A 72089-nucleotide genomic window follows, 5' to 3' on the forward strand; every position below is an offset into this window, starting at 1 on the left:
ACTGATACGTTGTGCTAGAAAGCCGCCAGCTCTTCGGTCACCAGTTACGTCAACCAGACGTTTCGCGATTTCTGCAAAAAACTTGTGCGTGCTGGGACCCCATGGACCTAGAGTTTCAACGCCAAATGGTACTGTCTACCAAGGCTCTTATATATTTATTACGTTTCAAAATTTCTATTATTTATGTAATTAATATATGATATGGAATGTGGAACGTTAAGTTATAAAAACTATAACATTTTTATAAGATAACTTGATAACGCGACCACGTTACAAATTGCATGAAAAGTTGGCTTGGTCCGGCGCTATCCAGATTCAGAAAGAGTGACCTGGCAGCCGAATTCATCATGAGTTATTTTTTTTTATATAAGTAGGAGGCAAAGAGCAGACAAATCACCTGATAGTAAGGAATTACCACCGCCCGTGGACATCAGCTACACCAGAGGGGGGGAGGGAGAGGGAGAGTTGTGCGTTGCAGCCTTTAAAATGGGAGTACGCACATTTCTTGAAGTTTTGAAGGTTGTACCATACCGCAGGCGACAGTTCAATCTACAGTTTAGCTGTGCGAGGCAGGAAGTTTCTGGAGAAACACACAGTTACGGACTGGCAACCATCTAAGTGGTGAAGATGGAAATATTGTCGCGTAGCGATGTTGGAATGAAGCGGCAGGGATTCCAAACAATTCCTTAGAGCACTCTTAAATTTTTTTGGTAGATTTTATAAGGGTGACATTTTTGCACATATCTTTCATTGGATGCGGATCCACACCCCGCTCTGATGTGTAAGCGGTACATCGCTATAGACGTGCATAGCGCTGTCTCTCACCTTGATCTGTTTATTTATAATCTAGAATTCAGCATACAATGACTAACCGCTAGACCTTAGAATTCAGAATATAGTCTAGTCTACAATGTCCGTGTATAGTCTAGTCTACGAACAATGGTACCCGCGCATCGGTTCTCATTCTCACCTCGTATGCTAATGAGATTTGATAGTATCAGGAGTTATTCTCACTTTGAAATGCTTTAAGATTTCCAGTGTAAGTGGAACTTCGAGGTTTGAGCAAGCGAAGTGACGCCGTGACAACCAAGGTAAATATAAATAAATAAATATTATAGGACATTATTACACAATTTGACTAAGTCCCGCAGTAAGCTCAATAAGGCTTGTGTTGAGGGTACTTAGACAACGATATATATAATATTTATAAATACTTAAATACATAGAAAACACCCATGACTCAGGACAAATATTCATGCTTATCACACGAATAAATGCCCTTGACCAGGATTTGAACCCGGGACCATCAGCTTCGTAGGCAGGGTCACTAGGCCAAACCGGTCGCCAGGTATCTATATCTTGAGGTTTAATTTTGAACGATATATTGATGATCCGGTACCGGATTATGCATGGCAGGGAATTAATTCGGATAAAAAAAATAAAGCATAATTATGAGGATTTGAGACTTGAGAGTAATTTATACTCTTAAGTTATCTCTGGCGCAGGATAGGGCAGAGTGGCGCTCTCTTGTGTCAGAGGCCAAGATCCTGTTTGGGTCACTGAGCCAGTGAGGAAGGAAGTTATCTCTCAATATTATTTGATTTGAAAGTATATTACATGATCGTCCATGCAAAAAGAGAAAACGTTTTTCCACTTCTAAATATTGTCCATTTTCCATGATTTTTTAGTACGTTATTGACACAATGAAAAACTAGGTTTATAGGTATTCCTTTTTTTTTCAAAATTTGCAATATTTTTTTTAGCGTAATCTATAAACCTGGAATATAATGATGAAGATCGACATCAAAATCAAAGTGATTTGTTAAGATTAAGTTTGTGGAAAACGTTTTCTACCGAAATGGAATTTCATACAAAAAGTACAGTCAGCATCAAAAGTAACGGATCAAACAACGCTTCAAAAGTATCTACCATTCTGTAACAGCTTAGCAGAAAGTGATGGTTCCATGTGTAGAATATTTAACACTGTAAAATATATACTATTGAACGTGAATTTTAAAGATTTATCCATATTTGGAAAAGTTATCCGGAATGTCAGATACTTTTGGCGCGTTGTTTTATCCGCTACTATTGATGCTGACTGTACCGTTATTTCGCTAGAATCACAAAGCTATTCTTCACTTTTAAATATTTTAAACGTCAGACTGTTATAATATTATGACGTTTACTCAACACTTGCACAATATGGGCTGTCAAAATCACTGCAAAGTTAGCTTGGTCTGACTCTAATTCTTGAACCACGTTTGCAAGCAATAGGAATAAGAGCACTGCATGACCTTTCAAAAAGGCCGTAAACGCCTTTATGTTGTTAAGTCTTAAGACCGTTTTGTAAACCTCTGAAAGGTCATAAGTGCTATAATTTAAGGTTCATACGACGTTTTGCATAAGGATGCGCAAGCGCATCCGTGGGAACGATCAGCTTCCTGAATGTTGCGGATACGTAGGTAAAGCTTTATGAAATTTAGAACAATTGAGGAAGAAGTGAATCTTTACTACTAGATACTTTGTTATATAACAAAGATAACAATAAAACAAAATGTTTTACTCGGCTGTTTATTTGAATAAAATGAAGCAGATTCGCTTTTCGCTTTTGTCGTAATATAACAATAAAACAAAATGTTTTCTGCCACATTACACTTACGTGGGGTTAAAAGTTAAAGTTAAACTATAGCTTAAATGTACTCATGACTCAGAGACAAATAATATTATCTTTTATTATAATATTGTAATTGTAATTTTATTATTATCTTTATTTATCTTAGGTCTTAGGTTAAGCATTTGAAAAATATAAATATAAAAGTAAAATACAAAAAAATATACAAAATATATATAAACTAATTATAAAAAACCTAACCTAGGTTGCCACCAGCAGCGGGGCAGGGCCCAAGCTCACCGCCTTCTGCATCTGACGCTTATTATTTTATTTTATTTATTATTTATTTAATCTTAAATAACAATGTAAGTAAATATACATTTACCCCCTTATTCATAGACGTCTACTAAAATTCAAGACAAGCCGCTAACAATCATTTGTCACTTCCCATCATACTAATACGTCGGAAAGGGACAAACGATTATTAGAAGCTTGTCAACTTTAGTAGACGTTTATGAATAAGGAGGTTAATATATGAGTAATTCAATCTGTACAAAATATACTAGGTATAAAAACAAATCAATTTATCAATAGCAGTTTCAACGCTAATGTGCGTAGGTAAATCGTTTTGCTTGTCATTTTTCGACAGTTAGTTTGAAAATAGCTGCAGGCTTAACCAATTCATATGCAATTGCAGTATTTATAAAAAAAGTGACATGATTTTTCCTTTCCATTGCAACAAAGTACTTAACTTAAGTATCAGATGTCTCTATTGCTACTAATGCCACTTTTTAACGGCTACCAACTTTGTAACTTACATGGCACCACGGTGACATATGTCAACTTGATGTGACGACTGTATTGACTTGACAGGAAAAAAGGAATATCAATAGCACTAGCTTTTTATTTACTACCTCTTTAGGATGAATCTTATTTAATAGATATACAGCGTGTATCTTACATGGCATCACGGTGACATATGTCAACTTGATGTGACGACTGTATTGACTTGACAGGAAGAAAGGAATATCAATAGCACTAGTTTTTTATTTACTACCTCTTTAGGATGAATCTTATTTAATAGATATTGTAGATGACAGAATCTGAAAAAGACACTTAAAACTAATACTCACCTATACCTGTATCTATATATACCTTTTTTACTTACCTATTTTGTATGATGATGTACTTCTTATATAAATAAATCTATACTTACGCATTGAATAGTGAGCACGAGCGACATGCAACGTTATATATACATATAGATGCATACGTACCTGTATCGAAGCCAAATCAGTTGCTAACTGACCACTGTCACACACAGACGCTGTCCCTCGCGGCCGCTATAGCTATTTCATTTTCGTATACCTACTTGTTTTTCTCCTGCTACTCTTCTTCCCTGCACCCTTTTCACCATCTATAGTCTACAGATATACAGCGTGTATTTTTGATACGACCACATAATGAAAGAGCAGTTAGTTTAAACTGTAATTAACACACTTTCATAGGTTTTATAAAAAATGGACGTCTTTTATTTTTTCATACAAAATAATTCAGCAAGCAATGTATCACTACTTTGTTTTAACTTAAAACGTGTCATTCATGACGTGACGTCATAACTGTCACAAGGGATCATGATGTACGAAATACATTGGCGCTCGAAAAAAAAAAAAAAATTATTATGCTCTGGTAGTGAAGACTAAACTAAAAAAAAATCTTTCAGAATTGTTTTATAGCACTAAAACCTTCGTCTAGTTTAAATTTGAGGTTATATCAAAAATACACACTGTACTTATATTCATATTCATATTCGTATATTTGTAATTATTCATTTTTTTTTATACTTCGTCGGTGGCAAACAAATACACACACACACACACGCGCGCGCGCACACACACACACACACACACACACACACACACACACGCACACACACACACACACACACACACACACACACACACACACATACGCACACATACGCAAGGTCGACAAATATATATTTGTACCAAAAAATGTCCCCGATAGAGAAACAGCCAAGTAATATAGCTCATATAAAAGTATCTGTCCTTAGTTACACATTTATGGCGCTATACGACTTGTCGCTTGTCAGAGTTAAATTTCCATCTCACGTCGTACAAATCCGACAGGCAGGCGTCATAAAGAGTGGGCTGGTGGAGATCGTTTCTCAGCCGTAAGTCCGCGCTCATGCGTTATGGACGGTATAATCAGGTGACTGATGTCTCGGTCTGAGAGAAGTTATGGTTGCGAATAGTAGATATATGAGATTTTCTTGTGAAGTTACTAGATGTTTGGAAATATATGGGATTAGTTGCGAGACATACCTATATTTAAATGTTTGATTAATTTTCGCCTGTGTTTTGATAATATGTAGGCGTGCATAATAGAACTTAGTGTTTGTAACTATTATTTTGAATGCACGGAACCCAACTTATTACGTTAAATTAAGTTGTAATTTTACAGTTGTAATATTTTTAGGGTACCTATGAAGAGTTGGTAGCCTAGGGGTGAGAGAGTGCGATTTTCAATGTTTCAATCCGGAGGTCGCGGGTTCAAGCCCCGGCTCGTCGTACCTTGGAGTTTTACGGAACTTATGTACGAAATGTCATTTGATATTTACCAGTCGCTTTTCGGTGAAGGAAAACATCATGAAGAAACCTACATTTGTGTAGTCGAAAGTACTGAATTAGTTGTTCAAATAAAAAAAATCCAAGGTTCTCAATAGATAATTAGTAGTAGTAATTTAAAGGTAATGATTACATAGATCATTATGTTATGTTATAGCATGTTTCTGCATGTTACATTCCTAAACGTTTCAATTAAATTATTGTGGGCGGCTTTTATTGGTTAACTTGTATTTATGTATCTACCATACCATACTCTGGGGTGGGGGGAAGGAAGGGTTGGCAACGCGCATGTAACTCCTCTGGAGTTGCGGGTGTACATAGGCTACGGAGACTGCTTATAGCTTATGGATATTCCAATGCATGTATTTCCTTTGTTTTTTTATTATATTTGTTTGTATAACAAGTTATAAGCAAGCTTTGCGAAAAAAAAATTATAAAATTTAAGCTTCATAACTACATATTAAGTTTCAAGCGAGTTTTAATATTATTTTATACAATCGTGACCGAAGCTTGCTGAGTTGCCTAAGTAAGTTAAGAGATCGAAAAGCTTGATTATATCACTATTGTATACAGTACTTTTTCTACGATTCATCTAAAATAATAATTTTTTACTATAAAACCTTAATAATTATGAAATTTGGTAAGTATCTCAGTAGACAAAAATGTAGTACAAAAGACATAAACGCGCAAATGAAAAGTATATAAGATATCTTAATTCAACCATTACAGTCGACAAGTAGAAAAATATATTAATATTTTACCATACCTTCCATACAACGTATTATTTATTAAGTAAGAAAACTGTATGGATGTGAGCACTCTAAGCTCACCTACTTATTTCTCTACGGTCATAGACAGAACACATCTCTTTAATAAAGCCATATATCATGTTCTCCACCAACCTTCTTTAAAATGCTAATCGCCCCATCTAACCATGTAAACCGACATCAACATAAAGAATCGCAACAGTGTAACACCAGCCTAACCTGTCACTGACACACACACTGACATCTGTCTACAGAATTTATACATTGACAACATTATTAATTATGCCATCGCGACCAGCGACATCTAGGCGCGCGTGACTGGACTACTGAGCCTTTTACGTCGCTATTCATTGGCGAAGTCAAAATGCATTATGGACATTTAGAAAACGTTTCTATTTTAAGTCTTAGACTGTTATATTCAGAGTTCAAAGTAAAACTAGACGGCTGAATATTGAGCGTCGTCATGTAATAGTTTTACCAAAAAGAATAAAGTTGTTCGGTAAGTTTGTTCGAGTTGCAATGTCATTTAAACCATCCATAATCCAGTACGTTCAAAATGATTTAAATATATTCTTATAGTAGGTACATTACGATATAAGTGCGTAAAATAGGAAATTAGCAACGAGTCGGGATAAATTAAAAGACGACCGAAGGGAGTGTTTTAAATCGACACGAGCTGCGAATGCCTATTCGCACATGTATCAAACAACATTTTACAGTACTTATGGCCCTGGGCCTTCATAGGCCTATGAAGCCGATGGTCCTGGGTTCGAATCCCAGTAAGGGCATTTATTTGTGTGATGAGCACAGATATTTGTTCCTGAGTCATGGATGTTTTCTATATATTTAAGTATTTGTATATTATATATTATATCGTTGTCTAAGTACCCACAACACAAGCCTTTTTAGTCAATTTGTGTAAGAACGTCTCTATAATATTTATTTATTTTTATTTTTAATATTTAGCTAGTTAGCTAGTTAATATTTTTCATTAGGAAAGTACATACATACTAGTCCCCCCCCCACCCACGACTTAGTCTGCATGGAATCATTATTCCATCATCCATCACCATTCCATCATCAGGGCCATAAGTACTGTAAAATGTTGTTCGATACATGTGCGAATAGGCATTCGCAGCTCGTGTCGATTTAAAACACTTCCTTCGGTAGTTTAATTTATCCCCACTCGTTGCGAATTTCCTATTTGTCACTACCCACCCATACAACCAATTCCGGTCGCCGTTACGACACAGTGTAGACACATTTTGCGTCGACACCGTTTTTCCGTTCACAATTCCGGTCGCAGTGTCGTCGCCGTTACCAGAAATGGGGAAGAGTCGACGCAGACACATTTTGGTCAGAAAGTGTGGTCGCCGTGTGCACACATTGTTACCAGATTGCGACTAATTATCCCAAAATCATTCGTTCATTTTGTTAGTGTGAAATGGGAATTGTCAATGCGAAAAATAAATAAAAATAAGTGACGTATTGCCTGATTTTGCGATGTAAGTTTTGCGGAGTACTATTTTATCCTAAAAGAACGTAGACTTTAGATATCGTAATTTGACTTTAAGTCCCTTATCCTCGAGACACAACAGAGTTTAATTACACCGCTCAAAAGCACTAGTCTCAGTAAATCTAAATATGTATGCACTCGCATCGCAGGGTGCATCGCTCCTAATGGGCGCTGAACCTGTCCTACCGAGTTCTGTGTTCTGTGCAATTTACAAAGCTATAATAGTTCATGTCATCCACGAGGAGGCGCAGATTAGTTAAATCTAACCTTAAATAACATGACAAATACAGGTCAAGGCATGCGTCTTCGTTAATGACACGATCTATATTGGCGGACTAAACATATAAGTATGGAAGGTAGAGGCAAGGAATAGAATCCCTATAGGCAGAACTGTTGCAAAAGTGTCCAGCTGTCAGCTATAAATAATAGTTCTAAATCTCTCCAGAGTAGCTAAGAACCTAGGCGTTATTGACGGAGTGAAGTGCGCTGTCTATGATTAGATTTTTTTCTCAAGTATTCTAGGTATTATAGCGCCACCTATTTATGGTTTTGTGTCGGACACTTTTTGGTATTTGGAGATTCTTTTCCTTAACTCTACCTTCCATACATATAAGTCTAAACTTCTGTCTCAGCCTTCAACTACAGTCTGTACCTATATAACTTCTTACAAACCTCTTTGTTGAAAGCTTGTGGCTACATGAAGCTGATTTTTAAGGTTCCGTAGCCAAAATCGCAAAAAAGGAACCCTTAGAGTTTCGTCATAACCGTCTGTCCGTATGACACAGGTATTTACTCAGGAAAAAGATATATGTATAAATATTATAGGGACATTCTTACATAGATTGACTAAGTCCCACGCTAAGCTCAAGAAGGCTTGTGTTGTGGGTACTCAGACAACGATATATATAAATACAAATACTTAAATACATAGAAAACATCCATGACTCAGGAACAAATACCTGTGCTCATCACACAAATAAATGCCCTTACAGGGATTTGAACCCAGGACCATCGGCTTCATAGGCAGGGTCACTACCCACTGGGCTAGACTGGTCGTCAAAAATATATACATTTTGTAACCGCCGTGCAGGTCAGGATGTCGACGACTCAAATAAAACTCCATTTTATAATAAAGTGAAATATAATCTTCCAAAAGGTACTGGTTTAGGGTTCTTGCCAAAACGGTTCAATGTAGAAAGTAGGTGTTGATAGTATGGAGGATGATGAAAGAGTGATTTGCAATATATGATCAGTACAAAAAGTGGTTTAAATTTAGATGCTTCTAATTGGCCGCGTTAGAAAATATGTGGAGGAAAATATAGGAGCGCCTATTGGTGCTTTTGAAAAGCCTCCGCATACTAGCCGAGCCCGATGGCTGCGTTTAGCTACTGCATTGATTTTATACAATAATAAGTTGCATTCGCAACACATATCAGTCATTAATTTGGAACGCTGGTGTATTTTATAGCCCGCTACTTAGATTAGAGGTTAAAATTTTACTCCAAACATGTTAATTAAATAAAAACCTAGAGTAAAATCTAGATAGTGTGGCACGTCAGTCGATAGGCCTTTGAAAATGACATTAATGTTGCTAAAAGGGCCAAAGCCGGTACAGAATAACTTTAGATGGACTCTTTTAACTTATTTATGCGATTACGTCTCGTTTTAGTAAATAATGATGGTATAAAAGCTTTAATAAACAGTTAAATATTCCATCTAATCCTCGTCTTTATCGCGCTAGTGCTTGTCACTGCCGATATTGCGGCGTCCTAAATCTCTGAGAATCTGGCGGATTACGTCGCCCTTCGCCCTCGGTACTATAAATATTTAAAGAGGAATACGGGCATCTTTTGTGAACTGACACGCTAAAGTGGGAGTCTATCACCATCATAAAAAGAGCTGCGCTCTTGTCGGCGAAGCAATGTCCAGGCATGTCTTTCTTTGGTCTCTTCCTTGACAGCCTAATACGATACGACGTTCACTTGATCCATGGATCAACATGGCATACATGTATGCCCTTCTTGGCTTTCCTCTATTTCTCCTTCCTTCGACTTTCCCTTCTATGATGGTCTTGAATTCATCGTGTCCCAACGTGTTTCCTCTTCTACTTTCGATGGTTCTCAATCGGCACCGCTTTTCTTGAACTCGTTTTCTTTTTCTGACTGTTCTGGGAGTTTATACCCTTGATAGACACCGTAAAACCATCTAACTATAGTCCAAGAGCTCTCAACTATGGTATGGTTCAGAAGTGAATAGATTTAGATTCATTTTTTTTCATAATACAGATTTAATATGCAATGAAATAGTAGATACTTTATAAGAGATGAATTAGTCTAAATGTCGAATTTCACAAAAAAAAATATGATTAAAAAATACAAACAACAAATACTACAATTTTTAGAGATGTAAAAGTCTACCTAAATGTGATGAGCTTCCACGATTGTGGGAGCCGTCATCTTTTGCATTAAGTACCTGATTAAGAAGTAGATAAAGGATACAAACCAATAAAGACTTATTTCGAGTGTGTGTGCAATTAAAATAGGTACTTGTTTTAAATCTGAACATTCTGAACGGGCGTCTACGCTCTAAAAGTCAACCCGTATATTTCACACGCCGAGTCAATCGTTACGGTTCACGCTCGCGCACGATTGGCTCATTTGCATGCTGCGCCGCGCCGCGTTATAAGTGCACGCCGCTGATTGGCTGACGCACTGACAGCTGTGCGATAATTGGACCGTGGGAATTACCTGGAACAAGAAATATGTTTTGTTAGTAAAATGTGTTGTATTTTGAATGTTTTGCTCAAGATTGAGGCTATACTTATGATAATGTTGGTGACTAGCACTATTCTAGATACCTTCTAGTGCGGACTTCACATAGGCTACCTGTCCACTGAGGAGGAGCAGAGCAGAAATGTGGGGAATCAACCAATAGCATCAGTTATAATCTCCGCTGTGCTGGATTCCCCCACATCTCCATTCTGCTTCTCCTCAGTGGACAGGCAGCCTATGTGAAGTCCCCTTATCATGAAATGTAACCTTTAAAATAATAGATAAATAATAAATAAAATAAATATGTATATATATGTATATGTTGGTGCAATAAAGAATATTTACTTACTTAAAAACCTATTGCAGAGGAATTAGTTTTACCTACTAAAATCAAGTAATCCTACAATCTACAATAAGCTCATTAGCTCAATAAGGTTTGTGTTAAGGGTAGGTACTAGACAACTATAATTATGTATAAGAATACATAGAATCTGATATTAACAGTCGAACCATTTCTGTAAAAAAATGTGTACAAAATATAAGCCTTACGGTAAAATATAAAAAAAATGTTTAACCTCGCATGCATTGGAATTATCAAAATATATAAAAAGGAGCCTTCGGACTTCAAGTGAAATGAAAATGCACGATTTCCTTTCCATTTAAAGATTTAGAATGAGAAAAGCTTCGTCCCGCTTGCAAATCTTGCAATGCATTAAGTTCCCGTAAACACCCAATACGGGCCCTCGCAGTTTACATCTACAATTTAAGGGTGATGGTTTACACATCACGACACGACTACGATGGGGTAACGAGTCGTAGAAGACTGTAATAGGAGGAATCAAAGATACATTGATGAAGATGCTGTCAAATCTAAGACAATTTCGTGTTTCGAATTTGACAGGTAAACGAGATGGCGCTGTACAGGTCCATACATTTTGCGGCAACTCTGACTGTCAAAAGTTGACGTTTGACAGTTCAGTGATCGCAAAATATATGGCGCACTTCAGCGCTTGGCGCTTACTGTATTTTTTTACCATATGCAACTAATACTCCACGAGAAAATACTAGAAACGCCAAACACGATTAGGTTGCGTTTTTTCATCACATAGTTCCTATGGCCACCTCCTGTCTTCATCATCAGATCAGCTCTATGGTACCATAATATTGCATTGTCACCCGACTTACATATGTGATTCATCGGAAACCGGGAAGTTGGTCAAGTTTAGCTTCCAATTACGATTTGTCCCTCGCTGTCTAACAAACTAACATACTAACAGGGCAAGTTAAATAAAAGCTTCTAATAATAACCGGCCAAGAGCATGTCGGGCCACGCTCAGTGTAGGGTTCCGTAGTTACTCTTCCGTCACAATAAGCTAAACTGGAGCTTAAAGTATAGTAAATTGTTAACCAAGGGATGAAACGGTACCTTTCACCCGAGTTAAACAAATAGGCAAATTTGCATAATCAGTACCTAATTAAAGTAAGTCTTTTTACTATGAAGGGAAAACTTTTTGCGATAACTCAAAAACAGCTAAATTAAATTAAATTAAATTAAATTATCATTTATTTCAGATCTTTACAATCCATAGATTTTGTTAGTTTATCTAAGCTACGTACCTAATAACTAGTGTTAGTATTTACTAATTACAACTAAACTAAACTAAAAAGTAACAAAACAACGTACAGGTCGCCCAGTCACAACTACCAGGTGCCTCCATATTCGACAGTCGCATCTATCGGCTAATACTTTCAGAAAGCTGTTGGGACTGCTTCTCGCTCGTTGCATTAAAGATGCTGAGCGCTTACGCAAGATGGCATGGTACCCGTCTGTGCGCGCCTCTGCAAACATCGTCGAGGCGCTACAGAACCGTGACAGCCCCATCAGCATTCTGAAAGCATTATTATACTGAACTCTGAGAGCGTTTGCGGAACGCTGGGTGTACCTAATCCACAGGCTGCTCGTGTAGAATGTCTGACTGTAAGCTTTAAAAAGCGTTATTTTAACCTTGTCTGTACAGCGAGCGAACCTGCGTGCAAGCATATTCCCACGAACCGCCAACGCTCTCCGTTCTCTCTCCATGTCCATGTCATCTCTTAGGTCATCGGTGACAATATGACCGAGATACTTAAAATGGTACACTCTTTTGATTTCTTTATCATCTAGCTTGACAGAAGGAACATCCTCAGGAATTTTTCTACCCGCTTTAAAAATCATTAGCTCGCTCTTGGAGGGGTTATACTTCAGCCCATGAGCTTTAGCATAACTCTCACATATGCCAATTAATTTCCTTAACGCACTGATCGAAGGCGCAAGCAGCACCATATCGTCTGCGTAGCTTATATTGTTTATGAACACGCCATCAATAGAGCAACCGACATGGGCACCGCTTAGCTCTCCAATCAGAGCGTTAACATATACATTAAATAGCAAGGGAGATGTTAAACCTCCTTGTCGTACCCCACACTCCAGTTTAAACGGCTCCGATAGTTGATCGGCCCATCGTACACAGTTCGTCTGACTTCCGTACCAAAACTTTAGCAACTGCACCAACTGACTCGACACGCCCATTGCCCCTAACTTTTTCCATAACAGGTTGTATGAAACTAAGTCAAAAGCTTTGGACAGGTCGAGGAAGCACGCATAAACTGGAGTGTTTCTGTCAGTATAGTAGCCGACAGTTTGCTTGAGGCACAGAATAGCACTCTCAGTTGATAAGCCCTTGCGAAAACCAAATTGAGCGTCATGCAGTTTAACTTGTTCTTCTAAGTGTCTGTTAAGCAAACTGTCCAGTACCTTACCCACAACCGTAGCAAGAGAGATCGGCCTGTAATTGCCTAGATCGGATGCATCACCTGTCTTGCTTTTTAAAATGGGTACGACAAGTGTTTGCGTTAATTGTGGTGGCAGAAACGTATGCACAACACAAAGTTTAAAAAACATACACAATACCCGAGGCAGATGCGGCCCCGCATGTTGCAAGTGTTCGATGCTAAGCCCGTCATGCCCCGGTGACTTACCCCTCTTCATCGATTTAATTACCCAAGCTAAGTCCTTTGCGCTAAATGTAAGAGAGTGGCCCGTAGCATGACAGTGCTCCACATCGAACTGTTCATTATTTATACCTGACAAGGGAGAGTCTACCCTAAAATGCTTACTGAATAAGTTGGCAATCTTTTGGGGATCACTTTCACCGTTCACACTTACAGGAAGACTAGGCTTAGGGTTGCATTTCTTTGTGTGCTTCCAAAAGTCACGAAATTTACCATTGGAGTGATGTAAAGCAATGATGTCCATTTTTAATTGGTCCTCATTGTCCTGACACCACTTCAATCTAGATTTAAAATATTTTCTAGTGTCACACATTTCCTTGTATGCATAGCCAGATAAAGGTTTCCCCACAAGAACCCAATTTTGAAACGCTAGCCTCGCACTTTTATGCGCACCGCTTACAAATCTATTCCACCCTGTAATGTAATTATTTTTCTTAGCAGGTTTCGATTCATAGCTATTAACAGCCGCCTCACATAAAATACTAGTGATCTCACAGTACATATCAGTCAAAATGCGCCTATGTTCTACATTATCACAAGTTAAACTGTTACATGTTATGAGTTTTTCTGGAAAGTCAATGTATTTAAGTTTTTCGTTACAATAATTACAATAACTCTCAATTTGGTGCGCCTTTCTCTCGCCCCATCTAATTTTAAACATATTATTATTATTATTATCATGACTTAAAACTAATTTTGGTTGAAGTCTGGTAAGGTCGCATTCAATAATAAGGGGAAAGTGATCCGACCACAATACATTATGTTCAATTTTTACATTCTGCACTGACCTGTACGCTGCCTGAGTTGATATGCAGTGGTCAAGCCACCTGCGACATCCGTGGGCTTCGCTAATATAGGTGAAAGAGTCAGAGTCAGCCCCCAGGAACTGACCATCTACCCAAATCCATTCTTGGTCCTGGCAAAAATTACTCAACTCTTCACCGAATAGCTCACCGGGATGGGCATTAAAATCTCCCAAAATAAAAATTTCCGCAACTTCCTGCTCCTCCACTATAGTACTAATCTGACCGAGACATTCCGTAAACAATGACAAATTATCAATAGAATTCGTTGGCATGTACACACTAAACACGATGAATTGTCTATTATCAGTTCTTATTTTAATCGCGCACAATCTAGTGTTATCACAATTAATCACGCTCACTACGTTAAAAACACTTTTTTTCCATAACAGTGCGACCCCACCATACGGTCTGCCTCGAAACAGTTCAACCGCAGTATCCATCGCCGACGTCCCTGTGTAGCCAAATTCCTTGTCAATATCTGCTAGACAGCATAAGTCATGGGGCCACAACCATGTCTCTTGAAGTGCAATAATATCTGACGTCTTACACAACTCCCTGATACTATCCACCGAACGCTTCACTGATTTACAATTAAAAGAAACTAACTTATTCATGTAGAGATAGCCATTCCGCCCGCCGCACTCCTTTGTCCCAGATTGACAAAACGCCTAAACGAGATTCCGTCCGGCCACAGATTATCATTTAAAAATAAACCTAATTTGCTGTAAGGCACACTGCATTTGAAGGCGTTATGTCTCTTTTCTCTTCTCATATTGACTTTCTCAAGCGCTACGCGTACCTGAGTCATCTTAAAAATATAGTCAACAATATCCTGTTCTTGAGTTTCCTTATGCACATTCGTAATGAATAACTCTGTACTACACACCGCGGCCCGAAACCGCGACTGACTTCCCGTTACCGCTGTACCCACTTTCGAAATAAATCGGTTCCTTAATCGTTTATTTTGTATTTCCACCCATTTTCCATCTTGTTTATTAGTTTTCCATTCACCTTCCTTGCTTAGCACATCGGCATAACTTGGTATCGACTCAGCATTACTTATATCGCGTTTGTTTACATCCGCGTTGTTTTGTATCGTGGTACCGGGCGACACACTCGTTTGCGATTTCTTGGTACAGGGTTTTCGCTTTGTCTCGGGAGTAGCATGCGCTGAACGCGGCTCAGTACAGTTCTCGGGCGCATCGCTCCTCTCCGCTTGTCCTACGCTGGCCGTCCGCTTCTCGGCTGATGGTTGCGTTTGATCGCATTGTTGATCCGGCGACCGTTGCAAACATGACTGAGATCTACCCACATTATTTTCATGTAATAACGAACTTTGTAAATTTAGGCCGCTTGACTCAGGTTTATGAATCGTATTGTTATTGTTAGATTCCAATATTGTTAAACCAAACGGACCACTGTCACAACTTATGTTGTTTTGGAAAGCTCCTCGCCTAAGGTTGATATTATGATCAAACTTGTTCACATCAGACGAATTCTTCAAACTGTCTACTTCACCTTTTAACTTCTTAAACTGCTCAGATGTAGCATAGTCCTCCTTTATCAAACGGAGCTCACTTTTCAAAATTGTTATGTCTTTTAGTAACCTAGTCGCATCTATATGGTCAAAAGTCAAACAAGGCAATTTGTATAAATCTCGCGCAACGAAAATAGGAATGATATCTGGGTCTATATTGTGAAATAATCCTATTATATCCTCGATGTCTCTTTGAATTTTGCCGTCTCCTCTTCGACATGTCATTTTCTTTTTCCTTTTTTCAGGCAACGACGAAAACAGTAGGTTCTTGGCTGTCTCAATTTCCTCTCCAGTGAAAGATGAAATGCAAATTCGCACCAGGCTTCCATCGTCCATCACTTGAATCTTATTTTGTATGAACGCTAATAGTTCATTTATCACTATGTTACATTTACTACACTTCACTACGTTAAACTCCATTACGGCCGGCTCGCTCGATGCAACTCTGCGTGCGCTTCCGATGCCGCGCGCCAGAAGACTGATCATGTCATGACTAAACTGATCATGTCTGCTATAGTTTTCATTTAATGTCTTTCTTAAGCTCTACTTCCATGATTTTTTTCATATTTTTTGGACCTATGGTTCAAAAGTTAGAGGGGGGGGGACACATTTTTTTTTTCTTTCGGAGCGATTATCTCCGAATATATTCACTTTATCAAAAAATGTTTCGTGAAAACCCGTATTAGTTTTGAAAAACCTTTCCAACGATACCCCACACTCTAGGGTTGAAGCGGAAAAAAAATTTCACCCCCACTTTACGTGTAGGGGAGGTATCCTAAAAAAAATTAAATTTTTAGATTTTATTACACGACTTTGTCGGCTTTATTGATTTACATATCCATGCCAAATTTCAGCTTTCTAGCACTAACGACCACGGAGCAAAGCCTCGGACAGACAGACAGACAGACAGACAGACAGACAGACAGACAGACAGACGGACATGGCGAAACTATAAGGGTTCCGTTTTATGCCATTTGGCTACGGAACCCTAAAAAATAGCTCATCTACTAAAAATCGAATCGTGACGTCTAAAGTTCCTTAAAAACGTTCAAATTTTCCTTAAATTCTATCACACAATTTTCATCAACCACCCAACATCCACAAGCCAAGCTAATCCCACCTCTATTCCCCAACCCACAAGACACACGTGACTATTTCCCGACCGCAAATAGCGTTGTTAAGCCAACGGAATCCAAAACGCTACTTAAGAGGACCAATTTCCTGGGAGTCTAAGGGTTCCGGAGATTTGAGCGTTTGAGCAATCCAGACGACATTGTGGGGAAATGGCTTACTTAGATTCTTGAGTTATACGTAAAACAGCATTAGAATCTATTTACGCTAACGTTGCGCCGACTTGAACGGAGCAAAGTGTGGTATTGGCATTATAAAGGTCATATTTTCATAGAAAGTTTACATTTGTCCAACCTCTGTATGTATTTCCTAGTTTTATTTGCAAGAAGTTAATTTTAGTTGTCAAATTGCCTGCTAGATGTCGCTATACCATGTGTTGAAAATCCTAGATCGCGGTGTTAAGATTTTCCCGAGAAACATGACGTCTGGCCGGTACTAATTATTGTCAAGCTTTTATAACAGTTGTACCTCTATTGAATTTATTACATTATTGTATAGTCAACAAGAGTGCTTTTCTTTTTGGGCCTTTTTACATGGTCCTCCGAGTCGGATGAGTTCGGCTAGTGGATTCGGTAAACTTCGGGCCAACGGACGCCGGGCAAGGTAGTGGTTTGCTGCCAGCGGTGTTAAGGCGAGAAGAGCCTATGTTTCCCGGAGCAGCGTGTGACGTAAGCAAATGCATCGTGACGTCAGTGGTGAGAAGCAGCAGTATGACGTAAGCGGATTATATGTGTGACGTAGTGAAGTGACAACCGTGAGTACATTAAATTATTAAGTAGTGCAACTGTCAAAAACTTAGTGAAATTTCAATAAATTTGGACTTTGAATAAATTTCATCAAGTTTGGACATAGAAAAATTCGTAGCAAGTTTAGACTTAGAATAGTTTCGAAGAAAGTGGAACGACGGGGAATCCACGCCCAATTTTGCCTAGATATTGCTAAGTTCCAAACACTTAGAAAATTTCACCATGGAGGCTCTTATAAAAGTGCAACAGGACTTGTATTTGAGAATAGATAAGGCTAAAACTAACTTTAAAAAATCGCCTAAGGAACGGCTTAACTCTGTAGATTATCTTAGCACAAGATTAGAAACCTTAGAATCTTTATGGGAAAAGTTTGTGTCAACTCATACAAAAATCATTCAAGAGTCTACTACACTTGAGTTCAGCGAGTATATTACTGAAGACATATATTCTAATGCGGAAGAGTTATTCATGGATTATAAGTCGGATCTTAAGATTGCCTTAAATAAACTAAATGTTTCAATTCCTGGAAAGAGCACTGAGTCTACCACAATTGAGAATAAGTCTGATGTTAATCAAGGCAAATCGGTGATGGTAAAGCTACCAAAGATTTCAATTCCTACGTTTTCAGGAAATTATTCTGAGTGGACTAGCTTTAGAGATCTATTCACGTCGCTCATCCATAAGAATAGAGATTTAGACGACGTCCAAAAATTGCACTACCTGAAAGGTTATTTAGTCGGTGAAGCTGAACAGCTTTTGCGTCACGTACAGATCACGCAGGATAATTACAGCGCATGTTGGGAGAAATTGGAAAAGCGCTATAATAATAAGAAGTATCTTTCTAACTGCATTCTCAAACGCTTCATGAGTCAGAAGAATATTACGACGGAGTCCGCGAATGCACTCAAAGAATTGCTGGACACTACAAATGAGTGTTTAAATGGATTGAACAACTTAGGCATCGACACAAATACATGGGACATAATTGTGATTCATTTAATTTGTCTTAAATTAGACAACGAGTCTAGGAAACAGTGGGAACTTAAGGTTAGCGAGTCTTCTGAAGATTTGCCCACACTCAACCAACTTCGAGAATTTTTAGAAACCCGATTTAGGGCACTCGAATGTTTTGATGGGAAATCATCGAAGACTAGCTTTGTTTCAAAGAAACCCAATGCACAATGTAGTAGCAACTTTAAAGTGCATCATGTCACTGAAATTTCTTGTGGCTATTGTTCAGAGAATCACAAATTGTGTAATTGTAAAGGTTTTGCAAAAATCGATGTTGATGCTCGACGTGATTTCATCCAGTCCGGTAATTTTTGCTTCAATTGCTTAGGTTCAGGTCACAACGTATATTCCTGTCGCCAATCTACTAGATGCCGAATTTGCAAGCGCAAACATCATTCTTTACTGCACCCAAAAACTAGCACTCAAGCAACCGATTCTCAAGTCAAACCTACTCAATCGGTTGAAGGCAGTATTGTTGCACATGCAACAACAGCTCCATCATTATCGTGTGATGAGCCCAATAATGTAACAACTTGTTTTTCGACCAGTCGTGGGCAAGTTTTCTTGCCAACGGCTTTGGTTCAAGCTCAGTCGAAAACAGGTTCAGGTATAACCCTCAGATGTTTAATCGACCAATGCTCGGAAGCCTCTTTTATAACGGAGTCTGCAGCACAACTGCTGGGACTAAACAAGGTTTCCCACAAGAGCACAGTCACGGGTCTAGGCGGTGAAGAGAGTTCACCTGTGAACTCTAAGGCGGTGGTAAAGGTAAAAATTTCATCACTCCTAGAACCTGACTTTGAAGTGAACGTGCATGCTCATGTTTTGGGCAAGGTAACATCGAATCGGCCGAGAAAACGTATTGTCATTGATTCGTGGTCTGAACTGTCTAAATTAAATTTAGCAGATTCCACATTCAACATTCCCGGCAAAATCGACTTGCTCCTAGGAGGAGAGGTGTACGGTCAAATACTTTTAAACGAAATGATCAAAGCTCCACAGGGAGCACTCATCGCTCAGCGAACGTCTTTAGGCTGGATCGTTTCAGGGCCAACTCACTTAGGTGAGTCGGAAATTCGTAACAGTGTTAGCGTTAACCACATTCATTTAGATGAAAATGAGTTACTCAAAAAATTTTGGGAGCTCGAGGCTGACCACAATACGACAGATCTCAAGCAACATTACACTGAAGACGAGAAGAAATGTGAAGAATTTTTTACTGCTACCACTGAACGTGATAGCACAGGTAGATATATCGTGAAACTACCATTTCGCGATCAAGATCCCAGTTGCAAACACGGAAACTTTGTGCCTATTGCAACTAGGCGTCTCAACCAATTAGAAAAGAGGTTCGCAAAAGATCCTGAAATGAAGAAACGCTACACAGATGTCATCAATGAATATCTTGAGCTAGAACACATGGAAGAAATTCCCCCAGAACAGGAGAACAACCCAGATGCAGTTTACTTGCCACATCATGCTGTCATCCGAGATGACAGATCCACGTCAAAGCTTCGGGTAGTTTATGACGCGTCTTGTCCTGGCTCTAATGGCGTTTCCTTAAATCAAGACCTATTAGTAGGTCCAACTCTGCAACCTGTTTTGCGTCATACCATCCTTCGTTGGCGTTGCCATCCTATATGTCTGGTAGCAGACATTGTTAAAATGTACAGGCAGGTGAAAGTGCACGAAGACGATGTAGATTTTCAACGCATCCTATGGCGTGAAAACTCGGGGGAGAAGATAAAGCACTTGAGACTGCTCCGAGTCACTTTTGGTACGGCATCAGCACCCCATCTCGCAGTGCGTGCTCTTCAGCAAGTAGCCCACGATGAAGGATCACAGTATCCAAATGCTGCTGAAAGGGTCCTCAAGCATTTTTATGTAGATGATTTGTTAACAGGCTGTGAATCTGTAGAAGAGGGTAAAGTAGTGTACCAAGAGATGAATGAACTTTTGAAAAAAGGTGGATTCCAATTACAGAAATGGAGCAGTAATAATGAAGAATTAATGCGTTACATGAAAGAAACTGATGTCAAAGAGGAAGGAAGTCTCCAGTTGAAGATAGACGTTGTCATGAAAATTCTGGGACTGGTCTGGAATCGCAGAAATGACGAATTTGAATATTCGGTACAGCTTCCTCCACTCAAAGTTCCTGTAACAAAGAGAAGTGTCATATCTGACATATCAAGGCTGTTCGATCCACTTGGTTGGTTGGCTCCAGTGATCATAGTGGCTAAGATTTTCATCCAGAAATTGTGGCTTTCGGGAATCGAATGGGATGATGAAGTTCCACCACAATTACTGAAGAATTGGCTAAACTACAGAGAAAGTCTAAACCAACTTACCGAATTCAAGCTGCCTAGGTGGAACAACGCTAGATCCAATGTGACTGCGGAACTTCAGGGATTCTGCGACGCTTCTAATGAAGCGTTTGCTGCTGTTGTGTACTTGAGGACTGTAGATGAAGAAGGAAAGGTGCACGTGTCACTGATCACGTCCAAAACTAAAGTGGCTCCTATCAAACAAATTTCTATTCCACGTCTGGAATTGTGTGGGGCTGTGTTACTCACCAAATTGCTGGTTGAAGTAGCCGATGTTATGAGTATCAGCAAGGCAAACATTCATGCATGGACTGACTCCACAGTGGTCATTTCTTGGCTAAATAGTCGTCCAAATCGATGGAAAACTTTTGTTGCCAACCGTGTATCTGAAATAATAACATCAGTTGAGCCGCACCAATGGTCCCATGTCTCTTCGAAAGATAATCCTGCAGACTGCGCGTCTAGAGGTACACAGCACCTGAGTAAAGAAGAGCTCTGGATAGAAGGTCCGTCGTGGCTAAAAAATAAAGAAATTAGCTACAAAAAACCAAACATAAAGGACACGAAGTTAGAAGAAAAAAGCACTAAAGCATGCTTCTTGAATACTTGTGGTAATGATGTCACAGCAGATGCTGAAGAAACACTTATTTCAAGGTTTTCTAAATTGTGGAAACTGCTACGCGTTCTGGCTTTCTGTAAACGATTCTTGAAATGTGCTAGAAAAGAAAAAGTAAGTTTATGGTTAACAAGCACTGAAATACAAGAGATTTTGAAGATGTGTATTAAGATTGTTCAAGCGAATCATTTCAAAGAAGAATTGAAAAATCTGAACGAAAATAAAACAATTAATAAGAAGAGTCAACTTACCTCACTAAACCCTATAATTGATGAAGATGGTATCCTGAGAGTTGGTGGAAGATTAGAGCATGCTGGAATCAGTGAACAAATGAAACACCCAGTTATAATTCCACATAAGTCGCACTTCACAACTTTGGTCTTAGACAACGCGCACGAAAAAACTCTGCATGGCAACCCACAACTGATGCTCAATTACTTGAGATCTAAATATTTTGTCATTGGAGCAACCAATTCCGTTAAGTTATTCGTTCGAAAATGTGTGACTTGCGCTCGCTATGCTGCTGCATCGCGACATCCACTGATGGGACAGCTGCCGTCAGTTCGAGGAACTGTCAATCGTCCCTTTTTTCAGAGTGGTGTGGACTATGCTGGTCCAATAAACATGCGCACCTCAAAGGGAAGAGGCCACCGCTCTTACAAAGGCTACATCTGCCTTTTCATTTGTATGGCTACAAGAGCAATACATCTTGAAGCAGTCAGTGACTTGACAGCTCAAGGATTTATTGCGGCCTTTAAACGCTTTACAGCACGCCGTGGTCATTGCGCTGATTTGTGGAGCGACAATGGAACAAACTTCGTAGGAGCTGCTCGTGAGCTGAAGCAGTTATACGCGGAAGAACGATCAAGCATAGCTGTGGAAATTGCCGACCAGCTTGCTACAAATTCCACTAATTGGCATTGGATTCCTCCACATTCTCCAAACTTTGGAGGCCTCTGGGAGGCGGGAGTCAAATCCACAAAACATCATCTTAGACGAGTAATTGGAAATTCCACCTTGACATTTGAGGAAATGGCAACAGTTTTAGCTCAAATCGAAGCTTGCCTCAACTCAAGGCCTATGTCAAGAATTAATAGTAACAACATTGATGATCCTATACCACTCACTCCTGGGCATTTTCTGGTTGGAGAGTCCCTAGTACTTGTCCCGGACTCTAACTATGAGTGTACCAATGTAGGTAGTTTAAGAAGATGGCAGCTAACACAGAAAATGGTCCAAGATTTCTGGCGCCGATGGTCGCGTGAATATCTGACTCAGTTTTACCACCGTTATAAGTGGGCTCATCAAACTCCCGAGCCAGTGGTAGGTAGTGTGGTGTTAGTAAAGGAAGATAACTTGCCTCCAGCAAGATGGTTATATGGTGTAGTCACTGATAAACACCCAGGTCTGGATGGAATCACTAGAGTAGTTAGTTTACGTTGCAAAGGGAATATTATCAAACGACCTGTTGGCAAACTATGTTTTTTGCCAATAGAAACTTTAGGTTGTTAGTTAAGTTTTTTTTGTGTTTTGTTTCTTGCCAAATATAAGTTGAGGTTTTTTTTTTAATTTGGATCACTGGTTCAATTTATATGCAAACTTATTGCAGTGTAATAATTCTGAGTTTGTATTTATACATTTTGAATATCACATGTTACAATTTCTTTCCACTGTGCCATGTTACATGACATTCTGTTTTTTTGTTAGAGTTAGATGTCTCATGGTGGGCGGAAATAAGGACACTTGTGTTATTATTGTCCTTGGTGGGCGGAATGTCCAACCTCTGTATGTATTTCCTAGTTTTATTTGCAAGAAGTTAATTTTAGTTGTCAAATTGCCTGCTAGATGTCGCTATACCATGTGTTGAAAATCCTAGATCGCGGTGTTAAGATTTTCCCGAGAAACATGACGTCTGGCCGGTACTAATTATTGTCAAGCTTTTATAACAGTTGTACCTCTATTGAATTTATTACATTATTGTATAGTCAACAAGAGTGCTTTTCTTTTTGGGCCTTTTTACAACATTAAAGATGACGTAGTCTCACTTTGGCATTGCAGAGTTGCAGAGTTTATTGTTCGGGCGAGAATATCATAATTATTACCGTTTTTAGGGTTCCGGAGCCAAATGGCAAAAAACGGAACCCTTATAGATTCGTCATGTCCGTCTGTCTGTCCGATTATGTCACAGCCACTTTTTTCCGAAACTATAAGAGCTATACTGTTCAAACTTGGTAAGTAGATGTATTATATGAACCGCATTAAGATTTTTACACAAAAATAGAAAAAAAAAACAATAAATTTTGGGGGTTCCCCATACTTAGAACTGAAACTCAAAAAATCTTTTTTCATCAAACCCATACGTGTGGGGTATCTATGGATAGGTCTTTAAAAGATATTGAGGTATCTAATATAAATTTTTTCTAAACTGAATAGTTTGCGCGAGAGACACTTCCAAAGTGAAAAAATGTGTCCCCCCCCCCCTCTGTAACTTCTAAAATACCAGAATGAAAAATCTAAAAAAAATATATGATATACATTACCATGCAAACTTTCACCGAAAATTGGTTTGAACGAGATCTAGTAACTAGTTTTTTTAATACGTCATAAATGGTACGGAACCCTTCATGGGCGAGTCCGACTTGCACTTGGCCGCTTTTTTAGAACCGCAGCAAGCTCGGATCTCCATATAAAGGTAGTTACGCTCTCATTTTCAAACAACTAGCTAGATTGCTTTGACATTTTATACTCACAATAGGGTTAGGTAATATTTATGTCTGTAATAAGTTTATCTAGCTTCAGATACCATAGTTACAAAAATAAAGCGAATTTAATTTTTTCATACAAAATTTAATTTTGCTTTATTTCGTTTATTTTTAAGCTGGAGCTATATAAATGTATTACAGGCATAGATATACCTCATGTAATTGTATGTGCAAAGTTTCATTAAAATACAACACGTAGTTTCAAAATGAGAAGGAAACTCTGTTTGTAAGAACTAACTACCGTAAAAACTATACTCCAATACTGCAACTATGGTCCACAAGTTCAAAAGGAAATTAAGTATCCATACCAATGTTCCTTGTGGTTTACTCCTAATTTTACCTTCCATTTATAAACATACTTTGCCTTAGAACTACAAAAATATAGTAAAATACACCAGTACCCCTAGTGTACATTTAGTCGATAGCGAAACGTGACGTACGCGTTTGCGTTAAGTCTCATTTTGTATGGGTTTTTAAACAGCGCGCCAAGCGGGACGTTTTGGAAAGTCAAAAATCTCATACAAAATGACACTTAACGCAAACGCGTACGTCACGTTTCGCTGACGAAAATATTTACACTAGGGGTACTGACGAGAAAAATTGAGTTTATTTGTCGACCATAGTTGGGAGCTTTGGACTATAGTTGGGTGGTTTTACGGTAACTAACTATTGTGGCGCAGTGATCCAAAGAGGGTCTTGGCCTCCAAAACGAGAGAACGCCACCTGTCCCGATCCTGGGCCACTTCCTGCCAGTTATCGGCTTTGAGTTGGCACAGATCCGCCTGTACACTGTCGCTCCAGCGGTATCTGGGCCGACCCACTGGACGGCGTCCAGTCGGTCGTCCCAAATAAGCTCTCTTAACACCTCGATCCTCACCCATCCTCAGCAAAGAGCATATAATCACTACATTTATCCTCAGTAAATGGCTGTTTGTAAGGGAAGGTGAAATTCGGCCGTGCATGCTGCCAACTTTTAAAACACAAAAAAATGTTGCAGCATGCGCTCGCTAACTAGTCGTAAATGAAATGACACCTTTACTCAAAGCCCAGTGCGGTCCGAGTTAAAACCATTTAGCTTTCAATTATACGGCCTATATTTAAAGAAAGTTACGATCAAGTTCACGACTCTGTAATGATTACAGACAAGAAAAATTACATGTTGGTTTGGTTTTATGTCTGAAACGATTTATAGTAGTTCATTGACTTGACAGTCTGCGTGTCTTGGTAGTCATAGGATAATGATAACTGCATACATAATTGTATCTTTATTTATTTTAAAATATGAGCTGATCCCTTACTTCATGTCGTAAACAAAAGTATTATATCTGTTTAAAAATAAACTTTAATAGCTATCAATAGAATTGAATATTATAACTGCCATATAGGGCTGCGCATGCGGTAAGGGGTTAAATAGATAAAAATATAGGTAACATATAGACTACCTAGCTTGCATATTATAGGAGCTTCGTCTGCCAACAAACCACTCTGTGGTTTGGCAGAAGTATATTGTAAATATTTATAAGGCATGAAACGTGAATAAACGTTTATTTATTTATTTTATATGTGAAATCGTATGTATTTATTATTAAGCATTAAAGTTAATTTTATTATTCATTTCAAAATAAAGCAACGGCCCGACCTGTCAAAATTGACTTTTATTTCGATTCCTCTGTGATCCCAATAAGATCTATCTTCGATATTTCTAACGTCAAACTGACATTGGTTGCCCGAATCGAGCTGCTTCTGTCAATTATGCGACATACAAACGATATCTAAACGAGAACTTATCTAACCCAGAACTTATCATTATCGTATCTCAATCTTCGGATCGGGCCGCAACTCTAAGTTTTCGCGAGGTCTTTGTACCAAACATATTTTACGCAATAGCTTAGTAAATAAAAGGCCTACATAATATTATGTTTTTGTTTTCCACTAGGTGAAGAAGAAACCTGTACAGATGGAATAAATTCGATTAAGCCATTATGCCCCCACCCGACGTGATTTGAATACAAAACTCGTAGGCACGGCGCACGACATCTTCAAATCGTAAAGTTACGGTGACGGTTTAAGAATGGTGGAAAACAGAAGCTGGAAGCATCAGATTTTTGTTATAATTTTATTTGGAACTTGGGATAAGTTACTCTATAAATAGTAGAATAGCAGTCTAGTAGAATGAAAAAATTATTTGCTAGAAATGTGGTACAAAAAAAGATGTTTACATGCAATTTCGCGAGGTCAGCATAGTTTGCTAGAAAAGGCATGAATTTTTTGGACCTATATAACACTAAGTTTATTTAATTATTAAAGTTAATTAATTATTTAGAAATCCTTACATGAATATATCAAAAAGATGCTCAGAATGTATCTAATTCAAGGTAGTAAGTAATGTTAAGGAGTCAGACCATCTAAACTAGAGATGCAACGAATATTCGGCCACTATTCGGTATCCGCCCTATTCGTCCACAATTTCACTATTCGGACGAATACCGAATAGTGGCATAGTATTCGGCCGGATACCAAATAGTACGTTAACATGTAGATAACGGTAAACGAGGGGTAAAAAAAGTAACAAACTAGGCAGGACCACTACCCACTAGCAAAGAGAATTGGAAGTTATATATATCTTTGCCACTAGGCCAGACCGGTCGTCAAAAGTAAACAAACGTAAACCTAAAATAGGAAATCCACAGTTTTATTAATGAAAACCTTCATGCAGCAATGTTTCCCAAGACTTGTGGACCCGGGTACGTCCTTAAACTACTTCCAAAAGAGAGGTATGGGCATTGTGAATGTCATCTCGCTTTGTGTGGTAGGGCACAGCCAGTGGATGTCATTCCAGATCTAGAGCAGAGCCCAACTGGAGAAGTACTTCCACCTTACAGAAAACAGCAACCAATTAACACTAGACCCTACTCATAGTGTTATGTTCCTGCCGGTGAGTAAGGTTGCCAGAGCTCAACGAGGGGGGTTTAGGGTCGGCAACGCGCATGTAACTCCTCTGGAGTTGCAGGCGTACATAGGCTACGGAGGCTGCTTACCATCAGGCGGGCCGTATGCTTGTTTGCCACCGACGTAGTATAAAAAAAAAGACTGGATAATCAAATCTGAGTTCAAATCACACCAAGTCCATTACTTCATTGAGATCGACATTTTCGTTTAAAAACTAAACTGCTCAGAAATATTACCAATGCGTCAAAACTTGGAGCTCATATCTAATTCATTAAATTACCCATTATCTTCCATAACTACCAAAACAGTCATAAACAATGTGTGTATGTCTGTCACTACATGTGTCGTGAGGGAATGCACTGCCCCTTGGGGCTTATTAGTCGTTATGGTTATACGCGTTCGGAAGTCAATATGGCTTTCACTAATTTTCAGGCAGTTATGGGCACTTTGGGGTTGTATTCCTAAGGCAGTATGGGGCTGTATAATTGTGAAATGATAACAACCAGCAAGGGTACAAAGTTTGGGTGTTCAGCTTAGGTTAGCTGAGTCAGCGAAACTAACGCACGTGATGGGGCCGACTGTGTACAACCGACTGCCGGGTCATGTCACGAATGCGCCGTCATTAATGAGTTTTAAAATGCAACTGAAAAAAGACTCGGACAGACAGACAGACAGACAGACAGACAGACGGACATGGCGAAACTATAAGGGTTCCTAGTTGACTACGGAACCCTAAAAATGGCTTATCGAGCACACTTTTTATAGCTTTAATGAGTTTTTAGAGTACAAAACAAGTACCTAAAAACTTAGATTTAATATTAATTTTATTTTTTTATTATTATGAAAAATGTTACAAATCATGTTTTGTAAATAATTAATTTTAAATAATATTGTGACATATAATATGAATTATTATGAATAAATATATGAATATGAATGAATGAATATTAGTATGAATTTGAAGCTATCAATACAGTAGGCGCACTGTAAACTGCCGGAATATACAGGGTATTTATTTAGTCACCTGCAATAATTTACGGGGTGAATATATAGATCACACTGAGTAACTTTTACTATGGGAACAACCTCGAAATGGCGAAAAAAAAACCTCACTACTAACACTACTAAGCACTACTGAACAGAGTACGCAGCAGCTCCAACACCATCCTGAGCATGTTCGCTGAGCGCTTGAACTGCCCCATGACAAAACACTGGGTAGAAATCATCACTGGCCAAACAAAGTGATGATTTCTACCTAGTGCCGCTAATAATTAATTAATTTAATTTATTTTTGTAATCATTTATTATGTTTGTAGCTGCTAAATTTGTTATTTAATCTATTTTTAGTATTTTTTGTAATGTGTCTTATGGGTTGTTATACCTGAAATAAATTATTTTATTTTTTATAGAAAATGTTAAGGTCAGGCAGCCAAAATATATAAAACAGACAATTTTTTTCGCGATTTCGGGGTTAGGCCCATAGTAAAAGTTGCTCAGTATGACCTATATATTCACCCCGTAAATAATTGCAGGTGACTAAATAAACAGCATGTAGAGCAGACCATCTTAGACGCTAACTGACGGATTGAAGAGTGCCGGATTACCGAGCATCTACTGTATAGAGAATTGACAATAACACAGAACACCACTTATTTATCGACGTCTGTCTCCTGCTTATTCCTGTTAAACAATCTGTTGTAGTTTGTAAACCACAGTTTGAATTTGTCAATAATATTGAAACCAACTGCAGTTATCTGTCATTAAATACATGGAAAACATAAAGGCCGAATAGGACATTAAACTTTTGCCGCATAAAGTGGTAGAAATTTTACAGGTGTCGGTGAAATATCATAAATACTCCAAATTTTCTCTTAAGTGTCCCATTATTGGGGCCGTTAACATATAATTGCATCCATAGAATCCATGTCTAACTAGTTGCAATCGTTAAAAAGAAGATAGGATATTTTGGGAAAATCCTGTCAAGTAGTTCACGGCCGAAAAGTAAGCAAAATTTATTTTTTACACAGAATAAAATATAATAACACAATATTGTAATAAAACACAATAACACAATATTGTAATAAAACACAATAACACAAACACCACAAACACAAATAACACAATGTTGTTATAGGATAAGAAAAAATGATTTGAAGTGATTTCGAGACAACCTTTGGGTGCCGGAAAAAAACTCATAGCTGTAAACAGGTCAAGTAAAGTGTTAAAAGTGCAAAAACAACATACACAATCTACCAGACTACCACTTAACTAGTACTTGGTACGATATCAAGCAATTTCCCATTTTTCAACACAGCCGAAAATTCAAACAAAACCCCCAAAAATATCCCCATACCGGCCATTTCGCCTCGCGTATCCGGAGATCAGAAGCCAGATAACCTTCCATACCTTAACAAGGCATTAATTCACGCGTCATAACATTTTGATCCTCATTCCATTGATACAAAGTTGTAAATAGGAAAAGGAGGTTTTGTCACGGGTGTTGTGGGTTCGAATCCCGTGATATAAGGCCATTCGTCGCAGGACTGTGTCCCGTTCTGGTAGCCATTACTACCGACTACTGGATAAAATAAGTTATGCGATTATATTTTATGGAATAGGTCTATCTTTACCCTTATGAAAACATAAAAAAACAGTGATTCTGAACTTAAATAGAGAATAGAATAGAAAATAGAAAGCTAAAACACGAAAACGAATCAATAACTTCTAAAAGATAAATGTCAATCCTGGTAAACATATAGGTAAGATAACAAAGGTATCCTGAATGTCTTTGCAATAATCTATGTAATTTTTTAATAATACCACGTCGGTGGCAAACAATCATACGTGCCATACGGACCGCCTGATGGTAAGCAGTCACCGTAGCCTATGGACGCCTGCAAGTCCAGAGGTGTAGCCAACCCTAACACTCCGCACCCTCGTTGAGCTCTTTAAAAACCTGTACACTCCTTTTTTGAAGAACTCCATATTGCAGACCCTCGGCAAAACCCGGCAGGTAGCTCATTCCTCAGCCGGAGCGTCCGCGGGTATGGTACTATCTATGTATTACTTAGACGTTTATATATCCGGTTTATTATTATAAAAGGCATCTTAGTTATACTTATTATTAGTCTTTACTCTTTTCGGAATAAAAGAGTAAAGCAAAATTAAATAAATAAATAATAATTAATATTATAGGGACATTAGGCTTATGTTATGGGTACTCAGACAACGATATATTTAATAAACAAATTCTTAAATACATAGAAAACATCCATGTCTTAGGAACAAAAACCTTTGCTTAACACAAATACATGCCCTTACCGGGATTCGAACCCAGGACCATCGGCTTCATAGGCAGGGTCACTAGTGTCACTACCCACTAGGCCAGACCGGTCGTCAAAAATTAGAAGCTGAAGCAGAAAATAATTCTGTGCGTCAGATAAAATCCATAGTACCTTAACAAACCTGAGCCTAATAGAGGGATACAAACACCCCTGACCACCAAAAGCCTCCTGCCCAAAAACTCCACCAGTTACCAAAAAAGTCTTAAGTCTACCAATATTCCTATACAAATAATACTTTTCGAGTAAAATACAAGCACTGACCGCTCGTTTATCATTTCCTTATCGGTCACCGGCCATTACGGATTAAAAAACACTTCGCAACCATCTAGATGCCCCTGAAAACGCCCAAAACTAAAAAAGCACAAACACAATACAGAGTTACATCGGAAAAACACCCTTAGTTTATTGGAAAATGTAGTAGTTCAAGATGCGTTTTCCCTGAGTTTTCCATGTCCGAGTTTGTGGGTGAATTAGTAATAGCATTAAGTGTTCCCCAGGGTTCGGTTCTGGGCCTTCGTTCTTTATTAGCTGCGATGTTTAATACAATTAATTGTTTCTCCATGCAAATGGCTGTTTTGTTTTCAAGTTTAGTGCAGCATTAAATTTGAAAGGTAGTACGCTTTAAGTAGCTTTTAGTACTCTTCGTGCCCGTTAACACAATGTTACATTTATATAAACAAATTTACTACACAAAGTTACAATGTATGTATACCTACATCCACAATTCCTTAATATGATATGAAGTTCAAGACTCATTAATTTTGCTTAATCTAAATTAATATGTATCTATGCTTTATACACCTTTATTGGTATATGGTAGAGATGACACGAATATTCGGCAACTATTCGGTATTCGGCTCATTCGGTCACTTTGCCGAACAATCGGTTTTCGGCCGAATATTGCGTACCTACGATTTTCCATCTACATATGAAGTCAATTTTACAGTTAAGATCTATCGCAAACCATTATTGCAATATTTATGAAATATTTTTTCTTCGGAAGTTGTTATTGATGACAACCTTGTTTGAGCCTTAGTTGCTTGCAAATGGTTTTATTTTGATCATAAGCTACAGTAAATTAAGTTGTCTCGAACTACATACACTACTAGTGAAAAACAAAAGGAAAATTTTAAAACTTTGATCTTTGTAGGCGACCAGTTTTCATAATTATAGTGACTCAAAATGCACACAAGTTTAACTGAATTTCGGCCCCCGAGTATTCAGCGCGTCGGCTGAGGATGTAGCCGAATATTCGGTATTCGGCCAAAACCACTGTTCTTGGCATCTCTAGTATATCGCATACACCCGAAAAATGATACACCTATAAAATTAATGAATAAGAAATGTATGAAGTAGCGACACGATATGTCCCGGTTTTCAGACCACAATATTTTTTATTAAAAATATTATTACTAAAGCTAGATAGCTACTCATACAACAACTTTTCATAAACAACTTTTATGAGTAGGTACTCATGAAAGTTGTTTCTGTACTATATTAATTTCATATTCACCGTAACGTTTCATATCAATTTCATTTAAAAGCTCATTGACTTTTAAGAGGCAAATTATCATCTGTATTTAAATCGAGAACCAATTACTGGACACCTCGGCTACCTCTAATAACGTGTAACCGAAAACCCAAAGATCGCAGATAATCTTAAACTCGTAAAAGTACTCATTAGGTTTTCGCAGGCATTAACATTCCTAATTTAACGACTACTTAAGAAGACAGCGGAATAAATATGCCATAAAATAAAAATCGAACGAGTCCAAATATTTGCTTCGCTCCCTCGTCGACATGTTCATACGAATTTCATGAAGAAACCTCGAATGCATTTCTGAGTCAAAAGACAGGTTTCTGCAACGGGCATTCCGGATCAGTGCAACCGAGACATAACAGCATAAGCTCCACGCCCATCACAAGTCAAATTAAACCCTGACCTCCACAAATTAAGACATAAAGTTAAACAAAACGTGACCTAACATCATGCCTTGCGTGATCCATTACCGTATACCAGTTTTTCAAAGATATAAACGTGACAACGGCTGAGCGATCACTTAATAAACTGAATTTTATTTCAAGCGAACAACAGATCAATGTCCAATGACTTTTTGTTGTAATGCACGGCTCATTGTAGTAGTGAGGTCTTGTCGGACGCCTTAGTAAATTCTGCACCGAAAATTTTTGTTCAAAAATCAATCTTTTATCATTGTCTTAAGACTTATTTTGCTTTTTATTGATGGTGGTTTATGAGTTACGCTTCGTTTGTCTGTCGGACGTTAATTAGCGAGTCGGGAGACCGGTTGGGTCCACGAAGGCAACGGGACCGCTCTCCTGGATCTGTCTCGTCTAACACTTCAAGTTCCCACCGCTTTAAAAGCGACTATTTTCGCAATTGAATATTATAAGCATTTGCAATTGGCTGCGCTCCAGTTCGTAATGTTTCTCAAGTAATTTAGTCAATTATTCAAGTTTCACTTTGGATTTAGATTTACATTCTCGGAAATAAGTTACTGTTAAGGTATTTTGCAAGGTTTCAATCAACATATCGATAAATTATACAACGGTATACTGTTTAACGGTGTACTTGTATTTAAACATAACGGAATCACAGGCTTACTCATAATTCTCATGAACGTCGTGACGTCGTTTTGAATGTTTTAATAGACTACGTCGATGGCAAATAAACATACGGCCCGTTTGATGGTAAGCAGTCCCCGTAGCCTATAGACGCCTGCAATTCCAGAGGTGTTATATGTGCGTTGCCGACCCTAACACTCCGCCCGCACCCTCTTCTGGCAACCTTACTCATCGGCAGGAACACAACACTAGTATTATTTCGCTGCGGTTTTCTGTAAGGTGAAGGTATTTCCGTAGTTGGGTTCTGCTCTAGATCTGGAATGACATCCGCTGTGCTGTGCCCTACCACACAAAGCGAGATGACATTCACAGTCCCTATATCTTTTGGACGTAGGACGTAGGTCTTGGATCCTATCAAGGTCCTTAAACTACGTTACTCCGGGATGTTTGTCGGAAATTAACCTGTCCTAAAGATTTTTATATTTTATTTTTAGTTATTATTATTCCAAAGCACAATGAAATCAATACACGATTTCGTACACGTAATACACTTGTCAAAATCATCACCACAACAGAAGGCCGTTCATCCATCGTCTCTCAGAGGGCTTACCGCGAACCACGTTCGACGTGTTGCCACCCTGTCACACTTACGTACGAATTTACAAGTGCAACAGAGAGGTAACACGTCGAACGTGGTTCGCGGTAGGCCCTCAGAAACTCAAGCATTCATCACAAACGTCAGTATCTGTGAAAGCGTTTTAAAGTAGATTGCAAGCTACGATGAAAGAATAAAAACATGATACTTTACTAAAATCAATAAAAGATCCAAGAACTCCATAGTAATTTATATCCTTCTAGTAATAAAAATGAATGACACAAAGGAGAGACCATTCTGTAGATAATAATACACATTATTGCAAAAGCTATCTTCAGGGATTAATATTCAATAATTGCGCAGGCGCAGTAACTTTTAAGCTCCGCTCAAGGTTGTTATTATAAATGCGAACGCGTCGAGGGCTCAACTGAATCCAGAATACTGTAAAGCTACCACCAGTTTGACACTGACACTGACATTATTATTCACTGATGTGTATGACACTGCATCTGAGAAAGTAAGTTACGCAGACGTTAATATATATATACAGGGTGGCCAAATAAGAAGTATACATTTTGTTTTTAAATTTTAACTGTATTAAGTTCAAAAATTATTAAGTATTGTTTTAAAAATATATTCTTCAGGGTTGGCAAATTCATGCGAAACATAATGTCTGACATATGTCCACCTCTAACAGCAGGCAAATGTAAGCCCTTATCATCCCAATGTTCAGCATCTATTCGCACATTTTTTTTTTTTTTTTTTTTTCATTTATTTAGAACACAAACAGTCACATATACAAATGGATTTGAAGTACAATGTAGAGTACTTAACATACTTAAGAATCATAGACCTGGAGGTTCATTATTAAGTACATAATGTTAACATACATACCAACAGCATAAAGAAAATGAAATCATGAAATCATGAGCCATACTTAAATTCTATTTACTAGTCTTCAGAGGAGAAAAAAATACAATAAACAGGTTTGACATTACTGTCTGTTTCATTAATTATCGGATATGTTGTATTTTTTTTTTTTTTTGCATTATCTTAGTACATTTGTGTCGAATAGTCGGTTTTAACTGTTTAAATTTCATCAGCTCGGTAGCATAGACACGTAATTTTAGATAGCCCCATAGAAATAAGTCAAGAGCTGCAAAATTTGGGGAATTTGATTGCCAATCACAGTCACTTTTTTTCAAAATTAATCAAGCAAACAACGTGTTTTAAACAACAGAAACATTTGAGATAAAATTGCTTGCTGCTAGTGTAGACATTTGGCAGAAATTGTCTTCCGTATACAATTGCCAACCCTGAATAATATATTTATGAAAAAATATTTAATAAAATTTCCACTTAATGTAATTAAAATTTAAAAACAAAGTGTATCATTCTTATTTGTTCACCCTGTATAACATTATGTCGCGCTGTGCGGACCTTCAACGTGATGTCGGAGAATATTGACCTATTCTCATGTTCTCTGAATGAATTCACAAGATGTAATGATATACTTTAGATTGTATTTTTATATACCTCCTAAGACCCTGAGTACAAATTTTTGTACATATTCCAAAATCTATAATGCACTTTTATTATGTAACTAAGGTTCCAAATTCAAACACCAAACAATTGCTTCGGGTTTCGGGAGGTTAAGTAGTTACACTATTGTCTTTTTTGGTTTAGTACCTATAAAAATAGTTGTAAGTGTGGGAAAAAAAAAAATTGCTCTCAAAAATCCGACGTCTGCCACCCATGAAACAATGTTTTGCATATCCCAAGGTCATATTTCAATAGCTGAACGAATAATCGACTCTTATGCGCCAGCGCATCCTTTAGCAATACAAACCCAGAGCAATCTTAGCGCGTAAAAGGTAACGAGTTCTCCGTAGAGTAGTAGTAGTAGTCTCATTCGATATTTAATAACACCATTAGAGTAACAAGAATAGACATATGTATAAACAATAAGGTAAGAGTGAGACAGCGCTTTACAAATAAAAGACACTTCCAATATGTCGTTGTTTCAATAACCTAGTCCTTACACTTGTTTCTTATCTACATACGTTTTCAGATTGACCTTATCCCTTTGTGTGTCAGACGCCATTTTCCACATATCTGGTCACATGCTGCTCTCCCACTGCTGCCAGGACGGAATATCGGTGCATCTGCGGGTGTTCCGCTGCGGGACCTTTTAAGGTAGGTACTCTCTCTTGACAAAAAGTAGTGCCAGAAATGGGTTCTGCACAGCTCTCACATATAACAAGGCGAGATCATTAGACAAGGATATGCAACAGGTGATCAGTATTTTAAGGTTATAGAAATTTGATTATTCCGTGTAATCAAATTTCTATAACCGATTATATAATTGAGCGATGGTGTGTTGGCCCGCACAACCCCCGACAGATGCGGTAAAATGTGCAAAATGGAGGCTGACAGACGTGGATTTTCTTTCCCTCCCGCTGCGGGAACTCGACACACGAAGAAAAATTGAAAGTCACTGCCTCAGGCGAGACTCAGACCCGCGATTAACTGTAGACGGGTATTTCTTAGTTGGTATTGGTACAGCGGCCGGCAAGTATCTAGCAGGTTGAATCTAATTCAACATTTGTTACAGTTTTAAACTAGTTGCATTACGATTAGCTCGCACCTTCATTCATTATGACCTACTGTACGACTTTCACTTCAATGAAAATAAGAGCAAAACCGTCAGAAATTCCTAAATTTGAATCGGGCTCTAGAGTGAGTCTCGCCCGAGGACTTTTTCCATGTTTCTTTTTTCAAAACGTTTAAGAATCGTTAGCAGACATTTTTGCTTGAAAACAAAATTAATTCAGAAAACTTTAGTTGACTAACTCAATTATTAATTGGGGTCATTTGTATGGCAATTTCTAGAAAAAACAACTTAGGTATTTAATTATTCTTAAGTGTAGGAATTATAAGGTCGTCTGTCCATTTTGTGGGTGGTCGTCCTACGCTTCGTGGTCTCCACTCGAGCACTTTTCGACCCCATCGGCCATCTTCTGTGCGTGCAATGAAGTCGTTCTTAAGGTCGCCGGAAGACGCTGGATGTGGGTCGCTTCCAACTGGTACAAGTGGAGGTCCAAGGGGGAGGCCTATGTTCAGCAGTGGACGTCTTATGGCTGAGATGATGATGAATTGATGATGATGATGTAGGAATATAAATATGTTGGCGGCCATGTATAATTAAAATTAACAAGAGCTTTACGAGTTCTTGGTTAGAATTGTCTGTTAAATACTTAGCTCTACTCACTTAACGAGCCTTAACGATTAAAATGCATTCGCCAACTCTTGGGAAACCATTAAACTTTTATTAAATTAACTTAAGCTTTTATAAGCTTGGTCGTGCATTTGGTTCAGAAAATGTATTTAAAAAAGCCGTAGCGTTTTTTTGGATCACAATATGGTTGCCATAAATTTAATTTGCAAACTTGAGGTCTTTCTCGAGGGCCTATATCGATTCGAATCCTGAGTTTTTGACTTTCACTCGATAAAAGAAAATGAATTTAAAAAAAATTAAACTAATTATGCACAAAAACTAAAAATACTTAAATTGCTTGTAAAAATCGGCAATGTCATGTGTGAGGGAACATATCGATTACTTTTTTTTAACTTACAATACCCGGGCATGCACTTCGACCTCGCTCACGCCTACCTACGCTCAATGAGAGTGAGAGAAGAGCACAAACTTATTGCACTTTAAGAGGTAATGGCTGTGATCCATGCTCCGGATTGTACCTGGGGGTCTAGCCAATATAACAATCGTTTGGGCTTCGACAGCGAAACGCTATGTCTCTCTATCGCACTATATATATCGTTTCGTAGCGTAGCGCAAACGATGAGCCACTTTAATCTTATCATCATTTTGAACGACTAACACAGTGTGCTTCTGTTTATTGATGATTTATTTGGATTAATTTGGGTTAGTTAACCGTCCACGTTTCTATATTTTTTTATTTGACCTTTCTGTGTTTACATGTGGGTCAAAGTTACCCTCTGTTGGGTTAAAGTCACCCGAGTTTACGGGAACACTTTGGATTTACTTTTCGAAAGCTTTTATTATACAACTTTTAAGAACAACTTTTTTTTTTTTTTTTTTATCAGTAAAAATACTCAACTGTTTATTGACAATAACAATATACATAATATTGAGAACAACTTTGTGTATAAGGATAAAGTAAAAAACTGGCTTTAATTTCCTTTTTTCTGTGTCTTATGTTTCTAAACTGCAAAGTTTCAAACCAAAAATATTGCTTGTATTTTTATCTACAATAAAATGGGTTAACTTTATGAAAAAACAAAACATATTTTAAACTCAGCTCAATTTTCTGATAAAACATACGTCTCCAAATGAAAGGAAATCCCAAAAGTAGTAAGGAGAAAGGATAGACGTGATCTGTTTGTATAAATGTTTCAAACGGCTCTTCTCCTGATACCGCCCTAAGCAGGATTTGGAAAACGCAAATGTCATTTAAATGGTTCTTTTATACGTTGGGGACTTATAAGGGCAGTTTATACTACATCGGTGGCAAAGAAGCATACGGCCCGCCTGATGGTAAGTAGTCTCCGTGGCCTATGGACGCCTGCAACTCCAGAGGTGTTACATGCACGTTGCCGATCCTAAGTGTGCCTTTCGACTAGAGATATGCTATGTGCAGCTCCAGCTACAGCTACGTTTCAAATGTATGAAATCATAGCATAGCACAGCATAGCACATCTCTGGTCGAAAGGCACCCTAACACTCTGCACCTCCGTTGAGGTCTGGCAACTGGCAGGAATACAACTCTATGATTAAGGGTCTAGTGTTATTTGGCTGCAATTTTCTGTAAGTTAGCGGTCTCTGTTCTAGACCTTTATCTGGTCTGGTTTCAGACTTTTTTTTTTATGGTAGAGGAGGCAAACGAGCAGACGGATCACCTGATGGAAAGCGATTACCGCCGCCCATGGACACCTGCAACACCAGAGGGGTTGTAAGTGCGTTGCCGGCCTTTAAGATGGGAGTACGCTCTTTTCGCTTTCGGTTTTTTCTAGCGTATTTTTCTACGAGAATACCGTTTTGGCGTTCCAAGCGTACATGCGCGTTACAGTTCCCTACGTTTGGTTTTTACGCGCTTACACGCGCGTGTCTTTTCCCTATGTTTGGTCTATACGAGCTTACATGCGCGCACGCGTACGTTCGTCAGGGTGAATCAACTATTTTTTGTTGTTATTCTGTTCCATCAGCCAGAGGACAAGAATAAATGTTATACTACGATCTACTAATGTGCTAAGTAGATGACCCATTATAGAAAGGGCTTACAACTGCCATAGATATGTATTTTTAGTTATATTAATATTAAATACCATAAAACCAGGGTTTTAAGAGTGAGGAGAATGGAACCACACCGAATTCTGCTCTGCCGATCCTTTTGTAGGGTCTAAGTATAAATTTAAATTTAAAAAAGACATATATTCCGTTTTGCTCAGAGATAACGAAAATTAATATAAAATCCGTTTTGTATTATTTTTGCCACCTGTTCTAATTCGTTCGTAAAATAAGAAAACAAGTACAAATCTTATAATAATAATATCTAAGTAGGCATATCATAACTTCTTCAAGCTATGTGTTGATGGGTACTAGGGAAATGCAATGCAATTTGTTAGAGGTTTTTTTTTTAAGGAGTTTGTTTCTAAATGTTGAAATTTTTATTTCTTACTACCTAATTCTACCATTAATAAAAATTCAGTTCAAATACTATGTTCAGGTATTTATTTGGATATATTTTGTGTAATTCCTGTTGATGACTGACTATTGTTACTAATGCAATGGTCTTTTGCCAAAAGTAAATTAAACTCGATTATTCATTAAGTACATATTTTACGACCGGTATGTATTTTTAAGGTTCCCAGCATTTGTGTGTATATTGTACATTTTCGTCGTTTTTAAATTTTTTGTTATTTTACTTTGTTACGTATTGCAATTTAATGGATGACTGTAATTGGCCTTCTTTTATGTAAGCATTTATATGTTTAGTTATATTTACGGCTGTTGTTATCCTGAATACCAATAATAAAAAAAAAAAATCATGGCAACGAGAGACAAGAAAAAGTTGATTCACCCATAAAACGCTTGTCTGTAGCCGCCCTAAGTATTTTTCTGTTACGTGTACTGTAGAAGTGTACAGTCAGCCTAAATGTCCCTAAAAGTCCCTTAAGCTTCTTATTTTACCTTTATATTGAGTAAGTGCATGAGACATAATTATCAAAAAATAAGTTGTGCTTAATAAAAATTAAGTTCGATTTAATGTTTCACATATTTTTTTTATTTTTTATGGTAGATGAGGTAAACAAGCAGACGGTAAGATGCTGATGGTAAGCGAGTACCGCCGCCCATGGACACCTGCAACACCAGAGGGGTTGTAAGTGCGTTGCCGGCCTTTAAGATGGGAATACGCTCTTTACATATATATAACAAACATAATTATTTATAATTCTTCAATTGAGGTTAAAGTTTGAAGACAAAAATGTCAGTCATTACCGGATGAGAATTTTTTGAATAGTCTGTTCGGAAGAGAAGAGTCGTGGAATGTATTGGCCCCCATACATTCCACGACTCTTTCCGCACAGACTCTATAAAATACATAATTTTCTTGCAAACACGTCTTTTAAAAAACCTTTTAAAAAAAAAGGTACAATAATTTAATAAAAAGTCACGTTTTATCTACAAAATATCCGTCTATTGTGAACTGTGTTACCGCAGCGTACAGGAAAATATATAGAAGTTTACATTACGTACTTAGAGATAATAAATAAAAACATTCCGTCAAGTAAAACACTAGTTCAAAACAGATGCGTTAAACCAATCCTATATCCTTAAACTTAACCGCCCTAAATGACTCACCGATCATCCAATATCCAACTTTAAACCCCCCTCCTAGTAACGTTCCCCTCCTTAGTATTATAGTCACGTACCGCGTCATCTTGTCTCGGGGCCGCCTTATGGGGAAAATTATTGGAAAAACAATGACGCATATATAACTACACGTGGAAGTTAGAAAGGTGAAAGTGGGGTTTTCGGTTAAGGAATACAAATATGTTTACGCTTTGTTAGATATAAATACAAACGTTTTGACTATTAAGAGCAATTCCTAGCTGAGCAACATTTCAAATCTCGAATTTATGAAGCTATGTTTCTGTCGCGCTGCGGTGGGCGGGAGCGGTAGCTATCTAAGTGTGAGTGCACGCACACAGACGCGAGACGCGAGCGCTCGCTCATTGCGCGCCGTTGACATCGCCGGCGAGCCGGCCGGAATTCATTCTGCGCTGCCCGACGCCAGTTGTTTTTGATGTTATCACATAATATTGTTTACAGTACATATGGGGCTACTTTATAGCAATAGTGCGAGAAGTAGCATATTACGTTACTGTGTCGAACATTTAAAGGGCCATATGTACTGTAAAACGTTGTACGATACATGTGCGAATAGGTAATTCGCAACTCGTGTCGATTTAAAACACTCCCTTCGGTCGTGTTTTAATTTATCGCCACTCGTTTCGAATTTCCTATTTTTCGCACTTGTATCGTAATGTACTATTTTAATTTTTATATTATACTGTATCTATTAATTACTATTTAGATAAAGACTGCAAAAAAGAATGATGTCCTTGCTTCGGTCGTCGTCGTACGTGTGATCATGATGTGTTGTGAAATTTTGTAAGTAGGTATGGTTAACCTACAATCTAAATAGTAGTAGTAGTAGTACGATGGGGCTAAACTTGTGCCGCCTTATTGAAGAACGTATCGCAATGACAATCTGGGTAATGTATGTTGGGATAATGCCGGACAATTTTGAGACCAATTGAGCGAACTCGCGAAATTTTTTTTCTAGATCGTGTCGGATTCTTGAAGTAGGTATGGAGCAAATCGTTAAATAATAACCGTAGATATGGCCTGAATTTTGGTAATCTTCAATACATAACGGTTTTAGTTTTGTACATGTGTAAAAATGAGACATACTTTTTTTTGGGTAACGAGTGTTTTGCCATCAAGGGTAAACATCGGATGTTGAATAAAAGTTGTTTTTAATGGAAAGAGAATAAGGTATCACAAAGAAATAGGTCCGGTGTTTAGCTTTCTCCTACGTATATAAATTGCGGCCAACAATACAAACTTATAAGTTGTCATCGAATGTTTTATTTTTCGTATTTTTGTATCCGATCTTGACCCTGATACAAAAATTTGGTAAAATTGTGGCTCTCAAACTTTGATACCTATGTCATAAGGCAATTTGATAAGTAAACAAAGTGCTAACAATTGCGATTTTGACGGTAAAATATTGAAATTATATATATACTTGATATACAATCTATTTTTGGATAAAATGTAAGGATCGTATGCAAAGAGTAAAGTAAATATACCTATAGGAAAAGAGAGCCTCCTTGAAGCATTTTAAGGAAACTAACTTTGAAGTGCTATCTCTATTTTGTATCCGAAACTAACTATATATGTGTGCGTTCACATCTACATATGCATCCGTATGTGTAGGTACTTTCGTACTACATAATATTAGGCCTACTTCGGCGGTGTACATGTTATTTTTTTGTTTGATTTCTTGTAACTTTCATATTTTTTCTGTTTACAAGATATTAAACAAAATACTAACTTGTAAGCAGCCCAAGTAGACCTAATATTATGTAGAAAAGTTTTAAAAAGAATGGAATAAAAAAAACATACTTTTATAGTAATGCAAGATTATGTTTATTGCTTTCAATCTTGTAGATAGTAATAGACTAGGTATTGTAAGTATTTCAGCTTCTGATTTTGTTTGGAATTGTTCTTTTTTTACCTATGTTCATCTTTGTGTACAAAGCTACATTAGCTTCGTCTTCTGAGACTTGTGTCTCAGTCTGATTGCTTATTTGCTATCTATTTTACTAGATTATGTTATAAAATTCAACATGTATAATCATCCCTATACAATACAAATACTCTTTATTACACACCTCAATAAAGAAAACAATACAAAAGATAACAGAAACATAAGCACAGGTAAACAACATGGGGTCTAATCGCTAAAAAGCGATCTCTAGGCAACCTTTGGGTAGCGGAAATTAAAAAAATGACATTGTCAGTAAGTAGGTGTACATACATATTCATACAAAATAGACTGCCAAACTCTTTTCCTTTTGATTTACCGTCGCGTTGGTACTGGATAATAATAACAGTCCGAAAGTGTGATCAAGAAAACAATAAATGTGATAATTAAGTAGGTAAGTAGGTAAATTGAAGAGAATTTAAAGTTTGACAATCACTGCTGTTTTTAAATGGGTAAAGATCGTATTGTTTCTTTCCGGTCTTTACCTGGAAGGGTCAAAATCGGATATCGGTCTACAGCAATCCTAAGTCTGTTTTATAAATAAACATCTAAAACGAAATTATACATTAACACAATTACAAAAACAAACACATTTTCATCACAATACACAAAATAAATTACAGGGCGAAGATCGGATACACGAAATTTACCTTGCTCTATGTGATTGCGCATTGCACAAGCCCGACATCCCTGAGCGGCGCGGCGCGGCACTGGCAGTCGAGGAAATGAAATGGCGTCTTACACAATGTTGCCAACATTAAAAAATAAAACCGAATTAGGGAGAAATGAATTTGCTACGTTCTTCACCCACATCCGGTATTATCCCAACATACCTTAATCGTTGAACCGCCGCATTTCAAAATGGCCCTTATTTTGATATCGGCTAGCCGTAATGTAAATTTGCTATCTAGTGGTTTACTTGTGACGCACAAGTGTGAGCAATGCAAGACAATCAAATTGTTAACGGGTATTTATGATATTTTAACCAAATTAAGCAGGTTCTACCTATTATCCTACTTAGCTTCATTTACAGGCCTTTAATAGTAAACATTACTAAACATAAGCACTACATGACCTGCAATGTAAAAAAATACAAAAAAACGGTTTGAAGTGACAGGCTATTACGGGTACATTTTAGAATAGAATAGAAATATTTATTGCGGAACCATGGTACATAATAGTTGTTACATTAAAGAGTGTGAAAAGACATGGCACCCTTTTCTTAGAACTACGTGGTATTTTGGTTATATTACGGCGATCGACTGTTGGTTGTTGGTATATTTTTTCTCATTTTAACCATTAACATGTTATGTCCATCACTATTCTTTCTGTGTACGTATATTAAGAAACTGTCTCCGCCTCCAATTCGTGCGATAAGGACAACTGCAGCTCGGACTAAAATTCACACGCAAAAAACTCAAAAATCGAGGTTTCGCTCTCGACTGTTTCCTCCTCCAAAACGCAATCAATCTTTATGAAATTTTGTAAACTGCAAGAGGAAGAAATAATCTATGCCGCTATGTTTTGATTTTTTTGATATTTTTTGTCATCTTTGTATACTGTGCCTTTTTTTGCAGCCAATTCAATTGAGCCGTTTTTGCGATTTTCGAGGCGCTGTATCTTTCTTCAAAATTAAATAATCGAAAAAAGCAAAACATAGCGGCACAGATATTGATGATATTGATCTTATTTGAAAAAATCACTGCTCTAGGTTAAAAATCCAGGGAGGAATCAGTCGAGAGCGTTTGTATGGAAAAATCGCAACTAGGAATTCCTCTTAATGCAAAGCTTAACCATTGCTTATATGTAGGTAAACACCATTATAAAATGTTATGTAACATTGTGTGATACAGACAACTAAAACATTATCATTACTCGTGTTATTCCTGTCTGGGGATCCGAATACTCGGTACCATGTTTTGACTAAGACAAAGTAAAAGAAAAAAAATTGACCAAAAAAATATTTAAATTAAATTTTAAAACGGCCGTACCATTCCGAATAGGTACTATAATTTTTACCTAAAACCTTAGTTTGCACAAATGAAAATTTTACAATCCCAAAAAACAACTTCAACGTAAACAACGAAATCTAATCTACAAAAAACATATGCAAACACACAATTTAAGCCTCAAACTTTCAACTCCCCCTTCTGCCCATACCTACAACCCATACAAATCTCACACAAACTCCAGGCGGAGACGCGGGCCAAAGTTAGCCTAATCACCGTAAAGATGGTATCACCCTCGATTTATCCCGTTTTCCGGATCGCCCTTCCTAGTTTAAACGGACTATTACGAAAGGTTATAAGTGGGAATACAGGGTGAGATTTCCAAATAGATCAGTTTTGTATAAACTGAAATACTCCTTACGCTGAGACCCGACTCAGTTTCGTATGATAAGTGTGATAACTGGGTGCGTAGACAAGACGCCAATCATTAATGCTCCGTAGCGAACGACACGCAACCGTCTCTGGCACACTAATAACTATGGAAAGGAGATAGAGAGAGATAACTGCGCTACGGAGCGTGAACGATTGGCATATTGTCTAAGCACCCAAGTGTGATAAAATAAAACTAGGTACTGATTCTATAGGCCTATTTACATCATTCAATTATCATTTAATTTTTATACTATGTAACCTTTCTCTGCCAATATAAATATTTCTTATCTTATATTATTATGAATTTAAAAGATCTGCAATTAAAATAACGTTAGGCATGAAACCTGTAAAACAGCACCTTAGCTAAACATTGGAGTATTATAATAATATAAATATACTGAAAGTTTGCATGCAACAGCAACAAAATATTTTACTACATACACAAAAAAATTAGACTTGCGAACTATGTATTGTGTTACCAGGGTGTGTAGGCAACATGCCAAACGCACATGTCGCTGTCGCACTAATATGGAAAAGTGATAGAAAGAGATGACTACGCTACGCTGCGGAGCGTTAACGATGGGCACGTTAGCTAAGCACCCTGTTACTCGGTACAAATTATTTTAGGATAATGAGCTGAATTGATTACTTTAAATAAATATAATAAATAAATAAATATTATAGTACATTATTACGCAAATTAACTAAATTCCACAGTACTTAGACAACGATATATATAACATATAAATATGTTTAAAAATACTTAAATAATTACATAAAAAATAACCATGACTTGGGAACAAATATTCGTGCTCAACACACCAGAATTTGAACCCGGGACGGGCAGGGTCACTAACTAGGCCAGACAGATCGTCAAACCTTTATTACTTGTTGTTGTTGTTGTTGTCCTAAAGCTGGCCATACACACTAGAGTATGCCTGCGCAGTTTTATTAACTGCACAGGTAAATTGGAGCATGTGTGGCATTCGACTGTGCAGTTTCCTATACAGCTTTGCCTGTGCGCAGGCATACCCTAGTGTGTATCGTCAGCTTAAGGCACCCCAGAGGTGCAGAGGGCCTTCACAAGCTCGTGCCACGCCTTCCTATCTTCAGCGACCCTTCTGACCTCGCTCTAGCTCAGCCCGAATGCTCGTAGCTCACTTACACTCAATTACAACTTTATTACTTAAGTTCAGTTATTTTTTTAAATATTTATTTATATATTTGGATTAATGTAGAGTTCTTTTTTAAATATAATTTAAGGTTTTGATTTTATAGTGTATAGATTTCTGACATTGAGTAGATAAATGAGTTTTATTATAAATTAAATAAATTCAATTGCAATGTTTTTTAAATACTCATTGAGTTGGGTTTATTTATTGTTCAGTTTACTGCCCCAACTTATTTGCTATCCTGTATATAAATAATCGAGAACATTTAAGTCCTTCCCTTCAACTCACGAAACGCCTTTTGCATGTCTGCCGATAGACGCGTATTGATCTCGCCTGGTTTAATGGAATCTTGATTCAAATTCGATTATTTAGATACTTATCGGGTGTCAGTAATTCTTGAACTAGATGAGGATTTAACTTGATTAAGATAATTCATTTTCGTGCTTCTTCAGTTTCTCTTAAGTACTCATTTAGGTATTGATTATTTGTTATTAGACTAGCCCGGAGCTTGGCCCGTATTGGCACGTTGGCTCCGCACCCAGTAATGCTGCTGCAGCCACCTTACTACGTTCCTTATCTCTTTGGACCTACTTCTCTCAGGGTATTTCCAGGTCCAGACCAATGGTCGCTGCGTCATTTTACATATATTTTTTATGTTATGCCACATTGACGCGTTGCGACGACGCGACGTACCAGTGTGGCTTCACTCTATTCTAGCGTCGTGGAGGCTGTCCATCGCAGTGCAGTTCAATAGCATTGTTTGTAATCTGGCTGAGCGGCAAGAGAACCAATGATATTGGTTGAGGCGCACATCTCCTGTCATATCTGTTTCAGTGGAATGGCAGCCATACTTCTAACACAATACCTTTGTACCGGAATCAATATAGAATATGTAGAGTTAAGTTTTATATTTAAGTTAGACCTTCAATGAAGAAATAACTATGATATATAGTGACTTTTAAAGATCCGAAAAACTAATTAATTAGTGCAAGCCGGGGATTGAACCCGCGACCTCCGGATTGCAAGCCGCACGCTGAACCGCTAGGCCACCAGCGCTTTTTAGGGTTCCGTAGCCAAATGGCAAAAAACGGAAGCCTTATAGATTTTTAACCAGAAGCGCCGTTTTAAAGCAGAAACCAGAATACTAAACCTAAAAAAATTAATATGGCCGACAAAATTACTTATAAATGCTCGACACGGCAATACTGATACCAAATCTCCATTAGTCGTAATCTGTTAATTTGAATCGTTAAGTATGCGTGTTAATGTGAGAAAAAAATTAGCCAATCCGTGTTTCCGGCGGTTAAGGAAAATACGAAATTATTCTTTTAATTACTTGCAATTACACTAAAGAGCAATGACAAAACGGACACTATGGATGGAATATTCTTAGATTAGATTTTTATTGATGAAGCGCTGGTGTAGCGGTAACAGCATGCAACTTTTAATCCGGAGGTCGCGGGTTCAGACCCCGGTTTGTACCACTGAGTTTTTCGGAACTTGAGTATGAAATATCATTTGATATTTACCAGTCGCTTTTCGGTGAAGGAAAACATCGTGAAGCAACCGGACTAATCCCAAAAAGACCTAGTTTACCCTCTGGCATGAAAGGTCAGATGGCATGTCGCATTCATAAAAAACTAGTGCCTTCACCAATTCTGGGGATTAGTTGTCAAGCGGACACTAGGCTGATGAGCCGTGCAAAATGCTGGGACAACGCGTTTTTATTGATCTTGGAATAAACACTTAATGATGCACTATTAAATGTGCAGTTACAGCATTACTGCAGCTTGGCATTGCCATGTTACTGTCTTTTTTATCCTACTGTAAGTATTTTCACGAAAAATTTTTGATCATTCTACAGTTCATCTTCTTCATTCGTGTCGAGGTTCCCATAAACAGTGGATGCCCAGAAAGCAGCAGTGTTGATAGCCCTGACCGTCGCGTCCATCAGGTCAGATTCCGAGCAGGAGTACGGGCTCGCAGGGCATGCCAAGAGGTGCGCCATGGTTTGCGGTGCTGTGTTGCATGCGTAATGAGTGGCCGCGAAGCAATCTCCACCCGGCCATGTTTTCTTAACAACGGCCGACCTGGGACCTGAGCCTATTCAGCGCTTTCCAGATGGGCCATGGTTCTTTGTGGCCGGATGGTTATTATTCCGACACTGGTACATAGTGTCTGGTGGTGGGCACCGGCTCCGCCAAAGTGGTGTTCGCCCAGTAAGGGGCTACAGCTCATTCACAACGTATGTTTAGAACACTTGATTAGAAACGGTAGGCAGGTAGAAAAGTAATTTACATTAAAATAAGTTAACTTCATCAAATCTTGTCTTCAATATTCACAAGTGTAAAATTAAACGAACACTTACGACAATTTAATTACAGATCCCAGCTAAATTAACATAAATTAAAAACGTTCTAGCGTCAAATCGATTAACCAACGATACCAATATTCATCAAGCAGACTGTATCATTAAGTTATAGGAGCCAGTTTTCAACGACGCTACTATATTTTAAATAAGTATAATAAATATCGCGTTTTAATGGTCATTAGCAGGAACGCTAGTGGTGTGACCGGTGATTAACTTACAAAACCACTTATTGGTAGGTTACTAACAAAATATTCACATATATTTCAAGAAACCTCTATCGATTTCGCCGCGAATTTTACTTATTGAAATCTCGACTTTGATGTGATGTGTTTAAGATTGATTTTTAGCTGTGTTTGTATGGTTTATGGGTGTTTAAGATGGGTAATTATTCAAAATTGGTCGTAAAGAAGAATGTGTCGATACCACACAAGTTGGTTTGCCACAGATCACCGCAATTAAAAGACGAAGTTGCATTTATTTAAGACGACTCGCAGTCGCCACGCATCAATTCCTAGCTGAGCAACTTTTCAAATCTCGAATTTTTGAAGCTATGTTTCTGTCGCGCTGCGGCGGGAGTGCGTGCATGCGATAAGGACAACTGCAGCTCGGACTAATTCCCACGCAAAATATTCAAAAATCGAGGTTCGCTCTCGACTGTTTCCTCCTCCAAAAAGCAACCAATTATTATGAAATTTTGGAAACTGCAAGAGGAAGAAATAATCTATGCCGCTATGTTTTCATTTTTTTATATTTGTTGTCATATTTGTATACTGCGCCTTTTACGCAGTCAATTCAATTGACCCGTTTTTTCGATTTTCGAGGCGCTGTAAGTTTCTTCAAAATAAAATAATACAAAGAAGTAAAACATAGCGGCACAGGATCTCATTTGAAAAAAACACTGCTCTAGGTTAAAAATCCAGGGAGGAGGTGCATCAAATGGCTCCTCTACACGATGGACCATCATAGTGGCCCACTAAGCTGGGCCAGCGTGTAGAGAGGGTAGTGGTGTCGGATGGCTTATGGCGCGCGGGATGGCGATGGGATGGCCGCGGTGTCGGTTTTTCGTCCGCACATCAAAGGCAGTGGACCAGCAATGGCTGTCCGCATCTACACGTGGCCCATCCCTCAGTGCGTGCTCGAACGCGGTCGAGTGAGGACGTTCGTGCTGTGTATTATTTTGATTAAAAATGACGAGTATGTGGCCGCATCACGAAAGAATAAAGTTTTTAGAGTTATATCGGGGAGAAAGCGTAACATGGAACCCCAAACATAAAGACCAAAACTATAGAAATAAGGTAGCAGGATATTTAAAAAAAAAGTTTTTATAACAAATAGTGCACGAATTAATTAGAGGATTAGGAAAATTAATTATACATTACGCAGATATCTGTATATACAGTACATTCACAATTTAAATAAATGAATATACCAATAATAAAAGAAATTAATATTAGATACCTACATATCTAAATATACATACATAAATTATACCTACATATCTAAATATATATAAATAATATATACCTACACAGCGGCACATTAAGGAAGAGACAAGTAATGATTTTTAGTAGGGTTTCAAAGCTTTGAAAAGTTTATTGCACAAATTTAAATTGACTTAGGTGACAACCTGTGTGGCCTAGTGGGTAGTGACCCTGCCTATGAAGCCGACGGTCCCGGGTTTAAATCCTGGTAAGGACATTTATTCGTGTGATGAGCATGGATATTCGTTCCGGAGACATGGATGTCTTCTATGTATTTAAGTATTTATACATATGTATATAATATGTATATCGTTGTCTAAGTACCCACAACACAAGCCTTATTGAGCTTTCTGTGGGACTTAGTCAATTTGTGTAATACTGTCCCATAATAAGTAGTTTATTTATTGCGATGGATAGATAACATCCACCATAATCTTCTACGTCATTTCTTTTTAATTACTTTATTATTGTGCAGATTAAGAAAAGGTTGGTACGTGGCGTATAAATAAATTGCTGCAGCTGCTAATGCTCCCACGTCCATCTTGGAAAACGAATAGATCGCAACTGAACACAACTGAATGTCGCCATCGTGTAGTGGCGTGTCAGCCATCGCATGGCCATCTCGCTGGGCCAGCGCTGGGCCATCGTGAAGAGGAGCCAAAAGATAGAGGGGCCAGCGATGGTGCGTACGCATCTAGACGTGGCCCATTCCATAGCGCGTGCTCCCAACCATCGCAAGGCTATCTCGCTGGTCCAACGATGGGCCATCGTGTAGAGGGCCATAAGATGGTATAGGGTGCAACTCAGTAATATTGTATAGTAGTACAAGTTACAGTACCTATGTAAATCTACAAATAGGATCCGTTAAAAGTGTTTGATAGGAAATTGGAGGAAGTTGTGAAATGAAACAAGCTTTTACTAGCTTCCTAAGATTTGTGCCAATGCCAACCATTTTCTTTAGTAACATCTCTTTGTTCACAATTCCGTTTTATGAATTCAGTACGCACTATGTAGATAGATGCGCACATATTTTTATTTATGTAGTAATAGTGGGTAATGACTTCATAAAACGCAATTGTTTTTTGTATGGAAAGCGAACCACCTTAATGACATATCCTATTTTATTGTTTTGTCTGTTGTTGTTGTAAATAAATTTATGTTTTCAAAGTAAGTAGATTAGGTAAATTTTAAATACATATCTTGAATATTATGTTAATAACGTTTATTTGGATTTGGTTTGATGTTTTACAGTTTGTATTTTCTTCGTGGTAAAATTTTTGTGCTGCAGTCGCTGGCAAAATTTGTTAAACGTTCTTGCCTTGAAAGCCTCGCAACGCTCAAGATTTCACTTTTCAATTTTGGAACCTTTCGGTTGTTCGGGTATGAACGAGCGGTTAAACAAAAACTTTAGACCCTTGTGAAACAAATTTGATTTATCAACAATATTATACATTATATCTCACGTGTTGGAGTATATTTACAGTTTTATGTCATGCCCACTGAACCAATAATCAAGCCAATTAAAACAGCTTGCCAATTAACAGTAAATTAGCCTCAGCAAATGTTTACTTATTAGACAATTAGACAGACAAACTGACTATTAAAACCACTGAGTATTCATATATAAATTACTTGGCATCATTTCCTCAGTGTCAGTTTCTTGGTATTCATTGAACATTTCAAACACAACTAAGGTAAAGTGTTTTTTATTAAAAACATGTTTTCTGGTTTTAGTTTGTTCAAGTTCTAATTTTTCAAATAATAACGACCGCGGCCGACTAAACTTCCCACTTTGTCGCTTGCCATAAGGACGAGATTTGCTTGTATCTTTATCGAAGTAGGAAGTTTTGTCGGCCGTCAGCCGGTCACATATAATGGCGCCTCTACGCGATGGCCCAGCGTAGGCCAGTCCAAGGGACGCATTTATGCGTTAGAGGGAGCAAATGCTATTGCAATCTCATTCCACCGCATAGCTGCGTCCCTTAGACTGGCCTACGCTGTGCCATCGTGTAGAAGAGGCCAAAGTTAAAAATGCTTGATTGAGTTAAAATCACTATATTTTATAAAACCTATTCCCCCGCTGCATTTGTCTGTCGGTATGTCGGTATTTTCGCGACAAACTCAAAAACTACTTAACGGATTTTCATGCGGTTTTCAGGTGAAACCTTTCTTAAAAACCACTCTATTGATAAGTATCAGTAGAGTGGTTTTAAAGAAAGGTTTAGGTGTATAATTTGTTAAGGTTTTGTGTATCTAACAGGCCAATTCGTGTTTTGGTTATTAAATCTCATTCCAATATGATACTGATATCTTCTTTTAAAATACGGCCTCCATCAAATCTATGATGATTTTGCGAATGTCAAGTATCGTCGTTTAGAACTCCTAGTGTACATTTATTCGATAGCGTAACGTGACGTACGCGTTTGCGTTAAGTGTCATTTTGTATGGGATTTAGAAGCAGCGCGCCAACCGGGACGTTTTGGAAACTCAAAATCCCATACAAAACGAGGCTTAACGCAAACGCGTAAGTCACGTTTCGCTATTGAATAAATTTACAATAGGGTACAATAGTTACTTTTAAGTGTGCTCGTAGAGCATGACGTTGTTCGGTAGTTGCTTTTAGTAAAGAGATAGCTGGACGTTACTAAAAGCCACGATGGATTGCCGGGTGTTGATTAAAACATGGTTAAACGCGTTTCAAGATTAGTTTTTCATTAGCTGCACACTTCCACTATAGTTCACTGCATAATAAGCTATCAATATTACACATTAAACAACAATAATGAGCAAAACACAAAAATATATTCTCAAGACGTCTTCGCCATCTTGAATCTCAACGACAACCCCCTGATACCTACTGATCTATCAGTGTCAGAAATGACGTTTTTGATTTAAGATTGGAACTATTTAATATTGGTGTCAGATTCATTTTTAGGGTTCCGTACCCAAAGGGTCAAACGGGACCCTATTACTGAGACTCCGCTGTCCGTCCGTCCGTCTGTCACCAGGCTGTATCTCATGAACCGTGATAGTTAGCCAGTTGAAATTTCTACAGATTATGTATTTCTGTTGCCGCTATAACAACAAATACTAAAAACAGAATAAAATAAATAATTTTTCCCAATCTCGAGGTTCTCAGCTTCTCATCCAATCACCGAAGTTAAGCAACGTCGGGCGGGGTCAGTACTTGGATGGGTGACCGTTTTTTTTATAGATAATGGTACGGAACCATTCCTGTGCCAGTCCGACTCGCACTTAGCCGGTTATTTATCAGTACCACATTAATTGGAATTGGCATGTAGGTAACGTAACATTATTTTATATTCACTCAGATGTGTAACCAAAAAGAAGTTTTGCTCCTGGCGTTCATATGCCTGAGTTTAGGCAAACTCGTGGACTCCTCTGAACAAGTGCTAACCGACATGTCAACCAACTTTGTGAAGGCGTTGGATGAATGTAAGAAAGAGGTGAGTGATGGATGGCTCACGCTAGACCGGCCCGGACCTGGGCCGAGGCGTCCGACACGTCATTTTTGTGCTGGCTGATCGGTGATCACGTGGTGCTTTCCATAGAATACAAAGCGCCGGAAGGTCTGGCCCGGTCCCGGCCCGGACTAGAGTGAGACATACATACATACATACATATGTAAGCGTGATTATATAGGTAATCACGCCTATTTCCTGAAGGGGTAGGCAGAGACCACGGATTTCTACTTGCTACGATCCTGACATACCTCTTTCGCTTTCTTCACTTTCATGACATTCCTCATACACGCTCGTCGGTTTAGGGTGCTCTTGACCTGGCCTTTCTTCAGAATTTTCCCGATTTGATCAGAGAAAGTCCGCCGAGGTCTACCCCTTCCAGCTCCCTCTTCTACTTCTCCCTTATACACTCTCTTTGTTAACCTTCTTTCACTCATTCTTTCCACGTGAGACATTATTTAATATTAGTCAGTTTTATTGAAATTAGTTCAGTTGAAACCTAATATTCCATCAATTATCTAATACATATTGAGTTAAGAAAGTTGTTATCCCAATTTTAAAAGCAACAAGCACTTAATCTGTTTAGATTAAAATATACTCTGGCACAGCCACTTTGTCAGTAGAAAACGGTGGCGAATTTAAAGGTCTCGTGCCTTCAACTTTGCACGTCATAATAACTCTCTCCAGGCTATCCGGGGAGCGACATGAGAGATGTCTGAAGTATGTAAGTATTTGGTTCTGGTATGTAAGTATAGTAGTAGTAGTAAACTTTTTATTGTACAAAAATACATATTAATAGTAACATACAATTAGTAAGAAGTACGAAGGCGAACTTATCCCTTTGAGGGATCTCTTCCAAAGGGTGACAAATGCAACAAAATGTACAACTTGACCAGAAAGACAAAGGATATAAATACATAAATATAATTTATAGGATAAAAATAAAAAGGAATGGGGGAAATACACTAATAATTGGAAAGAAGTAGAAAAATATAAAGCAAATATACAATAGAAATATATACATATATATTAATCAGCCCTACGCATAAAAGACCGGTTCTCAACAATATGTACTGGAGGAGCTCCTCCAGTATGGACTGATTGGTACAGGCACGGACTTTAATTGATCAGCCATATAAGGTTTACTTTACAATTAGCTTCAACCGTAGATGGTTCAGCAAGTCTGTGGCCGTACGCATTGCTGTCCATCCATTCTACTTTTAACCCTCAGGAAGGCCTGCCGGACACCATCACCGCTGACTTCATACACTTCTGGAAGGAAGACTACGCGCTCACGAGCCGCCTCACGGGCTGCGCTATCCTGTGCTTGTCCAAAAAACTGGAGATAGTGGACCCTGACTTGGAACTGCATCATGGCAACACAAAGGAGTTTGCTATGAAACATGGGGCAGGTACATATACATAACACTAATAATTTGGCGAACATTCGGTATCCTAAACCCCAGTCTTGGACTCAAATCATTGGCTTGACGAGTATTTAGAAGGAAGGCGACGGAGTCAGTCGATGACGGACCTCGAGCAAGGCGGACGTGTCACGCGATGTTAGTGTTGGCAAGCCGTTAAAAAAAAGTTATATCGTATTATTTACTGAGTACTGAGACGACTTGCGCCTATTTTGCGTGATATGTTGGGGGTGGGCTAGTCCTGCCAACCCAGCTCCTCGAGGAATCCTATCAAACCTTTAATGTTGAGTAGGACCTCGGGGAGGTCTCTCGGAGATCCGAGATGTTTAGCCCTGTATGGAGTCACTCCGCTGCATTCCAGCACCACGTGAGAGGCTGTTTCTTCTGTCTCCATTTTATTATTATTATGTTATTATTATTATATCGAGCCTATTGTGTCCCACTGCTGGGCAAAGGCCTCCCCCCTCTTCTTCCACTCATCCCGGTTTTGAGCTACGACCAGCCAGTCCCTCAAAAAGGAGTCTAAGTTATCCCGCCATCGCCGACGCGGTCTGCCAGATCCCCGGTTTGACTCGTGGGGCACCCAATCCGTAGTTATCTTGGCCCACAAGTCATTCGGCATGCGGCAGACATGCCCAGCCCAGTCCCACTTTAGCTTGGCCGCTTTTGGAGCTACATCTATAATCTGAGTTTTAGAGCGCAGCGTGGTGTTCCGGATGCGATCCCTTAGTTTAACACCTAATATTCTGCGCTCCATAGCTCTCTGGCAAACCCCGAGTTTGGACTTCTGAGCTTCTGTCAAAGACCAAGTCTGAGCACCGTAAGTGAGGTCTGGAAGTATGCACATGTCCATGAGCGTACCTACGTTTGAGTGACAGAGGTAGGTCTCCCTTCATGAGGTTTTTCATAGACCAATAGCTGAGGTAAATACACTGTATTTCTCAGAGTATTTCTATTTCAGATGAGGAGCTAGCCATGGACCTAGTTACCATAATCCATGATTGCGGCAACAGTATCCAGCCTAATGACGACCAGTGCGTGAAGGTGCTCGAGTGGGCCAAATGCTTCAAGGTGGAAATCCATAAGAAAGGCATGGCTCCGTCCGTGGAGATCGCTGTGGGAGAAGTGTTGGCTGAAATTGCGATGGTTTAAGAGGCTAGTGATTTACCTAGAGATCTGGGTAATATACTAACATAATTCTTCTATACTGGTAACCAAAATTAAGAATAAACAGCAGTAAAAAACAAAATACCTCTTTTAATTCAGTCCTACATATATTAGAATTTCTATGCTAACATGCTTAAATGGAGTTCAATAAAAAAAAAATATGTAAACAATCCAATTTAGATACAATCATTGCTCGTAATCTCGCAACCTTTTATGAAAACCATGGTCCTAATAACAGTTTATTTTATTTCTTTGAAACATAATATACCTACCTACAGCATTACATTCGTAACCAAAGCACTGTACAATTCAGGATATAAATTAGAATTAAACAATAGAAAAAACAGATCACAATCATCTTTCGTCCATCACCTCACAATACCGCAGGCACATCTGATACACAGCCATCCATCGACTTGTAAACATGTTACAATCTGGTGCCCATGGATCTTGACTTTTATACACTTTAATCTTATATTTATACCAATTTTCAGTTAAAATGATATTATAATTATTAATATTGCTGAGAAAACAACCTTCGTAAAACTGTTAGAATTTATTTGTATAGTTAACACTTTCGCGCGAGCACCCCACTTCACCAATAGTACTTGGAGTGCACAGTATTTTCCCATACAAAATAAACCGACGTTAATATACGTACTGCTTTTAAGTTGTGAAATGATCTTTTGAAACGTGACACAAACGTTCAATGACGTCTACGTCTACAAACGTTCAGCCATATGTCACCGATTTCTGCTTATAAATAAGGAAACAACGTCTGATCACGTCAACGTCTATTAACGTTCCGTCACATTTGATGAAAACATACTTTATGCTTGAGTGACCAACGTTTAATAACGTCAACGTCTATAAACGTTCCGCCTTATGCCATGGATGCATGTTCATATATAAGTACTCAACGTTGTATGACGTTAACGTTTATAAACGTTCCGTAACATGTTACTAACGTATTTGTTCGCACAAGGTTACAACGCCTTATGACTTGGACGTTTATGTACGTTGCGGCCGATTATATTCATGTTTCAAAAGTACATTCAACAATAACGTTATTATACGGCAATTATAACGAAGAGATTTGACGACTAGCCCTTTGCAAACATCTAAATATTCGTAAGAAAAAAAGGAAATAATCAAAATTATACTCTTGTGTTATTTTAAATATTTATTATAGTAAATCGAAGACCGATAACATTTTTTGCACATTGCAAACATCAAAAAAAAAAACATCGGACACGTGACAAATTTTTCAGTCTTTTTCCCTTTTTCATTTCCTGTATACATGAAAATATTGAGGACGAAACCATCAGAAGTAGTCAACTCGTAGAACTTTAGCCCATAACGCGCCTTCTTAGACCTGATATACTGGCGAAATGATAAACGCTCGCGAATCAAAAGTCATCCAAAGAGAGTTCTTTAATAGGCTTATAGCAATCACGGAATTTCTTAGTAATAGTGGTAATAGCATCTATGAACCTTACGATTTTTTCTTTTCTTGATGCATTTAACTCAGATACGCACAGGCATCGCAATATTTGTTTGAATCTGCGCCCAAACATGATATACCCAAAAATCAGATGATAGTAGTTATAGGGGATCACTGAAGGTGAAAAGTTTTCGTTTTTTAGGGACATTCATATGTCCCATAAGAAGACACAACTCTGAAAATTTCTGTATTTCTTTGCGGTTGGTGTCTTTATATCTATAACGACGCGAGTTTCTAGTTTTACGCCTGTTTGTAGCGCAGGGAGCTCTTCTGTATTCGTTTGTTCTTGCTACTACAATGAAGAAATACTGAAGTCAACAATGTGCGTAGAAAATAATTTATCAAAAACGTCTTTAACTGAAGCGTTTGGTCCTGAATCAAATTGAACACCTGCAGAAATAATGTCGAAATCAAAAGTAGGTATTTCCGCAGCTGTATTTTCCCAAACATCGTCTCTAGGAAGAGATCTTGGACCTCGTCTACTTGTTGAAGGGTTACTTCGAGTACGGATGCGAGAGACACATGTCATATGTTGATAACGGAGGAGTAGAAGGTTCATCAGGCGATGGGTCACTCCTTACTCCCCTGGAATCAGGAAGCGTTAACTGGTGAGTTGCCCTTATTGCCCATGACATTAGGAAGCGGTGTTGAGTTTTCTTTTATCTCCACGCGCTCAGGAGTTGGCGGTCCGTGAGATGACCTATTACCGTTTATTCCTTCAAGATTAAGAGAAAGCGATGCAATAGAGGACGGGTTGACTCTATCTTCTCGGGACCGGAAGCTAGTGAGAGGGTCGGTGATAAGCGCCTCTCTATTTCCTCGGGATCGGGAGGTGGTGAAGCGTTCGGCATCGGATTGCCCTCTATTTACTCGAGAACTTGAGGAGGTGCGGCGTTCGGGTGATCAGGAAAGGGTGGAGCATGTTGTGACGGGTTGCTCTCCATCTCAACTATATCAGGAGGTTGTAAATCGTGCGGTGATGGGTCTCTCTCTAGCTCGACGGGATCAGGAGGTGACATCGCTGGTGTGGATACACTACCGTCTATCGCTACAGGAGGCGGCGAAGCGTGCGGAGATAAGTTGTCGTCCATTTGCAGAGAATTAGGAGACAGCGTCGCGTGCTGGACGGCGTTACCCTCTCTTTCAGGATCGGGTTGCGACGAAGCATGAGTATTGCCTCCATTGCCACAGGATCGAGAAGTGGCGATGTCTCAAGTGTGTGCAATATGTAATTATGGATCTGACTCACTTGTAACAGAATCTTCTGAAACATTTTGTGGTCTTGGCGTTTTTTTTATTACGTGATGTTTCAGCAAAACCACTTACGGAACTGTCGCTGCTATGTTGCTCATCGACTGGGTCGTAGTCCTTGTCAGTCCCAAACTCTCCATTGTCTTCATATGGGTCTGCTGATAACTCCCGTGACGAAGATGATTCAAACACCTTCATAAATTTCTTGTGTTTGTCTTATCCATCTACGAATAAGACTATTAAATTACTTTGATTTACGTAGAAGATAACACTTACTATCCGTAACATAACTTTTGATTACAAACTTACACTCAAAATCGATTAAAAAATCTACTTACATTGACACAGAACCACCGTTGCGAATATAAAATCTCGGCCGCTGTATAACCGCACGCGCGTTACCCTTTTCGCGTGCGCAGGCGCACCGAATGTACCGCGCGGATAGGAGCGGGCGGCGTCCATTGACGTTGTGTGTGTGTGTGGGAACAGTTGCCTATGTGTGAGTGAGGCCTACAGAAAATAAAAAAAATATCGACTTTGCGTGGCGCTAGAGATTTAAAATTGAGCCGTGTTGTGACGCAATGACGTAGCTATAGGAGTAAAGTAAGGCCAGCCGACGTTTACAAACGTTGTACCCTTAAAATGCATTGTTGTAAAGACGTGTTTAGACGTTGTGTCACGGTACATTGGTCAATTTTTGACGTCAAATAACGGTGCTCGCGCGAAAGTGTTAATATTTTCAATGTATTTCGAAGCAAAATTTATCTCAATATACTTCTTAAGGGGCTCACTGATCAACAGTCCGCCGAATACCTTCCTGTCGGCCTATCGGCCTGTCAGTTAGAACAAAAAGTTGACTGTTTTGAACAACGAAAACGTAGACATATTTAGCGGAGCTAAGATTGTTTAAATACACATACAAAATACAAATACTTTATTAATAACGCCAAGTTACATGTCAGGTACATTCTGTATCAAATTTAAAATTGATTGAAATATTATTTGATTTTAATATACACATTGAAATATAAATAAGAAATTATTTTACTTTTCATTAAAATAAAAATACCTGAATAGCTAAATTAAAATCTCATTATATATCCTGCCACAAATACATATACATGTCGTTTATACTTATAGTAATAAGTTTTTATTAATATTTGTTTACATATAGGAAACTATAGGTCTATGACTAGAAAGATTTTACTTTATATACTTATCTGTTTTGTAAGACTGTTTGTTTCTTAATAAATAAGTAAATAATAATAGTTTAAAAAACACTAGAAAAACACGCTTTTATGAATGTGAAACCTGATCGTGTTCATGTTCAAAGTTCATTACGTAACCTTTCTCACAAGTGCAAACACGACTATGATACGATATTCCATCATGGAATGCCAGTGCCTATCTTCCGGCTTCATCATCAGAGCTTGAAACCTAATCGTGGTCAAAGTTCATTACAAGAATTTTCTAACAAATCCAAACACAGCTATGATACGATGCTCCATCATGAAGTTCCAGTTCATATCTTCCGGCTCCATCATCAGATCAGTTCGACAGTACCATATTATTGTATTGTCATCAGAACTACATACAGCTGCCAATTTTAATGACGCTATGATCCTTGGAAGATACTTAAATTAGTTACCTTAGATTCCATTACATAGTTACATACAGGTCGACCTAATAAAAGCGTTTTAAAAACAACTGACAGGCCGATAGCGTCCGGCGAACTGGTAAGTGTTATTCAGTGGACCCCTGTGGGTCCTAAACTAACCACCGTATATGCGTATACGGGCGTCCGTATTGAATTTACACAAAACATACAACCGGTTTCACAATTCAAGCAAATTCATCGATCAATATTCTCAGTTCAAGTATTTTATCAATAACATTAATCACAACCAACGGCCTGATACACATTAACCGACTTAAACATATAAAATGTTAATCGCAATGTTTATGGGATTCATTAGTTACGTCATTGACTTAAGAGTCACACGCACCCGTCGACAAAAAGGCGTACCCATATAAAGTTACGCTCTCATTTTGAAATTTACAAGCTTAAATAACATGATGCTTGCCATGAATATTTACGTAACGTTATATCAAATAACCCCTCGAAGCCTCTAATAAACCCTCTCGAACATGAGAGGAAGCCTGTGCCCAGCAGTGGGACGTATACCTATAGGTATTATTATTATTATTTATTATTCTCCTTTATTTATCTTTCTTCTTAAGTTGGGATTTTACGATATGTATATAAAAGTTACATATATAAACACTTACATAACAATACGAAAGATATACTTAAATACATTATAATAAACCTAACCTAGGGTGCCGCCAGCAGCAGGGCAGGGCCTAAGCTGCCAGTGGTCAAGGCCGCAGAGAAAAGAACCGCAGGACTATCCGCGCCGTATCCAAGATGACCGCCTTATTTATTGGTATTATTATATCATATATTATTATAAAAAGACCTAGCTAGAACGATTTTTTCGCCCCCGAAAACCCCATATAGCAAATTTCATCGAAATAGAACCGTTTCCGAGATCCCCGACATATATAAATGATGTCAGTCGCCAGTGCGTCTTGCTCGAGTCATTCAATACAAACAAATAGGAGCGAAATGCATGGGCAACTGTCATTAGGGTTCCGTTGCCAAATGGCAAAAAACGGAACCCTTATAGATTCGTCATGTCCGTCTGTCTGTCCGATTATATCACCGCCACTTTTTTTATAGTTACTGTCAACGCTTGTTGGCAGTTACTATAACAAGCTTGTATCTAATAAGGTCATGTCATGTTGTCTCATAATGTTTGCAGTACATTGCTTACATTGCTACTCGGTAAATTTCAATAATTAATTATGAGCCGCAGACCGGTAGACTACTCGTACGTCAGAAATAGATGCCTCACTGTCCAAAGCCCTAGATCAGGCGGCCGCGGTAGGCCTAAGAAGCACTGGCTGGACGTCGTGATAGCTGACATGGAAGAGAACAATCTCACACCTGAGGACGCCGAAGACCGGGCAAAGTGGAGAAGATTAAGTAAGAAAGCGGACCCTGGCGCTAGGCCGGGAAAACGCTAGGCTGAAGAAGAAGAATGGGCAAAGTGGAGAAGATTAAGTAGGAAAGCGGACCCTGGCGCTAGGCCGGGAAAACGCTAGGCTGAAGAAGAAGAATGGGCAAAGTGGAGAAGATTAAGTAGGAAAGCGGACCCTGGCGCTACGCCGGGAAAACGCTAGGCTGAAGAAGAAGAATGGGCAAAGTGGAGAAGATTAAGTAGGAAAGCGGACCCTGGCGCTAGGCCGGGAAAACGCTAGACTGAAGAAGAAGAATGGGCAAAGTGGAGAAGATTAAGTAGGAAAGCGGACCCTGGCGCTAGGCCGGGAAAACGCTAGGCTAAAAAAGAAGAATGGGCAAAGTGGAGAAGATTAAGTAGGAAAGCGGACCCTGGCGCTAGGCCGGGAAAACGTTAGGCTGAAGATGGCGGATGGCTAGGTGGAGTCATGATTAAGTGTAACTTTTAAAAACTTCGTAATCCATAATCACACGGATAAATTTTATATCTGGTTTAATTTATTGCCCGTATGGGATTTACACACTGTATTATATGTTACATACTTGAATGTTCATGTCGAATTTCATGTTATGCTTAGGTTCATATGACTCTTAAATACAAGGTCCGCTAATGGGTCAGGTCCCTAATCAGTAAGCAAACTAAACCACTGTTTTTAAGAAAACTCCTAATTTAATGTTGCAATTGACAGGGGGCACTGATAAGGCTGGCTTCTATTTCAAATATCGAAGGTTAAATGTCGTAAATTTATCGTAAAATAATTCATAAGGCCCCATAGGCTCGTGTTACTCTCTCGCTCTGACTAAGCGTAAGCACAGAATCTTATACCTTTAAACGAGCAATTCTTGTATATATATATATATATATATATATATATATATATATATATATATTTCTGTGATCTCGGGAACGGCTCTAACGATATCGCTGAAATTTGGTATATGGGGGTTTTTGGGGGTATACAATCTATCTAGATTAGTCTTATGTTTGGGAAAACGCAGTTTTCGAGTTTTCATGCGTTTTTCTTTCGACGCAGAATATGGTTGCTAATTTCGTGTTGCCGGCCACTGTCCGTCTGGTCCAGCGGATTAAAACGTGGACTGCTAAATGAGTGTTACGGGTTTGAATTGAATCTCGTCCGGCGACTAACTTTTGTTTTTTTTTTATATATATGTTCAAGTTTATATATAATTTTTTTTAATTTTTATTGCTTTAAACAAGTTTAATTTAGTAAAAAAATGTAGTTAAGATTATCACCTATACACCACCATATTACAATAAATAGTTATAACCGAGCAAAGCTCGGTCGCCCAGGTACTAAATAATTAATCGAGATGGATGTGCGGGCTCGGGACCGCGGATATCATGTTATTGAATTTCAATTTGTTAAGTTTAAGACAAAGTAAGTACTGAGTTACCTCAAAAATAAAATTGCTCATTCGTAGAAGCAATTTTCATATTTTTAGCTTATGTACGTAAATTGTTATCCATTTTTAAAGTGCGGCTTAGACCTACGTTCGTTTTTTTTTTCTATCATACGAACGTCAAAGAATCAGGATTCGAATAGTTGAAGTCCCTAGAGGAAATCTTCAAGATTGTTAATTATTTTTTGGCAACCGTATTGTTATCTAAAAAAGCGCTACGATTTTTCCAAAACTCCGCTCTCTGAACCCTATATACGGCACCTTAACACTTATTTTTCAAAATTGATAAAAAATGTAGAAGCAGACTATACTTTTGCGTGTTTTTCTGATATACGAGTATCATTGATGGGTTATATAGCTGTTCTCAAAGAACTTCGTTACGCTCATGACTTATATTAATTATAGAATGTTTCGCTTGTTCGGGACGCAAAATCAGCACTCGCAGTAAAAATCTACTTTGTTATTTATGCAGGAATATATTATTACACGCTTATTTTGTCGTTACGTAAAATTAAAAAAAATGGACCGTAATTTCATACTCACTGTACATGGCTTAATACATTTAACGATCGATCAATCGATTAGTCTAGGTAGAAACTATCGATGGACGTTGACTGTTCCATTCTACCATCGGTCGATTGGTGTGGTAACACCCTTACCAATGAAATTTACATCTGCCTCTCTTAAAATTAAAAGATGCATCTAAAAATTTAATAGCCTCCTAATCGCTTCCTTTTATCGACACATTATTTTAGAAAGTAACAATTTAATTAAACTGTACCCATAAATTACGAAGATATCAACCAGCATAATTAATTTCCTTTATTTATTACGTAACATTTTAATTTCTAATCAATGTTTTAAATATCTTTACACTCCTTTAACCGCTATTAGTAAAGATTATTTCTATCTAACATTACTTATAGACAAAGATCCCCAAAAATAAAATTTGGACCTTATCACTAAGTAATAGAATTCAATTTGATAATTTCCATCGTTTGATAAGAATGGTGGTAAAAAGTGTCCCTATTGGAGTCCGATTATTAAAGAATTTGAATTACTATCATATAATTATGGAAGTTAGGTTCAATTTATGATGGGTAAGGTTATCTTTGATGTTGTCTTCATTTAGGTAATGATTTATGGTTCAAAAAGGCGTTTTATAATAATGGAAGTCCACTTAAGTAGTGGCTTAAAAACAGAAAACAGTTGAAAAAGTAGTCAATGTATTACCTACCTGGTTATATTTTACACACTTTTAAAACTATTGTCTCCGTGGGACCCATTATCATCTGTAAGACCCATTATCACAGCGAACCCTCTATAGTGTATTATTATTCATTTATTTATTGGAAACATAATATACAGCATTAGGATTACTCAACAGGAAAAACAGATCACAATCAACTTTCGTCCATCACCTCGCAGTACCGCAGATACATCTAATACACCGCCATCCATCGATTTGCAAATTTTATCACAATCTGGTGCCTATGGCAGAAGAAAGTTCAGCAGCTGTAAGCCCGCACAACTGGTGAGTTTTTCTCACTCAGCTCAGGAGATATATGGGCACGAATGGAATAGTGAGTCCAACAATTCTTCTTACGACAGGACAGTCTGTCTCGCCACGTAAAATCCCACATGCTGTCACCAGGAGTTTGTGTCTTACTACAAGGGAATTAAAACTTAATGATCGCTTCAAGTTTGCTCCTCACTATGGTGTTAAGTGCAATAGACCATTTTGAATATATTACAAAAAACGAAACGACAGAAAATATCTTTCTAACTCAAGGTTTGCCAGAAAGCAATGGAACGCAGCATACTAGGTATTCGTAGAACCGTAAGAGAAACACCGAACTGCCTTCCAAAACTGGCATTGTGGATATGGGTATGAAGGCCATAAATCATGTTCCTCGCGTTGTCCCGGCATTTTGCCACGCGTCATGAGAGCCTGGGGGTCCGCTTGACAAATAACAAACACGGCCAGAACACTGGGCCAAATTAGCTAAGGACTGGATTGGATCCCACAGAATGTATTTCGAGGCAGAGGAAGACCTAAACGGCGAGACGACCTCTATACATTATGTATAGAGTGTCGGGAATGTGCATTGGACAGGACCAAAAGAGGGGAGGCTTTTGCCCAGCAGTGGGACACTCTAATAGCCTCCTAGCCTCCAAAACTCTCACGAGAATCGATTGAGAAATGCGACCAGCAGAGGAGAATATCCGGACATTTGGAACCAATTTTGCCCAAGCTGAAACGAAGACCTTCGCTAAAGCTCGGTAAGTAATAGAATGTTTGTTTGAATTTTGAATGTTATGACATCTTGTAATTATTTATGAACTGCAGAAAGATGTCAAAGATATGGTTTACTACGATTGAATACAAAAAGAACCCTGCTGTAATAGTTGAGGAGGTTCGCAAGTTGTTTGTTTTGCTTGTATATATAAATTTCTTTCTACTCGTCGACTGTTATGGTACAATTAAAATTTCGTATACCAAACTATAATTGCGTATTTTTCATGTATGGGCTCCCAATTCAACTATAATATTCATTTCGATACGCTGTAGTCAACTAAAAAAAATTTACCAACCACTCATAGAAAAGACATAAACGGGCAACTATTTTATGAGCATATTCATTGAAAGCGCGTTTATGTCTTTTGCACTACAATGTTGTCTACTGAGATACTTACCAATTTTCATTAATTATTTAGGTAAAAAATATTATTTTAGATGACTCGTAGAAAAAGTATTGTATACATTGCTCTCTATTATATCACGATTGTATAATAGTACATTACGATACAAGTGCGAAAAATAGGAAATTCGAAACTAGTGGCGATAAATTAAAACACGACCGAAGGGGGTGTTTTAAATCGACACGAGTTGCGAATTACCTATTCGCATATGTATCGTACAACGTTTTACAGTACATATGGCCCTTTAAATGTTCGACACAGTAACGTAATATGCAAATTTTCGCACTAGTGCGATAAAGTAGCACCATATGTACTGTAAAATGCTATTAATCTCATAACGTAACATCGATGACAAGACTAAGCAACCCTGAGTTATTTGTATCAAGGTACAAGCATCCAGCAGGTTTTTCAAGTAGGCCCACATGCCAGGCCAGTTCTAGTTGTGGGAATATGATGATTTCTGATCGGAGATTGTTTGAGCGGGTGTTTCTCAAAAGGACAATGAATGTGCTGAAAATATGATGATAATTGGTTGGATCAGGACTCGGAAACCGTTTTGTAAATAGTAGACTCTATTTTTGTGTTCAGTGTTTTCACTAATTTAATATTCACGGTTTTCCTTCACCGAAAAGCTAGTGGTAAATATCAAATGATATTTCGTACATAAGTTCCTAAAACTCATTGGTACGAGCCTGGATTTGAATCCACGACCTCCGGATTGAAAGAAACCAAGGATCGGATGGTGAGGAAACCTGCATACATCTGCGAAGAAATTCAAAGGTGTATGTCAAGTCCCCAATCCGCATTGGCTAGCGTGGGGACTATAGCCCGAGCCCTCTCGCGCATGAGAGGAGGCCTGTGCCCAGCAGTGGGACTTAAATAGGCTGAATTATTATCATTTATTATATAATATTCACGGTAATAGTTACATAGGAATAGATAAATTGATAAAACTAAACTTAAAATTAATAAGGTACCGTCAAAGAGCGGATTTTTTGAAGAATCGCAACACTTTTTTTGATCACACGGTTGCCAAAAATTTAATTAGCAATCTTGAGTATTTTATCTGATGATTTCATACATTTTAATCCTAATTTTTTGAATTTTACTCGATAAAAAAACACGAACATCGGTCTAAAAAAGCTGCTGACGTGAAAAATAACATTCGAGTTACCTTTATATTCGAATGTCATTTCAACGTGCGGGACCTAATACAAGTTCGAAATATTTGGATTCTATTGTCTTTGTCCCTTCCACGTCATTAGCAAGACAAAAAAAATGCATACGTAATTCAACGGTATATTGACAGTTTATAATAGACTCCCGAAATAAGTCAAACCGCATCGATTCAAAATACCCTACGAGTCTTCATTTATAATAATTAATTAAAGAAAAAAAAGTTTAAAATGTAATAATAACACCATATTTTAGTATACAATCAAAACAATGAACTAAAAAAAATACGCAATTGTTACGCAAAGTAAATAATTCTGCTTTTAACGATCTCTACTATAGTTGACAAATAGTTTTATCCGCAATTCGGACCGTATTTTACAAAAAAAAGTTGTCGTTTGAACTGTCGTGCAAACAATGACAATTAACGCGGTGACAAGGGTGTCCCTTCCCTGTCGTTTGAATTGATGTTCGTTATTTCATTATTTCCCTATTATTTAATTGAAATATGTTTGGTTTTGTTACATTGCGGTAATTAAACTTAATTGTTAGAATACCTTAAGAAAATATGAGTGAAATTAGTGATAAAGACGGATTACATCTTTTCAGGTTGTATTTTTACCTTTCAAATATGTTCTCACTGCTGTCGTCAAAAATTTTGTGTACTACACGAGATCAAATGTGTGCGCTTACTACGCTCAAGATTCTAAATTATTAGATTCATTCGCTACGCTTCTGAATTTATTATACAATCTTTTGCTTGCACGGGACTCAAAAAGTTGGACTATTTAGGTACCGATAATTTAAAATAATTTATTTGTTATTGTAGTTTTTACTTGAATAATAATTATAGCCTTATGATATTTACTTGAAACTTTTGTACTTAAATATGTAAAATTTTGTACTTTAGCGTGTAGCTGCGCTCTCTCGGAAAGGTTTCCACGGAAGACCAGCGTCGAGATCCTTAGGTGGTATCTCGACATTAAGCTGAGTGGAGACCTTTTCAGTGACGCTTAATAATAAATTGATTCTGTCGTCTCATGTATTACCTAAACTTTAGCGTTTTCTGAATAAATTTCTTCTATTCTATTCTAAAATAAGCACTCGAAGACATATCAAATTTTGCTCTTTTGTTATACAAATAGCTATTTCATCACACTTGCTTGAAAAAGATCTTAATTCATGCAGGTACTGAAGGACAAATGCCTATATTGTTCCCAGTGTGAAAAAAAGCTCTTTTTAGGGTTCCGCAGCCAAATGGCATAAAACGGAACCCTTATAGTTTCGCCATGTCCGTCTGTCTGTCTGTCTGTCCGAGGCTTTGCTCCGTGGTCGTTAGTGCTAGAAAGCTGAAATTTGGCATGGATATATAAATCAATAAAGCCGACAAAGTCGTACAATAAAATCTAAAAATTTAATTTTTTTTAGGGTACCTCCCCTACTCGTAAAGTGGGGGTGAATTTTTTTTTCGCTTCAACCCTAGAGTGTGGGATATCGTTGGAAAGGTCTTTCAAAACTAATAGGGGTTTTCAAGAAACATTTTTCGATAAAGTGAATATATTCGGAGATAATCGCTCCGAAAGAAAAAAAAATGTGTCCCCCCCCTCTAACTTTTGAACCATAGGTCCAAAAAATATGAAAAAAATCGTGGAAGTAGAGCTTAAGAAAGACATTAAATGAAAACTATAGCGGACATGATCAGTTTAGCTGTTTTTGAGTTATCGCAAAAAGTTTTCCCTTCATAGTAAAAAGACTTACTTTAATTAGGTACTGATTATGCAAAGCCTATTTGTTTAACTCGGGTGAAAGGTACCGTTTCATCCCTTGGTTAACAATTTACTATACTTTAAGCTCCAGTTTAGCTTATTGTGACGGAAGAGTAACTACGGAACCCTACACTGAGCGTGGCCCGACATGCTCATGGCCGGTTATTTATTATGTCACTAATTCATATGAATCAAGTAAATTTTACAAATAGCTTGTGTCATCCACGATGACGCGCAGATTGTCAAATCTAACCTTTAATTCATGACAATACGAGTCAAGGCGCGCGTCGTCGTGAATGACACGATCTATTAGGTAGCCGACAAGACAATTTTGGTATAACTATCCTTTATCACTAAAACAATTAAGAGTCACTGGTATCAACGGTTCAATAAACCTCATAAACAGTACGAATACGAAATATCTCAACTTCGACATATTTCACCGTCATATTGTGGTGGTGAAATTTCTCGAAGCCGAATGCGGCAGACATATTGAAAAACGGACGACGTGCCGCCACTGTTGAACGTGGCCTGTAGTACGCTTTACACTACTTGATACTTGCGCCGAAATTTATTTTTTAGGGTTCCGTACCCAAAGGGTAAACGAGACCCAATTACTAAGACTCCGCTGTCCGTCCGTCCGTCCGTATCCACCAGGCTGTATCTCATGAACCATGATAGTTAGACAGTTGAAATTTTCACAGATGATATATTTCTGTTGCCGCTATAACAACAAACACTTTAAAAAATAGATTAAAATATATATTTATGGGGGCTCTCATACAACAAACGTGATTTTTGTGCCGTTTTTAGCGTAGTGGTACGGAACCCTTCGAGCGTGAGTCCGACTCGCACTTGACCGGTTTTTTTCTTCAAATTTCGATAAAATTGATTGATTTATTGGGTGATTTAAAAAACTTCCTCTTAGTTACGAAAACCAATGATATTTTCGTAAGTCAAAGACAAATTACTGTACATTATTCGTGGCAAGCTGTGTTTTCGTAGGTAGGTATTTGTTCCGCCCACACCCTTGAAACTTATAAAATGTTATCTTCAATCTAACGAAAAGAAATTTTCATCAGAGAAATTTCACGTAGTTAACAATACAGTAATCTTGTAAGTTGTTTAAAAACAATTAATGCTTATAAACAGCCATGTGATAATAGTTGAATCAAAGAGGTATATTTACAATTTTTCTGTTTAAATGACGCCAAATAGAATACTTTTTACGGTTACATCGTATACTCGTAGAAAAACATAAAATTTATATTTGAACTTTGTTAAGTACTGGACATACGCACGGGAGGGAGTCATCGCGGCAGGCCGCAAGCGCCGCGCGGCACACACTCGGCTTCACATACTCCACCGGCAACGGACGAATACCGTATTAGTTTTTTTATAATTGTTTGGCCGGGATTTATTTGTAATTAAGGCGGAATAAACCAGCCTATTTTTATACAGTCCGCATTATCATTTCTACGTCCAGTAGGACCCTCACAAACTTTTTTGGACGCAGGAACGATTTAAATTTTCTTACGTATTTACCTATTTAACGAAACTGGCAAATCACTTTTTTCCAGTAGGTTCCCTCTACTTGTGACTTCGTCCAAGTTTATTATTTTTAATTACCACCCGGTTTGCTGGACATGACTGCTGGCTTTGAGAATATTACAGAGTTTGAGAGTATTTTTTTAAATCAAGTATAAATTAATTTCACATGTTCAAATACCAAGATATTTTTTCAGCGCACAACGAAGTTAGCGGGCACGTTCCGAATGTTCGAACTTTGAATTCAGAACCGTTGCCATGACGATCAGATCCATTCGATGATAAACCAACACAACACATTATACACTTTATACTCATATGAACAAAGTCCAGTTTAAATTGCATTAATTTATGGGTTTGCTAAATTAAAGATACTTATCGTGTAGTTTGTAATTTGGATCGTAATTTAAAGTAGTAAGGTTTAGTTTTGGATGTTGATGTTTTGGAAAAAAATGAATATTTTAAATATAATTGCCGACTTTACAATTAGTATCAATTATAATGCTTGTAAACTTACTTGTAAACATACCTGGAAATGATTTGTAATTTGGAAGTCATTTTAATGCAATTAGGGCTTGAAGAGACGCCTGATTTAGTTTCTTTCTTGAATAGGGTTGTTTCCATCTACAAATCTTAGAGCAGAATTGTATCCCAATAAATTCTTTTGAATTATGAGAACATGTTAAACTACTTTTAGGGAACCTGTAATGACCATATTTTTGTAAATATTGAATTTAAAATATCTTTTGGCACACGTCACGTGACCAAACTCGAAACGTCATTGAAGATTCTGATGACGTCACAACTCTCGGATTGACACTGTTGACAGTTAGGCGATAAACAACAAATGACAAATGTCAGTTGACAGTTCGTATCCTCTACGTGTGTATGTAGTTATGTGTCAAACCGTGAACTGTGACGTCACACAATTTTCAAAGAGCGTTTTGGGCGCGAAAGCATCTGTCAAAATATATTTTGTTAATTTAACATATTTAAAGCCGTTTTTAGTATAAAAGTTGAATTTTAGGGCAACTTTTAGTTAATATAGAACGTAATACAAGCGTTTCAAAAAATTGGAAACAACCCTATTGTTTTTTGTTTTCTGAACAGATTTAGTCTTTTTGTGACAGTTGTGACGCAAATATTTGTGTATATTTTTGTGAAATAATGAAATGAAATACTTAATGAAATGATTTCATTTCATTTCATTATTTCATTATTTATATTTTTGTTAACTGACCGAGCGCGAACGAAACAGGAGCGAAAAAAGCGTCTTTTGCATAAGATATGCAGTCGTATGTGTGGCTGTATTCCTCTAAAGAAGCCACTTTTCAACAAATTGTGTTGTGTCATGTTTTGGACCCGGGTACGTCCTTAAACTACGTCCAAAAGAGAAGTATGGGCACTGTAAATCTCATCTCGCTTTGTATGGTAGAACACAGCACAGCGGTTCTCCAGATCTAGAGCAGAGCCCAACTGGGGAAGTACCTCCAGCTTACAGAAAACCGCAGCCAAATAGAG

The 72089-nt window shown here is 38.0% G+C and overlaps 2 protein-coding genes across 2 annotated transcripts; both read left to right on the plus strand.

Moving 5' to 3' along the window:
• Positions 1–17806: 17806 nt before the first annotated feature.
• On the plus strand, positions 17807–26263 carry LOC133533676 (uncharacterized). The gene is made up of 3 exons (XM_061872700.1): positions 17807–18516; positions 19216–21649; positions 26234–26263. Exons 1-3 carry the CDS (start codon positions 17807–17809, stop codon positions 26261–26263), a joined length of 3174 nt encoding a protein of 1057 aa, XP_061728684.1.
• Positions 26264–51638: 25375 nt separating this feature from the next.
• LOC133533675 (pheromone-binding protein 1-like) lies at positions 51639–56201 on the plus strand. The gene is made up of 4 exons (XM_061872699.1): positions 51639–51740; positions 53379–53513; positions 54760–54940; positions 55914–56201. Exons 2-4 carry the CDS (start codon positions 53379–53381, stop codon positions 56102–56104), a joined length of 507 nt encoding a protein of 168 aa, XP_061728683.1. The 5' UTR covers positions 51639–51740; the 3' UTR covers positions 56105–56201.
• Positions 56202–72089: the final 15888 nt, after the last annotated feature.

This window comes from Cydia pomonella, unplaced genomic scaffold (assembly GCF_033807575.1).
Source record: "Cydia pomonella isolate Wapato2018A unplaced genomic scaffold, ilCydPomo1 PGA_scaffold_198, whole genome shotgun sequence".
Taxonomy (NCBI): domain Eukaryota; kingdom Metazoa; phylum Arthropoda; class Insecta; order Lepidoptera; family Tortricidae; genus Cydia; species Cydia pomonella.

Excerpts from the sequence above, each read along its gene's own strand:
- LOC133533676 (XM_061872700.1), top strand. The coding sequence starts at position 17,807 with ATGGAGGCTCTTATAAAAGTGCAACAGGACTTGTATTTGAGAATAGAT. Across the intron at positions 18,517-19,215 it reads TTGCTGGACACTACAAATGA|ATGTTTAATCGACCAATGCT; the intron begins GTGTTTAAATGG and ends TATAACCCTCAG. Across the intron at positions 21,650-26,233 it reads AATGTGCTAGAAAAGAAAAA|GTGAAGAAGAAACCTGTACA; the intron begins GTAAGTTTATGG and ends GTTTTCCACTAG.
- LOC133533675 (XM_061872699.1), top strand. The coding sequence starts at position 53,379 with ATGTGTAACCAAAAAGAAGTTTTGCTCCTGGCGTTCATATGCCTGAGT. Across the intron at positions 53,514-54,759 it reads TGGATGAATGTAAGAAAGAG|GAAGGCCTGCCGGACACCAT; the intron begins GTGAGTGATGGA and ends TTTAACCCTCAG. Across the intron at positions 54,941-55,913 it reads TGCTATGAAACATGGGGCAG|ATGAGGAGCTAGCCATGGAC; the intron begins GTACATATACAT and ends TTTCTATTTCAG.